Source organism: Falco rusticolus, chromosome 13 (genome assembly GCF_015220075.1).
Source record: "Falco rusticolus isolate bFalRus1 chromosome 13, bFalRus1.pri, whole genome shotgun sequence".
Classification (NCBI taxonomy): domain Eukaryota; kingdom Metazoa; phylum Chordata; class Aves; order Falconiformes; family Falconidae; genus Falco; species Falco rusticolus.
In genome coordinates this window covers 25,884,259-25,956,347 of record NC_051199.1, presented here as the reverse complement: position 1 = coordinate 25,956,347, position 72,089 = coordinate 25,884,259, and the positions used below count along the sequence as shown (strand labels likewise).

The 72,089-nt window shown below is 38.2% G+C and overlaps 1 protein-coding gene across 4 annotated transcripts; it reads right to left on the bottom strand.

Moving 5' to 3' along the window:
* Positions 1-38,867: 38,867 nt before the first annotated feature.
* Positions 38,868-65,468, bottom strand: ZBBX (zinc finger B-box domain containing). Of its 4 annotated transcripts, XM_037407568.1 has the most exons (19): positions 64,731-65,468; positions 62,283-62,352; positions 61,447-61,534; positions 60,726-60,839; positions 59,140-59,233; positions 57,062-57,110; positions 56,757-56,860; positions 49,812-49,971; positions 48,847-48,967; positions 48,203-48,327; positions 47,887-47,990; positions 47,438-47,544; positions 46,456-46,487; positions 44,922-45,166; positions 43,997-44,156; positions 43,354-43,500; positions 42,185-42,421; positions 40,048-40,183; positions 38,868-39,108 (listed from the first exon to the last, which is right to left on the bottom strand). In XM_037407568.1, exons 3-19 carry the CDS (start codon positions 61,512-61,514, stop codon positions 39,033-39,035), a joined length of 2,079 nt encoding a protein of 692 aa, XP_037263465.1. In that variant the 5' UTR covers positions 61,515-61,534; positions 62,283-62,352; positions 64,731-65,468; the 3' UTR covers positions 38,868-39,032. The 4 variants fall into 4 exon arrangements, with proteins under 4 accessions (XP_037263465.1, XP_037263464.1, XP_037263467.1 ...); XM_037407567.1 differs by lacking the exon at positions 64,731-65,468 and having other exon boundaries at positions 62,283-64,112; XM_037407570.1 differs by lacking the exon at positions 64,731-65,468 and having other exon boundaries at positions 40,080-40,183; positions 62,283-64,112.
* Between the last annotated feature and the right edge of the window lie 6,621 nt (positions 65,469-72,089).

Here is a 72,089-nt window from a genome sequence, read left to right as displayed (position 1 = left end):
TGCCCAAACAGACTATATGTACACAGATACATATGCACCCAACCCCAGAACTGCTCTGAGATTTCTAAATTCTTAAAGTTCAGCTGCATGATAAGATGGCATTTTCATATTAAGGGGACAAAAACTATTCTGTAAGCCACAATTCAGCTCTCCCTACTGTAGAAATTGACATGAACAGATGGAATCACATCCATTTTCCCACTTTCATCAACACTGTCAAATAAATTTAAGACATGAATAGTTAATAGAATAAGTAGTTGAGCTGACAGCACATCTAATAAATCAACCAGGTATCAGCTGTTTTGCGAAAATCAACAGCTTGACTGGAATAGCAACAAAGATAAAACTTGACAAGTAAAAGCCTTAAAATGAACAGCTGATTGAAAAAAAAAAAAATACCCAGCAAGGCAAGAAAGATCGGAACATAGCTGTTCAACTCTGCAAAGCAAACAACTACCTTAGTTATGAATTATTTGATTACTTGTGACTTAAAAACAGCTTCAAAATAAGCTTCATTATTTTATCCTGAGGCTTGCATGGTAAATAGGAATGGTCTGGTTGACAATATCTTTAAATACCTGTGATTTCTATTAAGCATTCATAATAACCACATGGGCATAACCTTTCTAGGAAAAATAAACTGCTAACTGAAAATAATAAAGCTACAAAAATGAGAGAGGCACACACCTACATCACGCAAAAGTTATTATGTGATGTAGTCACACATACCATTCTTTGAACAAGAATGCACCTGCATTCATTCCTGATAAAGCACAGAAATGAAGCAAATGGCTACTTACATTCAAGACTAGACACAGTTGATCACAATGGAGATGCAAGTCGATAACAATAATGGAATTCTAAACCTGAAGCTTTCCTTAAGCAGTTCTATTTTCTGGATTGAGGTGTTCAGGAAAGGTGACATGATTGTAAAATTACCTTTCAGTCAGTCTCCAAATACCTAGAATTTAAAAGTCTGAGACCCATAGTAAAAACCTACCATTTTTTTAGCATTACCTTCAAATTACACCAGGGCTGCTTCTCCATATTGTCTTGCAGTGCAAATGTGAAAAGGTTTGCACCAGAACATATTAAACAAGAGATAAGAACAATAGTCCTTTAGAAATGGAGATACTAGGAATCTGGGTGGCTCTTCATTAAAGTCAGAAATTAATTGCTCTAGTGAAATTCATCCTCTAAGAAACCACGTAAAAAGACAAAAACCCACCAACTACCTTTTGCCTTTATCATACACCACTGGTGGTGTTTCCCAGCTGGTTATCCAGTGACACATCCAGACAGCACAAATCTGGCAGAATCCAATCCTCCATTCAGCCCAACGTGACATTCAGAAGGGAATGTGAATCTCTCCAATTCCTGCATTTAAGGAAACAAGTTTTACTTTAGTCCAAGTCTGTCACAAACCAATAAAACTTTACCAAACAGTACTATTGTCTAACTGAAATATGGAAATATAATCCAAGACTAGCTTGTGACTAGACAAATAAGTTTACAGCCAAGTTATAAACTGTAGGTCAGCAAGTAGCCCAAACCTCTAACATACTTCTCTGGCTTTAAACATTCTACAAAACAAAACAGAAAAACAGCTTTGGGCCCATGACCCTTTCCAGTATTTCTAGAAGTATGCTGTCTTCTCTGTTACCTATTGGGGGCAATTTAGAATTAGCCACAGTTGTCCCAATAGACACTTAAAATCAGGAGACTGACCAAACAGAGATGAAAAACTGCAACATATTTTCATTCTGTCCAAGACATTCCATCATTAGCATTACAAATGTGCAAAAATTTTTAGACAAAACAGAACACTGAAAGCAGAAATTCATAAAAAAGATATCTTGGAGATGTTCTGGTCACTTAATCTTACCAAAAGCTGACACTCACTCCCACATTATTTCCATGTTACTTCCACATGTAAGAGATCAAGGTAAGAAGAGATGACAGATCACAAGAAGAACTCACATAAAAATTAATTAATTTTCCACATTTTTTTTAATCTATAGCTCTACAAAGTCTACCAGGTCTAACCAATTCTCAAACAAGATGGAAAAAATAAAGCTGACAATGTTAATGAGAAAATTTAAAATATATATACAGAACACCGTTACGAAGAAAGAATTACACCGTGTTGGAAAGTCAAGCAAGAGTAAGTTGCAGATACACATGTACTAGAATTAAATCAGCATTTAATCCTTTAGCAGCAAAACAGCAGTGAGCACATACTGTTGTTTCTAAAAAGAAATGGTGCTTTAAATTGAATGTCCCAAAATCTAAAAAAGGAAAAAATTCAGTACCAAAACATTTGACTGGTGCCAAGACCATCCTGTAATACTTGTTGCTCTACTATATAGCTGAGGAATTTGTTGTGTGATGGTAAGAAGGGGGTTAAACTACCAGAAGTTTAAATGTGCCATGAAGCACATCTCATTTAAGTGAAGATTTCAAGTTCAGGTCTAACTTTGTAATCCTCAAGAGAATCACAGCCTCCAGTTTCATTGCTTCCTCACAACATTAGTTTCATGGCCTTCTGCGTTCTGAGGCAGGAATGGTACTTTCTGGGTTTTAGAGCACATTGTAGAAAAATGAAATAAAGAAGTAGAAAGAACAAACTGTTCTGGATAATCTGTCCTGCCACATATTACCCTATTGCCTTCAGCAGGAGAAAAAAAAAAAAAAAAAAAAGAAAAGAAAAAAAAATCTCAAACAAACAACAACAACAGAAAACCCAAACAACCAAAACACATACCAACCATATTTTTTTTTATTTTATTTTTTTTTAGTCTTTTGGAGTAAGAAGCCCAATATGGTTGCACTTGACTGTGGTGTTCCCAGGATTACATCACGTAAAGAGCAGCAATCAGTCCACAATGTCTGTGACTTTTGAGTTTGCCTTTACTTTCTCAGAAACGAATGTACGTACAAAAGCAGTAAGCGCATCACTTAAAGGCTCAAATAAGAGGACCTGGATCTCAGTGCAAAGAGAGCCCATCTCACTTTCACAGCATTCAGAAAGTCAGCTTGGACTCTGCATTTTTATTTATTTTTTTTTAAACACAAATAGAAACCATGTTAAGTGTGACTCACAGGTCATAATCAGATTGTAATCACAGTAATGAACATATTATATTTCTTCTTACATGGCTAGTAATCATTGTACCAAAATATATGCATACATACAACTCGCAGCAAATTCAACTACACTATCTAATCAAGGGAAATAAAAATCAAGAGCCCTGCATACCAAATATATACCAATATATACATGATTTTATATTTTATTTTCTCTACCTTAAAACATGTCCTTAGTAGTTCCTACACAAGCTAGCACTTACTCACAGACAAGCTGTTGTTTTATGACAACAGCCAGCTGTGTTAAGTGAACACCTACAGGTTTTCAGAATCAGTGCCTGCAAGGTAGACCACACACAAAAAAAATCACCTTTTCTGTCTAGCAGCTCAAAATACATTGAAGGTGTTAGAAAAATAATAAATAAAAATCTATAAGCCACACACAACTGAATAGTAAAAGACAGTTTAGCTCAGCAAAAAAAAAAAGCTACTGAAAACAGCATAGGCCCCTGAAGATATGTAACACTGAAGTACATTCTCCTTGTGGAGCTGTAAGCATTTGAGAGCTATTTACATCTTAAAATTAAAAGCAAAAGGAGTCAATGAAACAGAAGGCAGACAGCCAATCTGCCAGTAAACTCCCATTTGTAAAAAAACAAACAACAACAAAACATTAAAAAAAAACCCACAAACCACACCAATTTGGATTTCCAGCTACAATACATGCAAAGTTCACAACAGTTCCAAAATCAACCTAACACATCATTTTCTTCAGGTAACTTAAGTAGAAAAGGAACTTGACTTCCTTTTGTAGTTAATGATTTAGCAATATTAAACCCACTAAAGCATTCTTAGCAACATTTTGCTGTCAGTAAGCACGTTAGGTCAAACTGAGTCATTTGGGATCCCATCTTCATCATACTTGCTTTCTGATCAAGCCAGTGGACCCTTGCAGATCTACTTGCTTGCTCACAAAAACTCACTTCAGACAAACTCTACATGAATTCAAAAGCTGCTAGATTCAAAGGTTCCCTTCTCTAGAACCTGCCATTAACCATACAGGAAATGTTTTACCTTTCTTCTTTTTTTAATGCTTATTTTCCTAAGACAGTTGGGAGATATAAAATGTAGATGGGGTTTATATTCATGTATTCCCCAAGTTCACTCATTTGTGTGTCAAGAACCTTGATTTAATTTCATCTTGAAATTGATGCTGGCTTCTTTTTGTACTAATAAAAAAAAAATCTCTTATTCCAACATTTCAGTGTTGCTGATGACCAAAAAATACACCATCAAGGTACCAATTTAATGAAGCCCTTCTTATATACCATAAAGATGGTGGAACTGACAAGGCTACATAATTAGCAAGCTGTACCTTCACATACTTGTTGCCTGAAGAAGAAACTAAAAACCTGTGATATCTCTCCACATATCAGCAGTCCTTTCACCAGTACAAGTAAGGTCCCAACTTGCATACTGATTCATATTATGTAAATGAATTTATAGATAAAAAAGAAAAATACCTATTCTGATGCAAATCACACTCAACACATAAGCAGCGGGAGCAACTGAAGCCTAAATGCCTCTTCTGTTTTTTTCACAGGAAAAAAAAAAAAAGTTAGGGAAAAGCTGTTTGAGTGTCCTCACTGATGTTGACACGGAACCATGAGAAATTTGAAAGAAAAAACTCAAACCAAACCAAACATTTAGTATTTGCTTTAGTCTCTGCTTGTTTAATATCAATATGACAGCAAGCAGCTGCCCCTCATTATGATCACCAAGGTTTGCTGCATATTACCTGCTGTAATTGTACAACAATAATAGCTACTTTGGTCATCGTTATTACTGCTTTTAATAGGACAGTACTTCAGTGATGCCATCTGAAGATATGAACAGCTATCTTCCCCATCCCCAGCTCTCATTTACAATAGAATGAATGAGGTTAAAATGCATGTGGGCACTGCTGCTGAGGAGGGAATCACAGCCACAGTGTTCCCAAAGTAATTCCTTACTGCTGGGTACTGTGTAGAACTCCATCAGTATCAAACCAGCTACTGGAGCCTCAATTATAAGCTAAAGACACCGCCTCTCTTTCCTGACCTCTGCAGAAGTTCAGCTAAAGTAAAAGAACAGTTTGAACCTAAATGAGGTGGAAGAAAAATACAGGCCCCCAAAATGCATCTTTCATACATTCATTTCAAGCAACAAAAGAAAATTTTAGTAAATAATTCAGTAAATATTACTGAACACACAATTATTTTTTTTGAAGTGGCAACTCAGTAAAAGAAATCACTAGTAGTAGGGAAGCAGCCCAGTATTGCTCTGATGAGAGCTGTGCCAAAGCACAGATGGTGTTATAAACTTTCCAGATATAGAGTGTGGGTTATTTTTGCCATTTTGCACCTGCATATTTCCTTCCTAAAAATCCTGCAGAAGAGCAAAAAAACTCACAGCTTGCTCCTCATGCAAAAAACCCTCTCTTAATATTAGTCTCCCCCTCCATCCACTCTGCCCGTTATATCTACAGAGGCAGAACAAGCTATGAAAAATCAAGCACACTATGTTTACTAGCTGAGCCACAAAAGCAAATTATCTTTTCTTCCTGGCTCTAGGTGTCAAGCCAACGGCACAGGAACCCAGCAGCATAGGGCTGCCCTTGCCTGGCAGACAGCTTAGGATGGGGTAGGCAGGACAGCAGCCTGGTTACGTGTCAGGAGGGAAAATCCAAAGGAAAATTCTAGGAAGCTTGGAGCGCTGGAAACTGCTAGAGCATCTTTGAGTATGTTGACACCACTCAATGCAATGCCACGCAACAGTAGCAGCAGTTAGAGCTGAAAGACAAATTCAGGTGCAGGAGGCAGTTTACACAGAGGAGAGAAGCACTCTGCTACAGGCAATATACTACCCTGTGTTTTGCAGGACTGGTGCAATCCTAACCAGTATTACATGTCATTGCTACCTACCCGGACACATTTACTGACTACACCAAGCCTACCAGAGAGGAGAAAAACAGCCCACAAAGACTTAGTCCTCATGTACACCACGACCGCTTGCATTGGTCAGGCGAAGCAAAAGGCTCCGATTTCCTCACTCCTTTCCCTGCATGCTGACACCTCTGAGTTATTGACTCATCCCAGGTGATGGAACTTCCAATAGTAGGAGCTTGATTTCATTTCTAATTCCTTGTGCACACATAAACTTCGTCTAGCCAATATAAGCGAGTATATGCCAAGACAAACTCCTGTGAGGACATCTTCAATTTTAGTCTAATTTAATGGATTATTACATTTTAAGCTAACAATGTTCCTAGCTGATTTACACTAACTTGAAATAAACTTAGTTTATGCTGAAATAAGAGTGGCTGTGCAGCCTATTGGCCTCGTTTAATGAAACGGATTTTAAATTACATCTTAATTTAAAAAGGTACAGTAATGCATATAAACAAGCCCTAAGTGATGCTTTGAATACAAAGATAAAAAGAATGAATATAAAAAGCTACGTGCATTGCTAGATAGTACATCTCAGCTTCTCAAAGCCCAGCTCTGAAGAGCTCAACATCAAATGTGACCTGGTAGTTAGTCAAGAAGAGTAAACTTAGAATAAGAAACAAATTAATTAATCTTAATTTCTATGTGGATTGCCTTTAAATTATGCAAATTCAAAGACTCAGTATTTCTCCAAAACTCAGTCAAAAACAGGAAGGGCACATACATGAGACTACATATATTTGCTCCAGTGTGGCATGGGGGAAGCTGTCAAATTCATCACCGTGAGCTTTGTTCTGAGTTTAATCTGAGATACCATCAATTTTGTACTGGAAAGCAATCAGAGAATAGAAGCAAGAGAGACTGGGATTGTGTGTTTACTCTGTAGGTAAAAGTTCTGAAATTCTGTCTTTTAATTGTTTGGGGTTTGGACCAAAGGAAAAAAAAAAAAGAAAAAAAAAGGAAAACTGTAAAAGTAGGGTTGATAGTTATGCATATAAAATAAACAGAATATTAACTACTTTGGCTCAGTTTACTTAACTTATGCTGTGTTTCAAACAAGAGAAGCTGGTTATTAGCCATTTCTGGAATCTTTATGTCCCCCAAGATTTAGTTCATTATGCTGAAATAGAGCGCAAATAAAATATAATAAGGAGAAAATGATGGTATAAAACATCGTGCTGTACTTGGGAGAAGTAAGACTAGCTTTATCTTTCTTCTGCAATGCATGTGCCGTTTTCTTCTTAGAATGGGTTCATATATAATTTTAAGAGTTTAGAAATAAAGCTTTCCATTTTACTATCTGTTTAATGTCAGCTGCTCACTATTTCATGGTAGGCATTCTGACACTGTAATATTGCAAGACAAGATACTCCTACTACCTTCCTAGTTTAGTCAAAAGTGGTGATCACAGACCTTAAGGTTGACCTCAGACTTTGAGAGCTAATTGTTTTCTTTCTTTATACATTTTGACTCTAAATGAATACAAGTTTTTAAACAACAAATAAAATAATAAGAAAAAAAAAAAACACACACAAAAAAACCCCAAACTTGCTCCTCCTTTCCACAGATACATAAGAAATGCTCATTCTTGTTCTCTCATGTCCATGTTTGGGCAAAAGTATGCAGATACAGGGTATGACATTTTCATCTTTCACAGCTAAGGGCAGGTCTTGTAACACTATAAGGAATAGCTAATTAAAACAGAAGACTTACCCCTAGATACAGTCCATACCAGTTAAAAAAAAAAAAAAAAATCATAATTGTATTATATTTGTGACTCTTGGGAAAACTGAACTGCATTAAATTATATTAAGATGGTCAATTAATATACGTTAGATGTGAGTCTCAGAGAAGAACAAATACCACAGCAAACTACAGTCACCCTGTTTCTTTACTGAAGTCTCCCACTGCTCCACTGCACTAATCCAGGTTTATGGCTGCTTTGCATCACCGGAGCAGCACAAAGTAGCCAGAGCATATCAATGAATATGGCCTAATACATTTAGCAGAATGTTCTTGGGGTTTCTTAACCTGTTTTGGTGCCTGAAGAAGGGACTGTGAAACTCAGCAGTGTATTCATCGAACACACAACAATTTGGATTAAAACTAGGTAACACAGCAGGCAAAACTTATTAACCTAAATTCTTTAGCACTATCAACCCAGGTGTTATCACAGACAATTTTGCTCATTCTTTATCAGGCTTCCCCCCGCCCCCCGCTCCCCCCCCCCCCCAATTCTCTAGTTCTAATTTGGTACATGATTATAGATAATCATTACTGACATCTAGCATCACAGGACACACTGAAATCCAGACCACCTGTTTTCCACATAACTTCCAACATCCTATACCTCAGATACCAAAAATAAATAGGACCGTCTGTTCTCCAAAATAAGGATGGCCTCGAAGCACTGAAAAACAACTGGTTATTTTGCAATGCAGCTCTCCATTATCACCTATATATAGGTTCTTCTACACATTCAGAAGCCCACCCCTAAGCACCCAGCTCCCCATAAACTCTGCCCGAGTTCAGAGAGAAATGAAATTCCGATTCTTTTGGAGAACTCCCTGGAGGAAGGTGAAAGGCCAAGTTCAAAGAACACTGAACACACAGGTGTGGGGGGTGCCTGCACACACTCCCACATTTAACTCCTGTGAACAGCACCAAGGCCCTCACAGAGTAAAGCAGAAAGGGCCTCTTACCCCTAAAAGAACCCAAAGTGAGGAGCCCAAAGTGCTGTGCCCTTCCAGATAGCTACTTTTAACCGGTGCTTTGTCCAGGCTGGGCCTTTAGAAGGTCTGACCCTCAAAACCTGTAACAACTTGGAAATGTAGTTGGTACAGCAAATCACTTCTGGAAAAAAAAAAAAAATATAACCATCTTTTCACCCCACTCCACACTGGTTATACCACAGAAAAGGGCTGCTGCTATATAGACATAGTGCGAGCCTCTCCTTGATGCAGGAGAAAGGCACACCTGCAGATCACCTTCCAAAGGCCTTTCGCGAACTGCAGTTGAAGTAGAAAGTAGGAGATCTCTGTGCACGGCCACTAAGGCAGCCCCTTGTTAAGGAAGGCAAGCCCTCAAGGCTCAGCCAAGCGGGCAGCCCTTCCAGCCCTTCCTGACACCGGCCACCAGCCCCCTCAGGAGGGAAAAGGCCGTGGCGGGAAGAGGCACGCAGAGCGGCCTGAGGCTGCGTGCTGGGCAGGGCACCATGGCGGCGGTCACCTCAGGCCTCCCATCTCAGCTCTACACCCTTTCACAGGCTGGAGCTCTAAAAGCACGGAATTTCACCCAGAAAACGCTGACAACAGAGCAGCGGACAGAAACCTACTGTTGTGTTTGCAACTGGGGACCCATTCCACGTTTACTGTCTTCACATCTAAACTGTTACTTGCATTTCCTAAATTGTTGAGGCCAGTAAAACTTGGTCTGAGACAATTTGTTTTTACTGTTTGGCTTCCACTATTTATATTTGATGGCTGCATATTTGTTATTTCTGCTGTTGCTGAGGTGACAAACATTTTGAGGAGGAAAATAATTAGGGCAGGAGGTAAATCACCTTCCTAGCATGTTCTCTGAGTAAAAGTTAAAGCTGATTCCTGTTGAAAAGCTGACATACTCTGCAGTTTAATCTTGAAACAGATCCAGCAAGGTAAAACAGTGTCAGAAGTTCAAGGGCTTGAGCTGTAGCCAAGAAAAAGGAAAGCCAGCCAAGGTGCTACACAAGAACATACACAGTCTGTGAATAAAAGCAGTATCTGTCCTTTCATCTGAGCAGAGCTGAGGAGAAGCAGGTAAAAAAAAAAAAATCCCACTAGCTATGTGACTTAGCCAAGGCACAGCAGAGCGTAAAACATCATGCAAAAAAAGTACTAAATTTCTGTCTTCCTGAAGAGGTCTGAATTTAAACATTTGAATATTTTACATACAAACAATATTACCCAATGCTCAAGACACCAAAACCAGGAGCCAAACATTTAAGTGCTGAAACCAGCTACAATTTATAGAAATTGTTTACTCTGGAGATTCAGCATAGGACTCCCCTAGGGAGACCTGGGATGTCTAGTTCTGTCTTCCCAAAACTCCAGCATCTGTCAAGATGTCTTTACACACAGTTCTCAGTAGGATGATTTATGCCACTTTTATCAGAATATCATCAGGAATTGCAAAAGCTGAGTCAGTTCACAGCTGCAGACAGCCAGAGAGACAACCTCTCTCTTGTTGCTATAGCTAGCAACAGAAGATGAAGGAAAGCCATGTAAAGCTGGAAAGTACAAATTTTTTTCTAGAGCTGTAAGACCATATTAACAACAAAGTAATGAGAACGTTGCAAGTGGTATGGCTTCGGGCCCAAAGTATGGTTTAAGTCATAGACTGTAGCAGTATGAGACCACTCTACCAAATGACCTAAGTACATAGCCTCAAGAGATCATTGGAAACATGAGAATTACCACAACCATTGCCTCTCTAAACTGGCTTCTTTGCTTTCTTTGACAAGTTTTTTTTGCTTTTCTCAATAGAAGAAAAAAACAACTAAAATATTCAGTTCTGTACTATTTGCAACCCAGGATTTCTTCTGTGCTCTCCAACGGTGAGATAGTGAAGGATACTACTGTTATTCTTGTAAGATACCAAAGGTGGTGAACTCTCAATTTTTTTACCTAAGTGACTCTCCTTCTAGTTCCATCTTGTTCAAGAGAACTTTTGCAGCATCACAGAGCCCTGCTGAATCCACTAAGGTTCTGGAGTAGGAACACTGAATTTGATTTGAATAGTGCATTCCCATGCACTGCTATATACTTGGTAACAATGATAGATATTTCCTTTGGTAAGAAGAAAAAAGTAGAATGAGGTTGGGAAAAACAACCAAAAGAAAACCTAGCTTACTATTCTTATATAAAAGATATATGTAAGATTTTTAAAGAGCAGCACAGAAGACTTAAAATTTCTAGTTCAAAAATCTGTGCATATAAAAAAAAAATAATCACACATTGATCGATCTAGGGCCTTTCATTTATCATAACAAGTTTGGAGTAAGCCTTAAAAATGCTTTACAAATGCATATTTTGGAAATAAGTTCCTCACACAACTACAAGAGGTTACAATGCATGGCACATTTAAAAATATAGCCCACTGTCTTCACTGAAAATAATTCTCAGATGTTTGTTTAGAGGTAAGGCATTATCCAAAAGACTTTCAATGGGGAAAAGATGAACATCAGCAACATTGTTAAAGATAAAAATAGACCATGTTAATGGATAAACAAATAGAGTACCTTGGGGTTTTTTGTTGTTTCTTTAATTTTGGCTTATTTGGAATAACTGTGGAGATGAATTTAGGTTTCAATTAATTATCATCTGCTCGTAAAGAAGCTAAAGAAGTCTTTGATCTTAAAGAAGTCTTTCTATTCCAAGTCAAAGACGTGCACAATAAGAAAACAAAGTACATAAAATCGTGCTGTATCTTGTTAGTAACACATGAAAGGTATGAAATCAACAAGCCATGGTTTCATTGTACGGCACATGACAGAGCCAAGATTAGACAGCTGGTCTGCCTAGGCATGCGGCTAAAATGAATCACAGCCACAATATTCACCAGAGACAGCCACAGTCCAGTTTTTAGACAACAGTTTTAATCTTCCCATCTCATGCAAATCTGACCTGACTGCCAGTCTCAAGGCTGAAATTTAGGGCCCTGGTAATGCATTATGCATTGCTATACATTAAATTCCTGTCCCCGTTTCAGTTGAAGGCAGCATCTAAACAGCAAATATTAATGTACATTCCTTTATCTCTGAAAATAATAGGATCAAACTGGCTGTACGCAGCTAAATGTGCAAAGAATAGTTCCAGGTCAATTGTGTATGACTTGTTTCACTCCTAAGCAGGATTTTCCTATAAATCTAAATCAACATAGTTGCAATTGTTCTTTTAATTGCCAGCATTCATCAGCCTTCTGGTCAAAAATCCACAAGGCAACAACTTGTCTCCGTTTATGATTACCATCCTTTCCTTGCATGTGTTTTTCTCTAAACTAGCAGAACAAATAACTGTGTGTAGGGTTAAGAGATTAGCTCTTCAAGCAGTTATACTTTAGCGAAAAACAAAGCCACCAAGCTAGAAAAACATTAAGTCAGAAGAGTATATTTAGTTCAGGCAATCACTTATAAACCATTTTATGTTTTAAAGTCTTTTCTTTTGCTAAGAGACACTGTGTAAATGAAACTGCTTCAGATCTAAGACTGGTTGTTATATTTCTGGTCTGAGATTTCCTGGGCATAAATATATGCAGAAGAAGAGAGCACAGCTGCTCTGTACCATGCAGTAAATCCAGCACTTCAGAGATACATTGGATTTGCTGTATATGCACAAATTAACTATGAGTCTTATGCTTTCTTGAACAGCCAGAACTCCTGTAACTCAGAGACAGTCTGCACAAGCGTGGCAGACACATCCAAGATTTCTATAGCTGAACAGGTCACTTAACAGCTACTGCAAAGCAGCTATGAAGGATCAGATTGCTTCATGCCGAACACCCAGACAAACACAGAGTATCCTCAGAGCATCCATCTGAACAACAAGAATGATTCCTCAGGCCATTTTTGAATGACATTTGGAAGAACAGAATAAAAAAAAAAATAAAAAAAAAAAGACTTCTAAGGGTAGGGCAAACCCAGGAACACCAGTTACACAAACAATCCAGTTCAAGTGATTGACAGAAGCTGAACGCAAACCTAAGCTACAATAGCAAAGATGGATCAAATAAGATTTATTTTCATAACAGGAAAGGTCCTCTTTTGGTTTATGTCCCCATGCATTTACTTGGATAGCAAGAGACAGGGAAAGATACCCATATGATTTTTAAAATTAGAAATAACAGTCAAAAAAGCCAAAAAGATTAATAGAGGTTGGCATTACTGCAGGATGGCATCCCTTATTAATCTGTTTCATCACAGCATTTTATATAGCAAGTGGGAAAAAAAAGGTGCTAAGAGGAAGTTAAATCAGTGGGTCATATTACCAAAAATTCATCCATGGAATATTTCAAAAATTTAGGAAAAACAAACACATGAAAAAAACAAATCCAGATTCAAAAAGCTCACCCATCAGAAAACTGTGAGATGCAAAACGAAACACTGCTTTAAGCTGCTGTAACTGTGCTCCTTCAAGTTCTTAAGGCCTTGGTCCTTCATAGAATGCATTACCTTGCTTTCTTTGCTTGCAAAGTCTAAAACAGTAGATAAAATGATGTGGTCATTACTGTTCCTCACTACATCACTCTTTGTTCTGTTTCAAGAACTTTTCATAATCTGTACATGATAAATTGTCTACAGACTATCCAGGAGTTCAGACAACACTAGATGGTGGTGTGATGCACTGCTTTTTTTTGATTGCAGACTGATTCATTCTTTTGGGGAAGTCATAATGAATTTTCATTTTGATAGACTGCTGTTGAAATAGTTGGGATGGCTTGTTTAAGAAAAAAAAAAAACAAACACAACAACCAACACACACACAGAGAGAGAGATTTAACTCTGCATTCTCCTATTTCTTTAAATGCTACTTCGATTATATTCACTCTGTCCTCAATTGGGTATGGTACCCTTAGGTAATTGATTTACAACTGCAAGATGCAAAATTATACTCTTTCTCTTATATTTCCCCATCCTTTAAAAGTTTTCTATACCATAAGAATTACCACTGATATTTTCTAAAATTTGAAAGAGGGGAAAAAGTATGGTTAAAAGTTTTGCTTCAAATTTTTATTTTTATGACAAAGACCTGAAAATAAACAAGAAAAAGAAACCTTGCTATGAAAAAAGAATGCCTTGATGAATATACCTAATTTTTGTAAATGTAGATAGAAGACTTTGGGGATGGGTTTTGAGTTCCAAGATTTGCAATACTGTGGATCCTGGGGCTTTCTGCAATAGGAACCATCTACACAAAGCTGCCACACCTCCCCATATATTTCATCTCTAAGGAAACACAGCACTTGCAAAAGATATAGCTGGAGAAACTTACTGCTGCCATCAGAGCTATACACTAGGGGAGAAACAAAAGAGTGCAAAGGTGCAGAGCGCCACTGCAATGGATGGCCAACCTCTTGGCCTTGAAACTGTTACGGACATCAGCTATCCCAATATATGAAGATGGTCTTCATACCATCTACAGAAAGATCTCCTAAAAAGGAGCAGTGTACAGCAAAACTATGTTTCATCCCCTATCCTTCCCAGATCATCTATTCAAATCTGTTTGATGTAGAAAAAAAAATATTTAAAAAGATCTACCATTACTTTGTGGTCACTCTTATGTGACACTGAAGGAGCAAATTAACTTTTTAAAGGTCAGTTTTAGCTACTCATAGTCATGAAAATTTCCATGAAATAGTTCATGGAAATTTAAATATCATTGTAGTAAAAACTTTAATTTGAAGTAGCTTACTAACATTTTTCTCTTTCTAAAGACTTAAAGAAGGTGAAAAGTTTCATTTGATTAGTTTTTGAGAAGTTTATTTGCATGTGTTCTACTTTCTTCTTGAACAAGAAGAATCTTAAGTTTCCATGACTGTCAGGCCATTTTAATGAGTTGAAGAAAGTGTTTTCTTATAAATTATTCATCTCCTTCCTCTCCTGTTTTTTATTTTCCTCTCTTCTTGGTATATTATATTAATATTCTATATCCTCTACAACAAAAATCCTTACTTCAAAATTACCACATTTGACTTTTCCACCAAAAAACATATAATAAATGAAATGCTGTACAGAATCCTGCCTGCAATTTCAATGCATTGTATACAATTTCATCCTTTTTCATCTGTCTTCTTTTTTACTTTTTTTTTTTTTTTTATCTGGTGGGAAGATTAAGTAAAAAGAAGGCATGAGGGAGGGATCAGAGATTCTGAGATTGATAAAATAGCCCTGGGAGCGCAAAGGTTCAGAAAACTGCTAGTAGTCTTGTCTGCAGCACTAGCTAACGCCACATGCTTCAAGTGAAATATCTAATATTGTCAATAACCATAAAGGATCTGGCTAGTATAGAAAGAAAAATCACTGAACCTGTCTAATGATCTATTTATATCCTGAAGCATGAGAACTAATAGTCTGGTAATTTTATTCCAGCTAGTGAAACAGCAGACTGTATTCTTATACTCATGACAAATGAGTTTACCCCACCAGTGATTCAGATGGTCATTGGGACAAACAGAGATGAAGTAGTCTTAGCCAACAATAAACGACTCCGTTGCTTTTGGCTAAGTAGAACAGACTTTTAAAAACATGTTTCCTTCATTATACTAGCTATTATAAAGACCATCACAGATAGTGACGTCTTAACACAAAATAAGCAGCTTAACAATTTCAGTAAACATTAATGCTACTTATAAGTCATTCAAAAACATTCATGACTATCAAACATATATTGTAAAGGTTACACTTTACAGGAAAGCGATCACACAACTCCCAGAAGGAGATGCTGAGCTGAATTACTCAGAAACTTATCTTGGTTCCTTGAAATTATCAGAAGGTGCCTAAAGCTAGTAATTAGTACTTAGATTTCAACATCTTCGCTTCTCTCCCACTATGAAGATTATTGTGTCCTGTTCTTTCTGGGGATTTATACTCATTTATATTCTAGGGCTCATCTCTTAAGAGAAACAACCCCAGCATGAAGGAACAATGAGTAGAGGCTACACACTGAGAAGGGTCTTAGAATTTCACTAGTAAACCACAAAGCAACTAAGATCCACAAGTGCCAAAAGGTCAGACAGACAAAAAAACCAAGGAGTAAGTCTTAGACATGTTCCAGAATTGAGGAAAAGATATAATCAATAGAAATGTCAAATCCTGTAAATCGATTTGCTATGACAGTGCTTGAGGCTCGAGGATGGGGCATGGGAAGGAAAGAAGCAGCTGAAGCTCCCAAGAGTGCACACACTGTATATTAGACACATACAAGACAATGGAGTGATAAAATTTGTACAAAGAGAAGAAGTCATCTAACAAAAAACCCACAAGAACATAATGATAGCAAAATGCACATTAAACCAACATCCTATGAGGAGTAGTTTCATTTATTGTCAGGCTACCACAGGTACAGCCCCCACAAAGTACCAGTATCTGGAGCAAGTCACTATGCAAGTCCCCTTAATATAAAAAGTTCAGATTTTATCACAGTATTACTACCTGGAGCAGCTTAAAGTAGTTAAAATGTATGTTGTACTCTCAGCTTACCACACAGGAGCACATAAAACTGCAGAAAAGTTGTCCATAGTTTTATGAGCTTACCTTTATCAGGCTATCTGTGCATCTTAGCAAAATGATTATAAAAGTATTACTCTAATTCCATTTCCATCAATAACAGTAGATTGTTAAAGTTACAGAAAGGCTGGGAGACAGCTCCTCTGAAAGCAGGGACTTCTGTTCCCAAGCGTGACTGTCACGTCTTCTGAAAATATTCCATTTCAAACTAACGTAAACCAGCAGACTTTATGCCAATGCATTTAAAAGACTCCATCCTATGCAAATAAAAGCTCCACTTCTATGCCCCGGCTGAGGTAGTAAATCTATTTCTATTAAACAGATTGAATTTCTTTCGATTGTTCACCGAAAAATTGTGGGTTTTTTCTTCTCCATTCACTTCACACTTTTTTTTTTTCCTTCCAGAAGCGGACAAAGACCTTTCCTTAGATTTTCCACAGCATATACAATCCCTGATTCTTAACATTTAATTTCCCAGTTTGCTAATAAGAGCCCAAATGCCTACTTGAGACAATCTCCTACAGTCAGACAATCAGAGCTGTTCTACTTTCTTCTGAGCTTCACACAGCTTCTCTATTTAATTAACTTCAAGTGCTGTATTCTCCAAGGAAGCGGAGGGAGAGTTTATTAGGAGGTGTGGTATAAATTACATAGTAATTTGAACAGAGTGGAAATGCAAGACAGTTTGTGTGCAAGAAATCTTTCTTTAACGTACCTACTCCTTGAGTGGCTAAAGGCCAGAACTGGGTTTCCAGCTCTTGTTTACAGCCACATGGCAGCATGATACCTCAGCAACTCTAGCTATTTGTTCCATTAGGTATGCACACAAAGGCAGGCTCCCAAAGGCTTTGTACAGACTTTTAGAGCTTAAATCAAAACTACCATCCAAAAAACCGCCATTCTCAGTCGTTGCCTAGGTGAGAAACTCACAGAATCTCCCCTTTTGCCTGAAAGCTTGTAAAGTTGCATCTGAAGGATCCAGCCCTTAGGATCCAGATACACAAATCCCAAGCCTCTAATTAAGCAGAGGGCCTCTTAACACCCTTGAGACCCCAATCTATTAAACATGCTCCAAGAACAGCTAATAGACAAGAACAACTGTATTGGCTTTAAACGATTGGCAGAGTATGACTTCTACACTATTAGATAATAGCTTAATAATTAGAACAGCCCTCCAAGGAAGTGAAAAAAGGTCAATACAGTCTTCTTCCAAAAAGGATTCAAGACCACATCATTCACTGCTGATGACAATTGAGCATCCTGTAGAGTAGGCTATTGTCAAAGAATGAAGAGGAAAGCAAATCTTTTTGCAAAATCATACAGAAGTAACGCACCGCAAGGAAAGAGTGTCAAATTCACAATGATGCTGCAAGCTTTGTGATTATGACACCCTGCCAGAAGGTGGAATGGTGACCCTAGGTCTGCTCTCATTACCCGTTTTATACATCTTACGCTACACAAGCATTGGGTTAAGGCAGAAAACTCACACGAATTCTTTTTGAAAGTTACAACTAAAACTACAGCTTCCAACACAGCTACGCCTTTACCGCCGGAGTACCACCAACTCATTCCTTCGGAAATGTGAATTTATACTTAGGCTGAAGTACTTACTGGCTGTAAGAGGCAGGTTCAAGGCACCACCTTCAACCATACTTTAAAATAGTAAATCCTGTTCAACACTTCTTTAAGAAACTACATAAGCACACACAGTCTAAGCAGAGAGAGCAAGTAATACACACAAAGGGGAGCCAAGCAAAGTTTACATCTTGAATAGCTACAAAAAGCAACACCATCAAATCCATATATACTAATAACTTATTGTTCTATCAGCAATCAGTTAAGTAGAAACACAAAAACGTTTGCAAAATAATATGGCTATATTCTGGTGCAAGTGGAAAATCTTCATGAATTCCATTTTATTCACAAGATTAATTTTTAACTGTCAGTATTAACATGATGACAAAATGTAAATTATTTGGGAAGCCTTTCTCAATCGCCACATAATTATAATGGGGGATAATTCTCTTGCATCACGTTCATTATTAGAAAGAATAAGTAAATAAATCTATAAAATAATTTATTCTGTTAGTTGCTGGGAAACCTCATTGTTGATATGACAACCATGGCACAGTAAACCAGATTACAGCTTGCTTCTGATCTGTGTATATTCTACATTTTCATTAAGGGAAGTGTTTTCTATCTGCTATGCTATAGTGACACCTACAGAAAAAAAAAATGTTTAAAATGGGAGACCTGGGAAGGAATTGGATAAGAAACAATTTTTAAGTGCTGCATAACCACACTTTTGTATGCATGCAAAATGTATTGTTTAAAATCCAACAAGGAAGTTTTCGAATACTATGTGCCAGTCTCTTAGGACCCAATTTATAAATGTTTTCATAGCAGTCATGTCAGAAAATCATGCTAATAGCAAGTTTCCAAGCAAAGTTGGTTATTATAATTGCTGAATATATGTTGCTAACATTTCTTCAGAGGCATTAATTTTTGCAGTTTTCAAAGGATCAGTACCTTTTTCCCTGTAGTGCTGCTGAATTTACAAAGAGGAGCATCTTCAGAATCTCCTATTGATTTTGTATTGTTGCATTAATGTTGTACAATGTATTTTCTCTTGAAAATGCACTCAAGACTTTGTGTCTGCTTTTGCAGAAGGAAGGAATGTTCCTTTTTTCCAGGTGTCCTTTCCTCTAATAACTCAAAGTCAAATGCTTTAGGAAGTTATGCCACATCTTTTGAGGTTGACATCTTCAACATCAGAAGCCATTTTCAGTACTCAATTTCACTTTAGTATCATATTCTTGAATACTCAAAGCCTGACACTTTAAACACAATTTCCATTTTCAACAAAAATCTGGCAATACAACCTCCTCTTTCTTCTGCTCTCTTCCCAGTGGGCCTTAACACTTTTAGATAGTATAGTTAATGAAGAGTTAAATGGCAGCATGACATCAAAAGCTTCTATGAAGAGGTCTATTTCTTTGAAGGATAGAAAATCTTGAAACAATTTAAATAATACCATCGTTACATTTCCCAATATAAAATTACAAGTAGTCTATTTTAAAATTAGTATAATTTTCCTGGAGAGGAAATTCAGTACCAAGGACAGTACTAAGCTTCTGTGACAGACATGCAATATCCAGAATAGTCCTGTTTTTTTAAGAACTAGAAAACACATGTCCCTAAATAGGTAAGATTATAAGATACAATGTGTTAACAAATACCACTTTGGCATATCCATCAGACAAACAGATTCTGCTAGTCAGAAAGAAAAAGATGTTAGTGATATGCAACCTCAGCATGACAGAAATCTTGCATGGGCTCAGAGATTCACATGACGAGGGATAACAGTGAATAAACCACACTCTAGAGGTACGACAGATCAAGGAATCCATTTCATTGACTTTTCCAGCATTCTCGCTTAATAGAGGCATCCTGGGTGTAAGCATATTTTGCTTTTTAGTTAATAACAGTTCCACAACCAGAAGGGAAAGACTGTGTCAGGTTTTTTCTCCCCCATGTTCAAGGATATAATCAGCCAAGACTTAAACACCTGGACTTGAGCCTAAATATAACACAACAAACAGCTCTTGCAGTTGCCTTTATTCAGTCCTATTCATTTAACCTATTCCTTTAGGATAAAATGGATATTTTTGGAGTTTTCTTAATTAGCTTGACCTCAAGTTGTGCCTGTCCTAGACATATGTAATTGCTAATTTGTACAGATGACATTTATTTGCACAGAGCAGCCACTCTCATTAATCTGAGTAGACCATAAGGATACTAAGCAGTGCTTGATACTAGTCTTAGGGCTGCAATCTTTCCAGGCTGGCAGCAGCAGGTCTCTGCAGAGTTCCCAGTGAGTCTCGAAATAAACATAAATAGCCACAAAAAAAGTTACCATCCATAAAACGTTGCTTTATCACTCCCCACACTTAAATGTTTATTCAAACTCACAGATGGTCTTTTCTAAATCAAATGATAAATGAAAAGAAACAATAAGGAAGAAGGCTACCCCTATAAGAGACAAGGGTTACTTCCTACCTCACTCCCTACCCAAACTGAAATGGAAAAGTTGGAACATATAAGCAAGACGCACAGATGTTTTTGACAGAGACAGACACTGCCTGTGAAGGACAGGCAAGGACTTTTTGCTGTGTATAGCAAGAGTTAAAACCAACTCCATTATCTCCTTCCTTAGAAAGCTCCTCACATTCCACCTACATTAAATTGCTCCCTGACTTAAGTAATCATCTCTTTCAAGCCCTTAAGCAATAATAACTGACTGGAGCTAGGGTGAGTGAAAACCAAATAACATCAGTATCAGTGGAGGTAGCACAGCAGAAGCAGAGGTATTTCTGATATCAGCAAGTGTATAAAACATTTGCAGTTTAGAAAGGAAGGAGTCCTTTTACATATTACAGAGACACTGCAGCTAAAATATTAAAAACTTGAGTGTTGCCCTAGGCATCCTAAAGTTTGTTGTACGACATAATTCATTTCAACAATTCTCTCAGACATGGAAAGCAAAATTAAATAAATAAAAAATATCAAGTCAGGCAAACGTGTTCTTGTGGAATCCAAATCCGCAGTTCAACCAAAGTGACAGCTCTCATCTAGACCCCTGTTCTGATTATCTCTGCTTTTCCCATGGTGGCAGCAGCAGCAGCTTTTGGAGCCGGTGTTGTGCCATGGCAAGCTTCTGCCCTAGCACAGGGAATGAAATAGCTCCTCCCTTCTACAGCTATTTGCTGGTGTTGCCCCTTATATCCCCCATATTTGAAAGCCCTATGTCATCTGTCTGGTCATATCTCTTCATGCAGCTGTATCATGGTATTTATAAAGAACTGTATCGCTGTAGTTAATGCAGTCAAATGTCTGAGTGGATGCTTGCATATTTTAAAGCACTGGTGTCACCAAGTGTCCACCATGCATCAGATAGTATTGTCTCTGTCATTGCATTTTTCATTTACTTCAGTATCTAAAGAGCTGTGACTGCTTTTGGATCAAAAACAAGGGCTGCCTCGAGGCCCCTGCTTTGCAGCTCAACTCTCATAAAAGTATTGCTGCTTTAGTTTCCATTATCCTTTCTGACTGCTTTAATTTTGCATGCATTTTATGCTGGTGAAGTGTCAGTTATTAGGTTTCCTCCTCTCCTAATCCTTTTCTGTAGCCAGGAGAAAAAGTTGGTGTAGTATTTTCAAACAGTATCCTGCAGGAAGGCTAAAATAAAAAGTAGAAAGTCTGTTCCCAGCTGTCTCACCTAGGTCTTTTGTAGCACCTTTTAAATTGATCACATCTGGGTCTGTTTACAGCAGTTTAGCATGTTATGCACCAGGAAATGAGAGCTTACACAGCATCAGTCTCATGCCTCTGCTGTAAAATGAGCTTTTCCCTTATTTTGGTTTGGCTCCTTCTGCTCTTCATTGTGAGGCTTTGGACTGTGGATACCTGGAAAGGGCTGATCACACCTGTGGCAGCCAAAATATTAGCACCTCTAGACAACGGCATCATTTCATCTTTCCTCAAAGCAATTCATCTTGGTGGCTTTGTTCACTAAAAGGGCTTTCAGGTTTCACTTTCTGACTGAGGTGAATTTTTGTGTCAGAGGAGTATTTCAACCAGTTCTGCCTCTTTTTATCATTCAAGATAGGAATAAGCTTGTTTAATTCAGTTCACATTCTTTCTCTTATTTCATTTTCTTTTCACAAATCAGAGTCTCAAGTTCCATCTCAATATTCAAAATACACTATAAAAATATGCAGCACTGATCTAAAGAAAACACACATAAAAATTCCCCCTCTATATTTAAGTGCTCCTAAACAGTAATTCCATTCCAGGAAAGTCCAAGCAGAGCTTTTAACCTCTCCTTTATATGCTGCCTGTACATAAACACAACATCAACCACCTCACAGACAGGACAACAGTGCACAGGATTAAGTGTAGAATTTCAACTTCTGCTATAACACCACCTTCAAAGTTTAATTTTCTCAGTAGTTCTGTTTTCTCAGAGACCTCACTATCACTTCACTACCATATCTGAATACATGGATTGAGACACTTTCAAGAAGTGTTAGACCAAGACAACTACTGAGGGGCATCTGTTTCAAAAGCTTCTGAAAATCCCACTCCAAGGGCCCTCTGAAATCCACCATTTATATTACACATGGAAGCAGATGCATAGTAACACAGTGCAAAGAGACTGTGACATGTGATCCCATTAGCCACATAGAACATATTGCACAGAATTCAATATTATATATTGGACATAAACCTTCTCAGCTTTCAGAAGGCAAATGTCACACACCATACGCCTCAACGGGCCAAACTGGAAGCCTTACAAATCATCTACAGACAGATGTGTTTGGTGCTGAAAGGAGTCAAAAACTTACACACAAATGAAGAATATTTTTTGCCACCAGTGCAACAAGTAAGCTCAGTAGAGTTGAGTCCAGGAAGAACCTGATAAAGCAAGCTATTCAAATGAAAATATGCCATCCCACCAAGGGAGGAAGGAGAAATGTCTGTAGTATCTCAGATAACCTCTCTCTACCTACTGCTCTTACACAGTTTCAGTCAACCTTAGCCAAACACTGAGCAAGCAAAAGTAGTTGAATAGTTTGAATCTGATCAAAAAGCAAGAGAGCGCACTGCATCACAGGCATACTGACAGCATTATTACTCCAGGGACTTGGATAGCAACCGAAGAAATCAAAACCAATAGTGTAAATATTTTAGCTGAAGATCAGGACACGTGGACCACATTACAGGTGAGAACCGACCTCACAAAAAATTGGAACCAGTAAAACCAATGTTTAAATTATTAAAACCAGAAAACAATATTAATAACATTAGCAAAAGCTAAGGACTGTTTCATTTTAGTGTCTAAAAGACTAGTCAGTCAGGTTACGTTACTTTTAATTTTGCATGCAATGGGACATAACTCCACCTTCACAGGAGATGAAAGTAGCAAAGACGACAGCATGAAAGGCAATTTTCCTTCTAAAACAGAGCGCAGCAGTCATTCTACAAGCCTACTGAAAGCCTTATCTAAAAAGAAATCAAGATTCAGTAACTCCAAATCTCTGAATTAAGCACCCAGCTGTTGCAACAGGCCCGAGATCGTGAGCTAGTCCAAGGGAATCATCCTTCACAGACAAATGAGTGCTCTCAAGATTAAAAAATAAAAATAAAAGGTTTGCAGGTGGCCAGCAGTAAACGGGATATAAATCACATTACAGAATTGTCAAATGCAATATTAACTGGTCTTTATCCAATGGTGGAAGATGATTCTCTCCAGTTATGTTTGCTTAGGAAATTACAGAAATCACATCCCTGAAAAATACAGACATTCTTTATTATCTATTGAATGGTTTTAGATTTGCAACATAATACAGCCTCAGAAAGTAATGTAAGCTAAACCACTCCTTTAGCCTAGGCACAGAGTGTTTCCAGTTTCTGAACTACTGGTAAAATGTTATTCATCCTTGCATGAAGTTGAACACTGGATAGTGACAAAATCACTTAGATTCCATTTAGCCACTTAAAGGTCTTTGTCACATGCTACAGCAGACCATTCTTCTGTAGTTAATTTTCTTAATTTAGGTACATTTTTACTTTAGCACCTGTCTTAAAACCCCAATATTTAAAGCATCTGATTTGAATAAGCATCAAGCTTTATTGGAGGAATAGAACTGAGAAACTATACACCAAGTTTCCCCAAAATTTACCAACTTCTGTTGATGTGAGCTTCATTCTTTCTCAAACTGTGCCATTATATATTCTTATCACTTCCTTGATGCTTTGTAGCATAATTTTCCATAAGCAGCTTTGATCAAAAGCATCCAAAAGTTTTCTTCTAGCTCTGCCAAATGCCAGACTACGCATCTATGTAATAAATTAGGAATTTTATGAGCATTATACAGTCAGTCTTCATGGAAACTCAAACTCATTCGCTTCATCATGTGGATGGCTGCATTAAACCTCTTCTAAACCATATAACTACGTTACTAAGCAGTGTACTAACATACTTCCAATACCAAACATAGCTGTGTTCATGAAAAGGTGAATTAGTCATATGCTACTATGACGACCAAGGGGAATCTCCTGAGAGTCTTATCTTTGATCGGTTTAGCAAAGTACTGTCTTTTGGGTCTTAATTGCTGCCTCTCATTAGATACAATGGATTGAAAGAAAAGCACTAATGGAGAGAAAAGAACCATCTAAACTAAAAATGCTATTTAAAAAATGGACAAATAAATTAAATAAAGTCAAAGTTAACCTGGAAGAGAGGTGAATGTTCCAACCTGACCCTTAGAGCAGTGAGGTTCTGGAAGTAGCTCCCAAACATGGTATCAACAGCAAAAACCAACCAACCAATAAGAAAAAGAGGGGAAAAAAAAGTTGTATTTTGCCTGCAAAATAAGAGTTAGACTTGCTGATATGGGACCGCTTCTTCTAGGACCTCTAATGGAGAAATTTTTTCCTGGAGTGAGTAGGAAGGGAATTTGAATCCTCCTTTTAGAATCACATCAACAGTACCACTGCATACTGAATGATGTACCATAACTAGCATCTACATAGAGAATTACATGTGTGGCAGCTTGACCGCCATTCAGCTAACATTTTCAAGGAACTATAGACAATGTTTTTCCCCAACTGGCAAATGTAAAACTCATCCATGACGTTGACTAAAGTTTCTTCCCACCCACAGACAGTAATTTATTTATCAATATTCTATTTCCTCTGTCATACAATCATTTATGCAAGCTTCCACAGTTAGTTTTGATTAGAATATTCTGAGTCACTTTGTATTTACTTCCTTTTCCAGATCATATTTGTTATAGTTCAGGCCTTGCAATTGTCCACCACAAGAAAAAATACAAACCTGTCTTTCAGTTGCCCCCTTTTTTTTTTTTAAACAAGTTACAAATGCATAAAAAAACTGCTTTTTAATTAAATGCTTGTTCAATTTCCTAAAAGGTTTCTTATAATTTTTAAGAGGCTTTTTGGAAAAATCTATGCACAACATGTAAATTATGCCACCCACATCAACATACTTGTCAACTTCTCTAAGGAACTATGATCTTCCAGGTACTGTTTATCTTCATAAAAGTTACAGTGATAATTCTCCAACATATGCTTATCCATTCCTCTGACTAGCTTACTTTTTTCTTATGCTGTACTAATAAATCAGACTTATTTGTCTTTGAATTCAGCTACACACTGGAACACTAAAAAGGCTAGTGTAATAGTTACTCCCTGCTATTCCTTCTGCACTGAGGCAGATTTAAGTGGTACACCACAGCAGCAGTCTGGTAATTTCACATTTTAATTCCCTTAGAAGTAGTGGGTGAAGACCATCTGGTCTTCGTGAAGTGTTACTGCTCAATTTATTGATTTGTTTCAAAACCTGAGGATTGCTAAAGAGTTGTGTTGCAAAGGTCAATTCAGCTCAACAAACCCTACAAAAAACTCACATCTTGCAATATCATTTATCTAGAAAAACTCAACTACAGGTGTGGCACATTTTTTTCTGCAAGACATACATCATTTGCTGTCTTTCCAGCTAGGTTAAGTGAGGTAGGTAACATAAGAGAACTTGACTGAAGTCATAATACTAAAGCTGCTATACATTCCACAATCTTTCTACAAATCATTTGCCTTTATTAGGTCATATACACTGCTTCTATACACACACACACTGAAAACATATGAACATAAGGTTAAGCATCTATAAATAATATTGCTGCTCTTGCAATACATAATCTTTCCCTTTTAAATCTGGTTTGCCTATGAAAAAAATGAAACAGTTCCTTAGTTTCACCATCATATACACACACCGTATGCATTCATGCAATTAAACCTTCTTTCTTTCTCTTCCCTTGTCATTCCCTTCCCTAATTCCCTCATCTTCTAATAAATAACCTGGAACTCAAGCTGATTTTAATAAGGCTTTGTCTACCAGATGCTACTTTTATAATAACCCTATTTAGGTAAAGCATTCTCATTTCACTGAAAGGTACACATCTTCCAAAGTTAGAATTCATACAGAAGAACTTTGTTGCATGCTTCTTGTGGAAGCTTTTAGTTCTTGACTTTCATACACACAAAAGCATAGCAATTAATTATTTTGGTTTCCTGAGCTGAGATCTATCCGAAGTGTTTAGAAGGCACTCGCAACAGCCCTGCTGAGGGCTGCCTACCGAGGAGGAACACTGATGAACAAAACAAAGGCTGAAGCCAGAGAGCCTGCTGAGGAACAGAGGCCAAGGCACTTCCTAACAGTAGGGAATCAAGAAAAAGATCAGGAGAACCTTCGCTTGACTGCAGCAATGGTTGGAGTGGAGGAAGTAGTCGGGTGGGGGAAGAAGCCTGGATACATCAGTCCTGCAGCCCAGAAATCTCTGTAGCAAGTGCCCAAAACAGAAAACTTACTGTAAAAGACCAACTCCACTGTGCAAATCAGCCACATCTTTTTCTTGTCTCTTCTCTTCTCCCCTCCAGTTTGTTCTTTACCAGCTGCAATTGGAAGGAAAAGATGAGATTAAAGGCAAGAACCAGGGTTTGAGGAACAAGCAGTAGATGCCTCCTATAACTGAAGAGAAAGGAAAAGGAGAAGGAATTGCAAATGTTTACACAATAAGGGTTTATTTGCTTTACCTTGCAACATATTGCATCTTGATTAAGATCCACTACTGGGACAAAAGGGGGCAAGGGCAGCAGGAGAATACGAACAGAAAGCACAAGAGAATGTGGGAGGAAAGTGGGCTAGCTGTCTAACAGTGTTCAACACCCACAATACTTTGCATAGAAGGTTTTGGAAATAGTTTATTCAGAAACCTGGATAAAACTTCGGCTGTTTACTGTCAAAAAGGATTACTGAAAAAGTCATTTCTAATAAAAAAATAATTTCACTAAACAAAACAAATAAAAGCAGCTACAACATTCCTCAGTTATCTTTTATATAACATGAACCCAAGAATGGAACAGCTGCCACATTTGGCTGACAATTTGGTTGACATTTTGACACATTATTCAAATTCAGAGCATTTTTCTTCTTTCTGAAGCAAATAGATTTTGCTTTAAATAGCCCATTTCATGCAGTGATACTTGCAGGCACAAATCCTTGGTTGTCATTCATGAAAAAAACGTTTAACTGATTTGTAAATTATGAGTGACTTCTAAAAGCACAGAGAGATTTTCACATTATAAGACAACAGAATTTTAATCAAAAAGAAGAGTCAAATATAGAACAGAGATCACCAAAAGGAGACCTTATGCTCATTTCTTAATTAAGAACAAACAGCAACAGCACACATCAGGATACTTAGCACATTTCAGCACACTTTTCATCAAGTGCCTACTGAACTCCTGGACACAGCCGCTGACATGTTACACTCCATGAAGGAAGTGGGCACCAGCCATACGACTTAAGCTCTGCAACATGAGCTACAATTTGTAGAAAGATCCTGTAGAAAACATGAAAACATGAAAGCTCTGTCAGAGAATTCACTCATCTCCAACTTAGCTCACTGTACAGAAAACAAATGCTGCCAGTAATATGCATACTTCTCTGTTATGTTATTCCTCTCAGAAATTTTTCTAAGTGTGTCAGTTTATTCCATTTGGTTTCTTAAGTTTGTGCCTATATCCATGCTTAACCTCTCATTTTGACTCAAAACCTGTTGTGCAATAACATCAAATCTTTCTGTGCTGTTGAAAGTCACTCAAAATTAACAAATCAAATATTTTCACATGAAAAAAAGCCCATGTCTAGCCTCACAAGGCTTAGCTCCCTTTTCTTACATTCACACAGAGACATTTTAAGAGATGCTAAAACATCTTTAAAAGGCATTAACTTAAGGCCTGTTAACCTTTGTGGAAGCTGAGAGACTTTCAGTACAGAGGCACACATCAAACTAGCATGGGCAATGATGATGGTAATAGAACTGGGGGCTCCCAAGACAAAAGCAACAAATGTGCTCATCTCTTCTGGCTTTTCAAAGATGATTAAATACCTCTCTTGCAGGAAGAATGCAAAGGAGTGGCCATTAGGGCTTCAGAGGTTTTCCATTGGAGCTCTGCCTCTTCCCAGTAGATTTTTCCTGGACAGGACACCCGGCCCTAGACATCTTCCCTCACTAGATGAACTGCTATTAAACGTTACTGCACTTACTTTGTTGTTTTCTTGCTTTCCAGAATACACAGCAGAAAGCAGTAACAGAGTTTTAACACCAAGCAGGAAAAATACTGCATTACTCTGACAGTGAATTTCCTATGCCTTGGCAGACTACTTTACACTGTTAATACCTTGGAGTGGCCCATAACTTTTGCTATATGTTTTAAATTGATTAGCTTCCTAGGCTGATTTGGCTTCTGAGACAAGTTTTGACAACATGCTGAGAGTACAGCTGTCTGGGCAAGTTATCTGCAACTAATGAAACTCTACAGTTATTTCTTTTTTCTGATATTTGACTAAATGAAAAAAGGCTTTTGTTAAGTAGTAGGCATTCCATTTTGTTTAAAAAACTGTCAGGAAATAAACCTCATCATTCTTCAGCTGCCTTGTTAAATGTAGATGCCATACAAAGCAGTAATGATAAACACCCTGCAGACAGATCTAAGTTCTGCAAGTGAAAAACAAACCCCACTGCTCTGAAACAGTTTGTGTAGTGTGATTTTTTATTATTTTTTTTTAAGCATACACAATACTCCCTACATGCTGTGCTATAAGCCATGGTCCTAGTATGGCTACACAATCTTCAGTTCTGCAGCTTTACACTGTAGGAACACTGTAAATACAAGAGACAATGTAGAAGTTGAACATCGTAGCTTTTAAAGTTTCAGCATAAATGCTTCAGGGAAGTGGAAGGAAAATGGTTTACTTTAAGATTATTGGGATATTACACACTTAAGTTATATAAGCTAACTCATAATCTTTCCTGGAATTACATTGCCAAATATATTCAGGTAGAAAAATTAACATGTGAAATATTCCCTGGAAAGCTATTTTGACTTTCAGAACAGAGTCATCTCATGCAGCATGAGAAATGTTACTTGGTGATGCTTATCTAAGAAAGTTAAGCAAGTTTTAATTTGTACTGCAGAAATGAACTGCATATAACTATAAAACACTGCCTTTTGAAGTGTTGTAAGTCATAAATGTCTGTTAAATTATGAAAAGATACTTCATGTTCTCAGTGCAATATAGAAAAAAATACAGGGTAATCATCACTTTTCTGTATTGGTTTTTGATTAAGTGAACAGCATTTGAAACTGTAAACTCTTCAGAACAGTAATCTCCTTGTTCTTTCAAGCAGTCTGTAAAACACCAGGACAATTTCCAGTGCCCTTTAATAAAATTTACATGGTTAATTAATGAAATTTTCCATGAAAAAAGGTTTCTGCCAACAAGGCCTAAAAAAGTTCCTAGTAAAACTAAAGCTAACACAGCACCAATGATTTCATAACTATGAATTTTATTTACCATTATTGCTAGTTACTCTGTCTTAGCTTTGGCCTGGCTAATAACGTCATGGTGACCCAGTTCTTAAACCTTCAGCCTACTCAAAAATTTAATGATCTAACCAGTTCTTCTACAGGCAGCAGAAAACGTCTGTAAAAAATGTAAACCAGAAATAATATTCCACACAAAGCAGGTTATTGTCTCTAGTCATACTGCATTTCTTACAAACAGAGCAAATTCTAACCTATTTAATTTAACAATGTTTTTCTGTATTGGCTATGAAGCTTTCCAGCTTGAAAACTGAAAAAATCTCATTAGCTTGCTTAATATCTGCATTGACATTTTAGTTCAGTGCTGTACTACCATCAAAATGGAAGTGGTTTGGGTTTTTTTCCCCCATTCCTATCTCAAACCCATACAAGGCATGCAATTTCAAAGCATTCAACAGCAAGTAGTTTGAAAAGGGAAATAGAGCCACATGAAGGTCACTGAGGATTGTTTATGTCCAGTTTTAGTTTTCCCACTCTTGGCTACATCACAAGGAGGAAAGACTGATTTATAACCGAGCTCTTATTAAATACTATACCTTTCTGTATGGGAAATACTACTTTACCTACAGCCAAGCTAAAGATTTTATTTCCTTCCACATTAATCCTGGAAGCACTGCAAATAAGCACAAGAAATTTAGACAGCAGAATGTGAGAACTTCTTCACTGTTGCTTTTAGCACCTACTGTGACAATACCTACTAGTGATGAAATTTTGCATGTCTGGAGAATTATTTTAGAAGTCATAGAATAGCTTTAAATAAAAAAGATGGACAGAGGTTTATAAAAACTGGGTAACCTAGAAAGATTTTAATGGTTAGAAGTGAAGCCATTCACCTAGTCACACTGGGCACAGAATATGTTCTCTGTACCAGAACATTTTTTTGAAAATTATTTCCTTAGCTCTATATTTCTCAGACAGTTTATTAACCTGAACCCTGTCTCCTACACCTGAGAAAGTTCACAGCAGTTGAAAGCCTTTGGAAATTAGTTCCAGGAGCTCTTCTCTTAAGAAAGAGCACATGGGGGTACAGCTCTTGACACTCCAAGCCCCAATTTCCAGGCAATGCTGTACATGAGGTTGACTGATTAGGGTGAAAGCAGATGAAGTCCAGTATGCAGCAGCTAATGCAGGCAGTAGAGTCCATTACAGTGATGCATAAAGATACCGCATTATGTCGTACGTTTTATACAATGGATTCCAAAGTCATTTAAACAGTGAAAGCAAAAATGTGACTAAGAACATTATGTGCTTTTTCACTGGCAAGACTCCCACAGACTTTATTAAGAACAGATAGGCTGTCCCTAGATGTTCTTAAGATTTCATCATTCAAAATTAAGCCATTTGCATAATCTGTGCTGAAAGGGAAGCCAGAATATTCTCTTCTTTTTACCAATGGTAGTGAAAAGTAATCAGAGTCCTTATCTCTTTTCCTGTTTTGACCTTCTCCAAAAAAGATACACAATAAAACCAACCTGCCATCTTATAAATGCACACAAGCTCTCAAAGTCACCTTTAAAAATGGAAAAATTAGAAAGAAAGAAAAAAATGGGGAGATGAGCGGGAGAGGAGAGGTTCTGTCTATAACTGTAGCTCTTTCTATTTGAAAATCTGTCATCTGTTCTCTCGCTCCTTTCTGGCCTGCTTCTCAGGTCCAACTTTTCTGAAGCACAGGCCATCTCACCTACAAAGAACGCTGCATAGCAGAAAGAGGCTTTCACCTTCGTTAACATGTTTTAGGTCTGTTCTCACAGATATACTAATGAGGCAGGGGGGGAGCAGAAAAACACCCAAGAAACAGTGTAAGAACAGCTTAGCCACGAAAGAAATAATCTGTGAAAGCTTAATGATTGGAATTAAAGAGGACAGATGATATGGTACCTCTTTGCCTCAGAAGTTTCTGGGATTTTTAAAAAATGTTCTTCGTTCTTTCTGTTGCGTAGCTGGCATTCTAATTGTGATCATAAAAGCTATTTTACAGCACTTTAACAGCTAAATGCAAATAACGCCAAGAACAGTAGCTGTGTTTAAAGCAACATATAATTGCTCTAATTGATAATTTAATAGTAATTCTAATGTAATATAGCAAATAGGAAAATAAAATATAATAGTGGAGAAAGCGTATATGTATTTGGCGAGCTACAGTAGCCAGACAGAAATGATGCAACTTAGCATTATTTTTTCAGGATGTTTCATCGTACGTTAAGAAAAGTGCTCATATTTTTCCAACAGAGACACATCCAATTAACTTTTCATCAGGTTTCCCTGTAAAAATGATTCAACCTTACGATAAAAAAAAGGAAAATGCTTTGTCCAGGGCTCTGGTGCAGAAAAAGCATAGTTTGTGTACACTACATCATGGGCAACTATATTTGTAAAAAGATTAGACGCTACCACAGATGAGCTCTCTCAGCCTCAACCGCGAATCTGTACCATCACCAGGTCATAGTGACACAGGCTCAAGGACTGTTTCCTTCCAGGTCCTGTGGTCTTGGCCTCCTTCACTTTATTATTTCCCATTGTTGTGGGAAGTCTGAGCACAGAGCACAGCGAGCACAGGCACAAAGCAAGGAAATACAGTTTCTGCAGAGAAATACATCAGTACACAGAACAGAGGTTTAGATTCAAAGAACCATTTAAGGGCTACAAATACCTCTTCCCCAACAGATACTTGGACTGATTTCATTCAAAAGCTCTAATAAAGGTTGTCCTACACTTTCTCCAATTCCTGTTTCTTATCATGTAGGTTTCCAAATTAGACAGGCACCCTCCTTTAAAACAGGCATTATTAGTCTTCCAGTTAGTTGAGAAACTGAATCTGTCCGAGCAACATAACTAGAGAAATACTTTGCCACCTTTTTTTCTCCCCTCAAAGTAGTCTTCTAGGAAGAAAAACTGCAAAGTTGAAAGCCATACTGGCATGTATTCCATGGTTCAGCAGAAGAATATAGATATTTTTTTATTCCTCTGTCCTACTCATTTCCTTATCACATCAAGTTCATCCTACAGAATGGATTGCCCAATGTACAGCCATTTATGGTTATAAACAGAATCTTAAGTCAGTCTAAGCATAATTCCCAATTCACAAGGATCACCTCTGCATCTTTATGCAACTATTTATTTAAGAGTTCCTGCATCCACTGCCATTATTTTATGGTACAGAAAAACTTACGAGAGCAGAAAACCATGGAAGGTCTCTCTCTCCCAAGGGACTAAGGAGTTCCTGTAGCAAGGAATTTTCAACCTTAGACAGATCTATAGTAAATATAACACATGAAAGACTCACACCAAAGTAAAAGAAATTGATGGGCTTCTATTTTTCCTTGCAAAATAGTTTTTAGAAAGAAACACTGCCAAAAACCCCCCACAAAATCCTAAAAATTATGTTTCTGTTCTTCAATATATTAATACTAGGTAATTTTTATGATATTAGGTTCAAAAAAAATGTTTTATGTACACATCAGACCAAATCCTGAAGGATTTGCCAAGCGGTTTTTGTTGGGGTTTGTTCTTTTTTTTCCCTCCAGACTTTTTAGTTAAGCTAGTATATGGAATCTAATTTTAGCCTACCAAGGTTTCACACTTGCTACTGCAAACTCTGCCTTATTAGCTACCACTCAGAAGAGAACCTGAAATGATCTGTTGATACAGACTCCAAAACCCGAGCCTGTGCAAGCACCATTTTTGACTGAAGTAAAACAAAACCACTGGAAAAGATACTCTGCTGAATATTTATTCCTTAGTATCTCGGTTCTATTTCCTTTGGAAATCAGCATTTGAAATCCTTCTGTTTTACTAAAATCAAAGATAGCTTTCTTGGAGGGTCTTTACAATCCTCAATATATAGAAAATTAGGTTTGGTTTTTTGAAGCTTCCATTTCTTGTGCTTGTTAACTGATCTGTAATATTAACATAAAGTGGATTATCATGTTTTCCTCCCTTACAAAAAGCATAAGCATATTCAACAGCCTAATTAATCCTAATCAAATAGAAAGTCACGGAACACTTCTCTTGACCAGTATAATTCAGAAATGCCCTTGTCTAGATGGCTTGCAATTTGCAGACTTCATTTTTCAAACGAAAAAGACAGATGCATTTTTCTCTGATCTAAAGGGTCTGGGTAAATTAAAACTAATTAGGTTTATGTATTTCTGATAATTGAATGAGATGCACGTAAGCTATATTATGATGGAGAAAAGAACAACTCTTAATTTTTATAAATGAGATGCAGCAAAAGACAGCATCTTAAAATCTATTAAAGGTTAGAATCAAGCAGCAAAACAGAGCTCTGCTTTATTAGAGGGAGTCTTAAGAGTATGTACCAGAGTCCTTTACGGTACCACCCCAAGCAGAGTCACGAACAGTGTTTTCAATGTAATTCATTCATTGCCAGAACTGATCAAAATGAAACATGAACAGGAAAGTCTCAATTCTCACTTTCAAATCTTAACACAGTCTTGTGTGTACAGCCGACTACATCAGCAGAAGTAGAAAGCACTTCATGGGATAAGTGCCCATCCTATACAGAGAAAAAAAACTCAAACAACAAAACCCAAACCCAGTTAGACATTATCAGGCAGCCAGCCAAATGGCAGCCAATTAAAATATTTCAAGGACTTCCAGGTAAGTGCTTTAGAAATAAGTATTCAACTGAAGTTAACAGCTGTTAAGTTTGTCTGTATCTTGAGAACAAGGCACACTCATGGCACACTCATTTTACACTGCAAATTTGCTCGTTAGTGGTCATGGAAACACAGCTGTTTCCTGATAAGCAACTACAGAGATGCACATGAGAACCTGGCCTGGCAACACAGCACCCTGGATGGACAGTGCCAGTCTGATGCTGCTCTGCTACAGACTCTGTGACCTTCCCTGAAATGCACTAAGATACCTAGAGGAAGATAAGGGGAATAGAAGTCTTGGAATTATAGCACTTGGGAATAACACAAATTTCAACATGATTCCTTTATCATTATGCTGGATCCTTCTCTTATGGCAAGCTGGAAGAAGAACTGATATTTAAAACATCAAGATACAGAAACTGACTTAATATTTGGCAATTTGCTACCAGGTAGATTTACCTGTCAAAGCCATCCACTGGTGCCAGGCAATTTGGTAGGTACACAGAGAAAGGTAATTTCAGGAGAACAGCATGAGCTCCAGTTGCACCATCACTTTGGGGTATAAGAAAAAAAGAAATACTGGCGGGTAGGAAAGAATTCTATGATGAACTGGGACTAGGACTAGTGAATCTCAGAATCTCAGTATATGGGTCGTCTCCCTATCAGAGATAGGCAGAAGATCTCTGTGAAGCACAAGGGTTCCTCCAAGCACATAGAAACACCTGATTATTGCCAGATTAACCCTCACTGTTTAGATCAGCAATGCTCTGACATGTAAACTGCACAAGTCTGCTGCTCTGGTACAGGTCATAAAGCTTGACAACGGACAGAAGATTCTTACCAGGTTTTCATCCTTAAATTATTCCACGCTCTTGTACTAAATATGTTTGCAACAATTTTCTGAGCAGAGGAGTGGTGGAGTCAGATTTTTTCCCTGGGTCTCACACCAAGCTCTTAAGAAAAAAAGAAAAAAAAAATGGGGTGAAAAAAGCTGAGAGCATTGGAATACTAATGTTTAAACATCACACACAAAAATCATGCCTCATGTATTTTCTTTAGCTGAAAGGACAGAAAGGAAACTTTTGTTCCCAAGATAACAAAGAAACCCTCAAAATCTAGCCAGTAATCCAGTCTTTGCCAGGTTCACCCATTCTGGTACTGATAACCACCAAAACCAGTAAGTCCACCTGCCCACCAAACAGCCTTTTACACCAACGTATGTTATACTGACAGTTGTTGGAAAAGAGAAAACGGCCACATTCAAAAAGGCAAAAAAACCAGAGACAGGCCTGTAGAGTCTGCCAGACTACTGAAAAGTAGGCTGTCCACATGAATCCTTGAATACTTTAACATACAATGAAGGTGACATCCTCTTTCAAAATCCAAACTGATTTCCAAGTTAATTCATAGGATTTTTGTTTTATAAAATCACATTACCAAAAAATGTACACAAAAAGATGCATAGACTCACCCTAGAAGGTAAAAATAAAAACAAACCAGTCTTCCACTTTTTCTCTCCTTCTTTTCTCTTTCTCTAAATGGGCAGAAAAGATCATTTTCCTGTGCAAAACCCTTGACACTTGGGTTTAGCTCTAGCCATCCCTAGAACAAGCACAGGAGCAAATTAAAAAAAAAAAAAAACAAAAAACAACCCAACATAACCATTTGGACACTGTATTTGTATCAAGGCAATAAATGTAGAGAAGTACATTAAACCAGATCCATAATCATAAGCAGCAAGGTTTCAACACTAGGTTTGTTCTATTTGCAACAAAAACCAAACAATAAATGTCACAGAACTGCATCAGTTGAGGTGCTTTCTTTGGTCTTCTGGTTAAGATAAGAACTGATATCCTATAGGGGAAAAAAAAATTAAACACAAGACAGACATGTTCAAGTGTGTCAAACCTAGGAATACCAAACCAAAATGCATTTAAATGATCACTGACTAACCAAAAAGATTACTACTACATTGAAGGAAGCTCATTTTCAACCCTAAGTTTGTTATAAGTATTATCAGAAGCATTTTTTTCTTTCAAGAAAAAGAGAAGGCAGGGGAAAGCTGTTAAAAATGAGGTGTTTAAAACAGTCAGTGACTTTCTAGTTACCTCCAACAAGCACAAACACAAAAGATTAACCTGGCTGCTGAGGGCTCTAGGCATACACTACAACAGCACTTGCTTCATCAGTTTTCTAGTTAAAAAGGGCTGGGAACAGCATGGAAGCAGTCAGCCTATCTGCACAAAGGGAAATGAGTGTAATAAAAATATTTGGAAAAATAACTCAGAAAGAAAAGGTTATAATCATAACAGAAAAGCACTGGCCTTAATCTACGAAGGAGAACACCTGCTTTCTGACTTTATTCTTAGAATTTCTGGCAAAGAGCTACTGTAATAAAACATCAATATATGGTAAACTCCATAAAGAAAACTGAAGTGGAAAATATGCCCTCACCTTAAAGACAAGAAATGAGGCAGGAAATCAAATCAATGGCCTGTTCAGCCTGACGGCTCTAGTTTTTTATGAATTAGGGCTACTGAAGTACTTTTTCCTGTACAAGTGTTGAAAAGATTACTGAGATGTCTAACACGAGCGCATAATTGATGGTGGGGACAGACGACAAATGCGTACTACATTAGAGTCCTACGGCGTGGGGAGAATACAAACAAGTGCATGTTTAATTGTCAGGAGCTAAATAATACATCGGAATGTTTCCACTCATACATTAATAAAGGTCACTCACCACCTCTGAACACAGAGCCACAAGGTTTTCAAGATGAATACTCTAAGAAGTCTTTAAACATTTGAGGCTATAAACAAAAATAATTACTTAAAACTATCTACATTTCCTAATTAACTAATTTAGTGATGGAAATCGTGACCTTTAATAAAAGGCTTCTGACATGAAGTTTCATAACTTACTGATCACTGTTGCTGTCGTAAAAAACAACCAAAGTAGACACATAAACCTTTCATTAAATATAAAATGGGCAACAACATGGTTAAAAGTATGTACAGTGTTTCTCTCTGAACTTCATCTTCTATAAACTCCTGATTTAAAGCAGTTATGAGAGAACTGTGGAACACAGATGGAAGATGTAAAGCTTCTCTTTCCGTATGAAAGTTTGGTGAACAACAATAAGCATTACAGTCCTGTCAGGTTATTCACCTATAAATGGGTAGGAATAATTGTCAGACAAAAGCTTTTAATTAATTCCACTTTCAAAATTACCCAACACAAGTTTTTGTGACTGCAATCTGATACACTCTTTTTGATTAAAAACGAGGGGCATGTGGAGAGCTTTTAAGTTGCTTTGAAAAGCATCTTAAAAACCACTGTGGAGGAAACTAGTACGAGAAGGAAAAGATCCGTTCATCACATTAAAATAGAATATGATGAAAGAATAAAACATTAAAGAAAGTTGAAGCTTGAGGCTATGTCTGAGAATCCTAAAGATATTACCAAAAGACACTACTTAAATCATTTCCAAACTGTAACTTCCTTCCACCTCCATAGAAAACTATTGAACTACTGGGTACAATTAAGCACCTCCTCAAAAAGAGAGCAGAAGGCCACCAAACCCTCTTTACATTAGAGTACCGTGTCAGCATGTAACAGCCAAGTGACTTTTTACAGAAGTTATATTAATTGCATTTAACCTTACATTAACTGGGAAAGGGAGAAAAGGAGGAAGAAACCTTTTTATAGGCCACAGATGCAGCAAGTTCAGAAGTACAGTTAAGGCCTCACCCTGATCAGAGAAATTAAAATGGTTTGGTGAAATTAAAACCACCCAAGATCATCTTTTAACTGTATTTCCTCTTTGTTCTCTTAATCTTTAAAGGCCCATAAGATAACAACCTACAGTACAGCTGATTGGCGTGCTGAACATAGATCATTCTGAATTGGCATGTTGGAACAGCGGAAGTAGTACAGTGCAGAAAGGACGGACTTCCCATCGATGCTGAGCAGAGGGAGCAAAGTTTACTGCCAGTATATGCTACATCCTTAAATGAAGAAGAAAGGAGTCTAGCAGGAGAAGTAAAATATACTGTATCAAACTGTTAATTTCTATTCTGAAAGGCAAAAGCCCCTTACTGGTAAAATATATAATAAGGAGTAAAGTATACTAGACCTATCATGCTTTCTACCATGCATCTCATCACATAAACTTGGCCATATTGAGATCCCCAATTTAAGAACACTCCATTAACACCCCTTGCACATTACCTTCCAGCTTGGTAATGTAAAACTGCATTTGGAGACATAAAAATCAATCTTCGGGCAAGGAACCTTATATTAAATAAAATTTGATGAAAAAAAATCTTAAAACATAATAGCACAAGACCAGTTTTCTTTTATTCTGTTGATTCTTCATACTAATAAAAGTCAAAATCAAGAGGGTTTTAAGAATTTTTATTGACAGTTTTACAAAATAATCCTTAATAGATAATATCTTGAGCAGCACTCAAGACACCTCTTCGTCTGCTTCTTGGTTTTGTTCGATATGCAAAGATAAAAATTGCATTAAGTTCTTTGCATGTTCACTGTAATGCAAGAACCTGTTGCTTATCCTCCAGAATTTCTTCCTCATCATCCATTTGGCTTTCATCCCAGCCCCTTGAAAAAAAACATAGCACAGTGATTTTCAGCAGCTCAAATTCCTCAAGCTACTCCGCTTTAAGCCTTAGTGACATATGTTCACATACATAGCACTAAAAGGCATGAAAACAGCTTTTGCCATATATTTTGCAAGTATACATACAGCTACTCTATTCACTTTTCCCCCAGTTTTTGTCACATACATTGTCAACTCTTAAACAAGCAGGAAGTAAACAACATTGTCACTATTGCGACATTAATGGAGAAATCCCTAATCCTAGAACAGGTAAGCTAGGAAAGTAGGTCTCATATGTACTATCTGCACTACTTAAAAATATTGTTTAGTTTTCTACTGACCTGCAATTTCAATATTATGAACACTGTAAAAAAAGCCAACCAACCAGAAATCTCTGAATTAGCTGTATTCACATAGCACCTAGCTAACCTCACAGTGTCTCACTGATCCTTACTAATTATGAGAACATATTTAGAAACCAAAGGCATACAGAATTTTGTGGAACTTCCTTGATTCCAGTCATCTCCTTAGTCTCCAAGGCAATAGGACAGTTAAACATTGAGTTAAATGTTATCGGCTCACCTGCTCACAACTCCTCTTTTTCAAGGTACCTTTCAACCAAAAGAACTTTGATGTTTTAAGAGATGTGCTTTATAGATCTCAGTGACGTATATTAACAAAAGCTAATGCATTAAAAAGAAACATAAGCCCAAAATTTATGGCTTGGAGTCTCAGCAACAAAATATATCACTTAATCTGAGCTGCCTGAGACTACTGGCTTGGAACACCTAGGTACACAGTAAGTCACGCTAACATTTGCAATCAGCATTGTAAAGTGCAGTCACAAAGTCAAGACAGTTTGTATTTCAGTTTTGGCAAGATGTTTGGCACATCAAGCATTTTACAATACCACAAAAACAATCTCAGCACGTTTAATTTACCTAAGAGTATCAAATATGCTGTGGTCTTTTACCTCCAGGTTTTTATGGAAATCTGTAGTATTTCTACATATCTTCTCTGAGTGTCTGTGGAAGGAGGTTACATCTTCAGAAGTTAAGCTGTAATGTTTTTCAGGACCTGAAAAATTTTAGGTCATTTCAGGAACAAATCTAGACAACAAAAAAATAAAGCAGTATCTACAATATCATTTTTAAAGAATTTCACAATATCAACAAAAACTTGCCATGAAAGTCTCAAAACAACTCTAGCTGATGAGGGATGTTATGACAAGCCCTCAGATAAGTTATGACTTTTTATTTCACGGTTCCTGTATCATTATAAGCAATGGAGAGGATTTGCTTTAAGATGTTTATGCCAGTGCAATATGAAACCTTATATATAGGGCCCACTAATACTTCTGCAACCTCAAGATAGAGTAGCAAATGTAGCACTCGGGTAGCTGACTAACGATAGTATGTATTTAAATGAAGTAACAGCATACATCCCACATTCATTAATACAAAAAGATCATACCCTAGGGTCACAGTCTATGCTGCTTAAAGGCACACATGCAAGTATGTTACTGTTTTCCCAGCTAGCCAGAAGTTCACAGCAGAGACATTTAAGTGAAACAAAGCGCAACAAAGCCTGTGAAGGGTCTGGAGAACAAATCTTATGAGAAGTGGCTGTGGGAACTGGGGGCATTTAGCCTGGAGAAAAGGAGGCTCGGGGGGACTTTATTGCTCTCTACAGCTGCCTGGAAGGAGGCTCTAGGCAGGTGGGCGTCGGTGTCTTCTCCTAAATAACTAGCAACAGGACAAGAGAAAACAGGCTCAAGCTACACCAGGGGAGGTTTAGATTGGATATTAGGAAACATTTCTTCACTGAAAGCGTGGTCAAGTATTGGAACAGGCTGCACAGAGAAGTGGTGGAATCATTGTCCCTGGAGGTGTTGATGCGGTGCTTAGGGACATGGTTTAGTGGTGGGCTTGGCAGTGTTGGGTTAGTGGTTGGACTTGATGATCTCAAAGGTCTTTTCCAACTTAAATGATTCTATGAAAAGCATGCCAAGGAAGCGGAATGAAAAAGGGAGAGAAAGAATGGGGCAGCTGAACAATAATCTCTCTCCCTATTCTTCTCTGAGCATATTTATCATGGATTTCATTCCTCAAGCACTGACAAGAGAAACTCTTCCGAAAACACATGGGTTCTGAAGAGTGCATATATATTAAGAGACAGCTGTCCTGAAATGTGGTATTTGGAAGCCTCAGAAAGGCTGTATAAGAGCTGTTTGAAAAAATACAGCAAAACCTAAAGGTATAAACATTTTAAAAGATAGAATGCTCTAGGATCATAGCCAGGACCTGCCAATACAAAAGCACCATAGCAACTCATAAGGGACGGACCGTGGTACAGCCTAAGGGATGCAGTCTATCAAGGCTGCTTATGGCACAAAGTGTCTTAGGCACTTGACCTGTCTCCTTGTTGAGATGGAACAGAAGCATCCCAATCATTTTTCTTTTCTTGTATTCAAAGAACAAAACCAGAATTCACTCAATTCTGTTCAACCATAACCAACTGACCTTGCCTGCCTGCCACCTCCCCCACGCTCAAAAAACAAGGAGATGGCTTAGAAAGACAGAGGAAAGGAGGCTGAGTCAACCCCAGAATGAGAGGTACTCTGCCTTATTAGTGGCAGTTCTCATCAGGACAGATTTATAAAATTTCCCATCCGTCTTTCCCCCTTCTTGCTACCCTTGCAGCAAATCACATCTAGCTTTTAACAATATCTGGGGTGTTCATTAGTAAATATACAAGGAAAGGATACCTATTTAAAAGAAACACATGATCTGAAATAGTAACCTAGCACATCCTGCAGATTTCTGCAACAAAGTGGAAGAGGTAAAAACAACCTAGAAGTTCCATGAAACAGTTCGCTTTTACTAAATTACAGGTAGGTTAAAGTCCAATTGAATGGAAATAAATCACTGTTCAAACACATAACTCTTGCATTTTCAAGTAGTTTAGTACATTCTTGCACCAAAATCAGTTAGATCTGAGAAGGTAAATGGAATAGCTACTTGTTTTCATTATGCTACTTGCAAACATGAAGCAGGGGGGAAGCAGTATTGCCCCTACCTGTGTAAGTTAGTAATTCTTTTTCCAGAGTAAGTAGGGCTTCTTGGTCAGCAACATATTCCCAAAGACACTCATCTTGTTTAGTCACATCAGCGCACTTTCGTTTTGGCGTCGCAGTATTAAGTGTCAACATATGCGTAGGTGAACTCTTTGGTCTTGGTTGAGTGTTTGTTGTACAATTTCCAGTCAGTTTAGAATGTAGCATATTTGTTGACCAAGGTCTTCTAGAATCATTCCCTGAAGTAACAGAAAAGGTCACAACTTCTAGTAATTCAAGATTTCACACAAAAAAAGAGTATTTGATTTCGGCTCATTGATGACACTAATTAAATTATGAATTGATCTGAACAGATTATTAATTTTGCTTAAGATTTTAGATTATTAAATGTTAATAAAGTAGTTATAATTGTATTTGAAAGTGTCACCTCATACTTCAGGGGCATCTTTCAGAAAAAGAAGATAATTTAAATATTACATGTAATGACAAAGATTTTGGGGGATGAGAGAGACTAAAAATGTGTGCAGAAAGCTTAAAACTTTGGTTCTCTCTTTATTTAATTTAAGGTAACAGGAAAAAAATATAGACACTTTCAAATATTTTCTGGGATCCAAAACTGACAGCTTCAATTCCTGCACATAGCATTTTTAAAATTAAAATGCCAAATTGGTTGCTTAAAATGAGAGAAATAATCTAAGCTACATTACTTGAATGGAGACAGTTGAAACAGAGAAAAGTAACTAAAAAGCACAGATGTAGCTGTGCATTACTTGTTTCCTTCTTTCTTATAGTTCATGTAATAAGACTTATTTCAGAGGCATGAAGAAATCTTTCATTAGATCAAAGCCATACCGTACTGGATGCCGCAAAACACACAGCAATACATAATCTTGTTCTAGACAGTTTACTATCTAAATATTCAAGCTAAGAGGGGAGTAATGGGGTAGAAACTAAGCACAATAAAAAGCATTATTAGTGAACAGCTGGAAGAGATAATTTTCAACTCAAAGGCCATTCTTATGGAAACAATGCCATTATACCCAAAATACCAATACATAGATGAAGATATAAAAAACACCTAAACTCAAGATAATCATCCCAGACAGCGCCTCTACGTTTTACACAAGAAAAATTAAACTATAGTAGGACCTCAAAGTTTCACTATCCTTACCTGGGTATGGCCTCCACGGTACCATCAAAGGAGAAATTCTATTTTGAGCCTCCATAGGTTTATTCAACTGACTTTCTAAGACACCTTGAACTATAGTCTCATCAGCATACTCACTTAAGCTCCTTTCAGTAATCCACCTTCCATTTCCTGAAATTTAAAAGTATTAGAGGAAATTATTTGCAGGTTTTGTGTTAATATGCGTTTACTGTTACTATAATTTGCTGCATTTAATGTGTGTGATGTAAAGAAGTCTTGCAACAAGCTTTCTACACAATGAAAAAAAAAATCATATATAACACACTAACAAGCTTAAATTCAAGTTGTATACTTGATTAAATTAATATTCATGTTCACCAATCAGATGTTGTTTCATATACACCATTAAAAGCAATAGGAACCTACTGGAATCACGCTTTCAGGGGCCACAGAGAAGCATATAAATTTATGGCACTATATTTATGTGATTTACTTCACGGTAGCATGTTTATCCTTTCAGAGCACCAGTTGTGTGTGTTGGCATGACTGTTACCCCAAAGTGACTTCTAGAACTAAGCTAGACCAAAGTTACATGAAGAGAAGGATATCTTACAGCAACAGCGATAAATATGTCTATTGATTGAGGAATTTATTTGTACACCATTACCTGAAAATGTTATACGACTGTCCACGGAGCTAGAGTTAGCACACAGTGAAGAACGTGCTTCAGAAATTACTTGTTTAGGGTTTGTACCCACAGCAAAGAAACCTTCAAGTCCTCGATACCGTGTAGAAACGGATTTCTGTCTTTTGGCTACATCCTGTAACTTGAATAAAACACAAAGATATTATAAACAGGAAAAGAAACAGGCAACTTCATAAGTTGCCCTTGCAAGTTATAATTATAAAATGCCCACTTAATAAAATATGGAATGATTCTGATAGCCTGGTGGAATACATATTCATAAGGATGCTGGTATAAACTTCAATTGCTAATGTTGTGGCAGTTTGAGTCTATTCTACTGTGGACATGAAAAGCAGTTTTTCTTTGTTTTCACTTGTCTTTGTGTACACCAGCTAAAGTACTGTTTAACAATGCCTCGAAATCAAATGTCCCAACCTCCTCTATGATTTTTTTTGCTTTCAATTTTATCTTCAGCAAAAGAACATTTGAATAATTTAGGTTAGATTGACTGACAATCAGTCAAGAGGTGAAGTGACCTTGATAATAAAGTGGGAAGAGCTGCCTTCTCCCCAACACACCTTTTTTGTGTATCTGAGACTAGTTTGTTCTTTCTTTTGCTTTTTTTGAACATTAGCAGAAGACTGACAATACAAAGTGGAAAGCACAGAGGCCTTCAACCCCTACATATGAAATATGGTAGGCAGTGCTAAATCTCTGATTAAAACTATATTCTTGATTGTTTTGGGGTGCAGTTTCTGGAGGAGAATGGGGAAAAAGGGTGGAGTATTTAATGGTAAACATTATCTCAGCTGATTCAGGAACACTGTATGTTGCCTCATGCTAAACAGGTAAAGTAGATTAAGCAACATAATTTATCTATTTAGCAATCAAAGATATAATATTTTACCGCTGAAGATGACGTAGTTACAGGCAAAACCAAACTCTGACTATTGTAGACACTACCCAGTTCTTGTGAATCTTTATTGGTTTGCTGCAGTTGTGCCTCAGGCAGATATTTATTGCTCATTAGTTCAGCAGGGTTAGAGATCTCAGGTAGTTCACAGGAGCCAAGTGATCTTCTCATAGTCTTTAGTTCAATGCTCTCCTTTTGCAACGTGTTTCTTTCAAGATGACTGCAGGCAACCATTTTTTCTACAAAACAAAATCGTGAAAAGAGGAATTTTTTTTTTTTAAATGGAAATAAATATGAATTACAACCTGCAAGCCTATTATATTTTCTTCATGAACTTCATATATGAAACCTCCATTTCAGTTACCCTTAAGCCATAAAATTAAAAATTAGAAGAGTTGACTTCCATTAGCTTCCTGTCTGATACCCAGAAATGTCAACATACATAGACTAGACTTACCAGGTAGCAGTACCAGTTTCTTATCTAACACATATCCTGTACATCATTGTCCTATGAAAACATTAAATTTTGATAATAATCTTAACACGTTTCCAACTACTACTTCATGCTAATGTAGGGGTTTTTTACATTTACAATGCTATAATTTAACCAGAGCCAGTGTAAGAACAGTAATACCAGCAATTTCATAAAATTTCCTTAAAAGCAGTATAATGGTTTGAAATATACTATCAGGCTGTGAATGACTCTGCAAGCTGTTTTTCTTTGTTTATACAAGACATAGCCATTTAATTTTTTTATCCTGTGCCCAAAGAAGTACACAAATCACATCATATTAGTCAGTTCTTGTTTGCTTTTTCACATTTGAAGACTTAAATAAGCAGTTTCTTGAAGTAAGCACAATAAGAACAAGTGCTACAGTCTGAAGTGCTGGAGCAATTGTTCAGTACTTGCAAGAAAAAAATTAATTACCCTTATGTTCTAAATATTTCTTAATATTAAAAAGTAACAATATATTCTGCACAGCTTTAGGACGCAGAGTAAGATCTTTAGGACTCCTTAAGCCACAAAATAAAGCTGCTAAACTTTCATGGTGATTTTACTGACATGCAACCAGCACTGGAATACTCATTCAGAAATTATGATCTTTCATGTAGAACAGGTAATCATTTATACAGTTTCTCAACCTATCCACATAAAAGCATTTTTCCACATAAAAAGGACATATGCCGTACATTAAATCTAATATACTACAGAAAAACTGATTGTAAGACCGCTCCATCTGCTTATAACGGGTTTGTGTTCAGTATAAATCTCATTGAGGCAGTCTCTTCCTCAAATTGGACTCACAGCTGTGAGATTACTGTCACAAAGTATGGCTATCATTTCAAAATAGTTTGCACAGTCCATCGAATTGTTGTCAAGAGACCTGCATAGCTCAGGGAATGGTATATAATTTAATGACTTTTCATCATTTTTTTTCAATTATCATAGTTGACCACTCCATCCTGTATGAGAATGATAAAACTGCATACGCTGAAGCATATTGTACAAGTAACTTTCAAAATTTACCTTGAGAAATTTCTTCAGAAGAAACAGGGTTTCTGTCAAGAGGAAAAGGTAAAAACATTGAGCGTCAGTGGAAGTTAAACAACAAGATTACTTTCTCATTACGCCTACAGTTTCTTTTGGCAAAAGTGTTGGTACTGTGTTGTTCTGATCTGCAACTGCTGAACCACTTTGAAAGAGAGGAAGGAGGAAAGACCAGAAGATTACTACATAACAAAACAGATCACATCTAAACATAAATAAATTTTGGGAGATCAGAAGAATTGCACATGTATCATTAATTATTAGGACTCTTAGTTTTGCCTGGTATTACAAGATTAGTCAAGCAAGAGTATCTTAAAAGTACACAACACGGACCAATTACAGACTTGCCTGTATGCTAGTCCCTGCTCCCACTGGGATAAGAACGTACAAAAGAGAAATTCTATTTGTAATTCACGACATACATATATAAAGAAATGTATCTTACATGGTTCAATATTGGAGCAATCATGCAAACAAAATAAATTTCAAAGTGATGGCTCTCTAGTTACAGGAAATAAATATACCTTGGTGGCTCACTGACAAAGTCAAAGACACAAACTTACTATTCACTAACTTTAAAGTCATGTTGTATGCCTGTTAACTGCCAAACTGTTCTTAGAATGTCTTACAACCTAGTCATCAAATCACTAGGTCATTCAAATTAAAACTTTCAAGGACAAAAAACAGCAAACACAGACAGGATTCTTGGAAGAAAAGCAAAGGAAGGGAAAGCAGTTAAAGCAGGGTTGTGATACTGGCACAACCTACGTCTTGCACCACAGACAAGATTTGTATCTTACCATGCCTTAAAGCAATTTACAATTTACAGTCAAGGATTCTCCCCTTTCATATGAAGTCTGACTGTCTGCAAATAAAAGCAACTGTTTCTTAGGAATGTAACTAAATCACAGGATAGGATTATTCCCTTCTCTCTCCCAAGTAATCTCTACTTTTCTGATACCTTCCACACTGCTTGAGTGGTTCAGTTTTTCCTTGCTTATTCATTCCCATAGCCCCAGCTTCCATTACCAAAAAGTCAGATGATTCTTCCAAGTCCTTGCCATAAGACTAATTACAAAAACAAAACAAAAACATATTCAACAATAGATTGAAATTATATTTAAAAAAAACCAACCAACATTGACTCAAGTGATTAAAGACCCGTAGATTTCATTTTTGTATAATTTCTGTATAGTAAGGGTCCCTTAACACAACAGGTAAAAATTGCAGGAAACTTTTGGAAAGATAAATTTTCCACATTTGTATGGAAAAAATAGACAATGTGCCAATGCTTTTTTTTTATTAGAAATTATTTAATTGTTGATATGTTAAACATTTGAAGTGGAAACATTTAAACAAATCACTGCAGATCACTTTGAAGATTTATGAAGCCCTTTATTAAATACTTACATCATCAAGGAATTCAATTTTCAAAGAGGACTCTGAACTTTCAGAAATGGCGTTGGGTACTTCCTCTCTAAAAACAGATGTCCAGTATCTCCTGACCTCTTCAGCTATGACATATAATTCATTAGATGCATTTCACTTTTTCCTGTTCAAGATACACTTATAAAAATGCAAACTTTTAATTTATTACAAAGTACCATAAATTTGTTATTTCCTTAAGCAGAAATTGCTGAAGTGTGTAACTGTTCAGTAAACACAGCAAAAAAAATCCCAACAACCCAAGTATTTAATAGATTCAATAAACAGAAATCTATTACACCTGTTAAGTCATCAACACCATCATCATCTCCTCCTCCTCCTGCAACAGCAGCCTGATGTACACTCAGTGTTTGCACAGGCCTTAAATCTTTAATGCAACTACCAGAAATTCGATCAACAGGAGTTCTAAAAAAGGAGAAGAAATCAATTTTAAATAGTCATCATCTTTTAATATATATCACACCACAGTCATTAAAAAAAAAAAAAAGCCACACTACTTTGTGCAGCAGTATTAACTGCTGCTGAAAAGCAGCAACTCCTTAATTTCACTGAGATGACCTCACACCTCAGGGACTAACAAAACAACTCTGTAGTGTTTATAAAAGTATCCTGAAGATTGTACTTCCTTTTCTCTATAAAAGCCCTGTAGCAAACGCCCCAAAATCAAGCAACTAACTAAATTACCAGTCTTCAAATTCTACAATAAATTAATAGTAAAAGAGAATCCCTCCAAATACTCCCTGTTCAGTTATTTGAAATATTAAGTCATCAAGTCTGGTTATAATGGTTGTTTTATGAAAATAAAGCACCCTGTACACAGTCACCTTAACTTCTGATAACATACCTAATATTTTAAGTTTCAATGGAATTTTTGTTAATGCTATTAAGTATTTCTTTCATTAGTAACAACAACTTCAACAATACCTTCTGTATTTCTTAAGCAAGAGTTTCTCCATGTAGCTCAGGCCATCCTTCTTGAATTCAATTTGAATAGGTTCCTTCATAACAGTAAGATTGGCCTGTACCTCACAAATTCCCACAGATTCTATTGGAATTATTTAAAAAAAATTAAAAAAAAATGTATGCAGCTATTCAGGTTTATAAACTTGCTGTTTAGCATTTTGAATGAACGTCACACTAGTGGTCTATGCCTGGTTAAGTCTTTGCATAATTCCAAATTTACATGGCCAGTGGTATTATATTTACACAACACAGTCAGTAGTGGGGATAGCCACTAAAAACTCACATATTACAGCCTCCTACATAAAGGAAAATTACCACATCGGAGGCAGGGGGAGCGGGCAGGGGAGAGCAATCCATGACTCCAGAGATAAAAATCCCACCATATCAGAGGAAAGAAGGAAAAAATAATAAAAATTTAAAAGTCAGCATAATATTTTTAATACAAAAATACACAACGACTGAACATCATTCATGGACTAATACTTCAACTGATTGCATCTTTTCACTGGGACAAAGAAGTGAGAGCCTGTGGAAGGCAAGCAGAAAGTGCACTTTGCTACAACATAGGAAATCCTGAGCCATGCACATTCCTTGACTCTGTTGAAAGCTGCAACTTCATGCTTGAGGATTCCAGTTCATATTAAAGTCTCATGTGAGAAACAATGCCATAAAAAGGTACAGGGACACAAGCTAAACAATCTGGGCAATGCCACAGTTCTTCATAAGAATTGGGATAAATACTAATCAGCACATTATTAAAAAAAAACTTCAGAGGTTGTTAATTTATAAAGGAACACAGAGAGAAAACGTACAAAGAAACATTTGCTATTCTAACAGAACATCTACCTTCACAATCAAAAATCTGCTAACTCACCAAAATGTTTTCTAATGTTTTTAAAATGCCATTAAAACAGAACAAGTCGTACCTGATAGGACCTCACTGGCACACAGTTGTTCTCCTTCCCTCCACTGAAGCAAAGCTTCCTGAAAAGACTTTGCAGATTCCTCCTCATTAAACGTTCCATTTAGTAATAATCCTTTGTCCTGAATTTCAAGGTCTGTACAGTTTGATTCTGAGGACAGTTCCTAAACCAGTTCCACAACATAATTAATACAGCACATATGATAATAATCCTCTCCCCAGCTACAGACAACAGCAACAACATTTTCAGTATCAGCTATGGAAATGCAGCTCCCTATTTTCTAGGCTTAGTCTTGCTAGCTACCCTGTTAATTGAGATCACTCAGTTTTTATGTGGTCTTGCTCACTGCTGAATTACAATGCTCTATCAAAAATCAAATAAGGTACACAAAAATGTTTGTATAAGCATACAAAAAAACCCATTTAACTTAAATGCTTGTAGTAGGTAGAAAGCAGTAGCCATGGACAGTCCACATCCTATGTGATCGGATGGCTATTATATCAGACATGAACAGGGGTCAGTGGGCTGTGCAAGTCTGATAGCCTGATCCCTTCCTTGGCACACTCAGAAAAACTTAAGGCCACTTTACCTAAGATGTCCTAAACAATAAAAAGAATACTTTTTCCTGCACTGTACAGTACCTCAGCACTACCTACTGACACCAGCAGAGATGAAAGCTTGTCTAATATGACCTGATGCTTTCTATCTATTTTCTTCTGCTCATGATTAATTTTCAATTCATTCAGATTTACTTCCTTGATGAAGTCATCAACAACTTCCAATTTTCCAGCATGTACACTGGCTTCTGTCTGTTATTGAAACATTATGAAACCATTAATTTATTATAAACCTACTCAAACTTTCCATCAAACAGCATATTTAAAGCAGGTAGGTAACCACATATTGAAGAGTAATGGTGACATAAACACATAATCATTTCAATAATCAACAGTGTGCAAATGTGTGAGAAAAAATTCAACAATCTGAATATTCCATTAGGTACCACACAGGACAGCCCAAGTGAGGCATTTCATGCAGCACGTATCATTTAAATTTATGAGCTATGTACTTTATTAATGAAGTTCTGCTTACTGAAGCTCTTCAGTAGACAGAAGCACATCTGTAGAGGTCGTCAACAACAGGAAAATGTTCATTTAGGGGACTAATTGAAATACCAATTCACACAAAAAAAATAGCCCAGCAAAGTCCAAATTACAATGAACTAGAAGAATTTGACTGAAAATAGCTACAGAAGGAGGGTAAGTTTCACTCACACTGGGACTTTACTGCTTTGCAAACTTTATTAGAACAGAGAAAATTGCTGCAGAAATGTAATATGAAGATTTTGATTACCAACTCTTGATTGATTCTCAAGCAAAAATAATAAATGTTTTATAGTCATCCTTCCCCTATGCCCCCCTCCCTATGCACAGAAGGAAAGATCCTTTGTCTATAAAATCCTCAAGTAAGACACATTCTTACCATGAAAGTACAAGAGCAGAAAAGGTACAGGCAGAAAGTGTAATCAAAGTCAAACATGTCAAGCAGCCATTGCAAAAGTAGAACGTACTCACATCTCCTCCTTTCCACCTACTCTACACTCTAATCAACACAGAGACTTTGCAGTTGCTGGTTGCACATTAAGTGGTACTTGTGACTTGCCAGTACACAGGGCAACTGCCCGCTGCAAACAGTGGTTACTGTTTCCCTTTGGCAGCCTTCCGCCAATTCTTACATTGCAATGCAGGATGCGTAAGGTTCAAAGTTTACCACATGAACATGCGTGCTTTGCCTTTTTCCTCAATCTTAATAGGCCACAGTCATCCACAATTGACAGCAATTCTGCTTTCCCCCGCAACATCACCAGCATGCTGCTAACACACGTGGAGATCACAGAAGCATACACTTAAAGAGGGGAATTTCTCTCTGTAACTGCCCTTCTCCTTGGCTCATTCTGTTTCCTACAGCACATACATTCAAAAGTACATAGCTAAAGATTGGGTTTTCTTTTGCACCACATGAAAAAATAATCTTAAGCTTACAGCAGAAGTCACATTCCTTTGAAGGAGGTAATTTAATTGATGCAGCTTGATACATCTGCTCTCTTTCAGCATGCATACTTGCGTTATGTATAGCTCTTTTTGGTACTCTGGCACACGGTACATAGTAGCAGACCAATATTTGAAAGGCTCACCCTGCTGTGTTATTTGTATAAACATGAACATCCTCATTGAGATTTTGCTCAGTCACGTCAAAATACTTAAGCAAGAACTGCAAAACTGATTTTAGAGAATACTTGCAAAGCTTATTTGTTCCAGCCTCGTATTAACCCTCCCAGCATCTGAATTCAGACACAATTTTTTCCCTACTTCAGTGTCTAACCAACCTAAACTGGTTAGGCATCAAAAACATCTACTCACAAAGCAGCAGGCAGGAAGGGGGTAGGAAAGAGTGCAAGGCAAAAGCAACATGACCCATCAAGAAAGCTGGAAAGCACTTCTCTGGATTCTCACAACTAGTGTGATTGCCTGGAAATTTTCTGGTGCATATTTTCTCTAAAAACAGCCTTTCCTCCTCACTCAGACAGCTAAAACTATTTTGAGAATTACATAACCTCACTTGGTCTGTAATATCCTTCTCCCTTTGAAAATGTGGAATTACAGCTACTGTTTTCTATTCCAAATGCAAAAGACATCTTTTGCACCCCTCTACTCCCTGCACCCTTTCGTTAGCTCCCTTTATTAATAGAGGCAGTTTCTAATTAGTTTCAGGGCAGGACTGGAGTAAAGAGGGAAGATGAAAAGGCAGGAAGGGGGAAGGACAGAGAGAATCATGACAACTAAGGTGGAATTCTCCTGACACAGACGGAGTGATCACAGCACTCCATGATTCTCTGTTTAAATCCTTGTACTCTTCCACTGAAATGCTGTATAATCTTTAATCCCCACAAATAAACTTGCAACATCTCAACCTAGTTTGTTTACCACCAAAAATGAGATAAGTGGCTTATCGCTTTAAAAAAAAAAAAAAAAAAAAAGATAACACATTACAGATGTCAAGACTTATCATGGTTATCTTACTACTGCCATCACCCAGTTTTCAGTTCTGCGTTTAAAAGATCTGCTACACTCTTAAAAAAATATATATCCTACACAGTCTGCATTTAGATGCATGTGGTGAAAAATTTTTATATCCGTGCAAAACAGCTCATGCAAAAACTTTTATACCCACTGCAGAACTCAGGATAGCACATCATCACAAAAAGATTATTTATTGCTGGCTTTTTGTTACTCACAGGATGGCATTTCCTTCTGTAACTGCCTTAAATTCTCACCTGAAGTTTTTCCATCAGATGTTGTAATCTTTCTACTAACATACTGTAAGCAAGGATCATTTTGGCAAGGATGTATTTATCAGACCAACAGCTTTAACAATTTACTGCATTAATAAAAGGACTGTATTTCTGGGAAGAAAGAATGAGATCATCAAATAAATTTTAGCAGGATAACAGAACGGCATACCCACTGACATCCTCAAAAAGTAAAACCTGCCTTCATGAAATCATGAAAATTTTGGTAAAACCAAAATAGTTAAATCAACTTACACTCAGTCAAGACCCTATCTACATTTTCTATGTTTATGTTAGCTTGCATTCTCACCATAAAGTAACTTTGATTCTTTGTAATCGTAACACTGAAATAAGAATCCAAACATTTTTTCATAAACTATTCCTGACATGGCGTCTCTTTGATTCATTAAATACAGCTACAAAACAGTCATCATTAACACAGGAATGAAAGAAAATGAAAACAAGCATAATAATACAAATTCAAAAAGGTATTAAATAAGTAAATAGTACCGTTCATCAAAATCAAATTTAGAACAACAGTAAGAGAACGAAAACAGTGGGTTTGTCCAAAAGATAAAATAAAAAATAATGTACGATTTGGTCCGTAAAGGAGTTGTTACAACCCATTTATGAAATGCAATCAAATATTATGCATAAGAAATTTAAGTTTGTTACAATTAAGTGTTATACAATAATTCTAGGAGGAAACTTTACTACTGTAATTATAAAAGTATATTTTTTTTATTGTTCCATAAGACATACGCAACAAAGCCGTATGTTAGAAGCTGAGTATTACTGTGCTGAATATTAAAATTACACACAACTTAAGTCTCCACTGTACTGTATAACATTTTACTTTCATCACACTTCACTCCTTTGGGACTGGAATCCAAGTATGAAAGAATCAGGAATGCCAGAAGTGGCATCTGACACAATTATAAGTAGGAATTCAGAGTTTCAAGGTTCTTTATAACTGTATTTAAAATACATGCAACAGATGTTAAATATACTCACACGGGTATATAATAGTCTTTGACTAATGAACAAAGACCTTTGACCATTTTTAGTACTTACAACCTATTTTTTTTCTAAACTGCCTGACATCCAACAATTTGGAAAAGTTTCAAATAGACCAGTAAGAGTATCTCAAAGAGCCTGTGTAAAAACCTCCTGAGCCAGCAATTCGCCACCTATTTCCAATCACATAACACTACCGTTGGTTCAATGGAACTCAGTTTTCCCGAGGCATGCATAACTATAAAATCCATCAAGGTGCAAGGAAAGACAGCGTGATTATTCCCTGCCCCCCTTAAGTATTGCAACAAACCAGCTACGCTATTTGCTTCTACCAAAATTCTTTTAACTGAACAACTTTCCACTGAATAAGAAAGTCACACGGGAGAGCCTGAAAGCAATCCCTTTGAAACATGAGCAGTGCCAAAACAACTCGTCCTTATCCAGCGGTTGCCCTAATCTTACAAGCGCTGTTGGTGAGCCGGGTCCAGTGGTGAAGCACTCGGGAGCACAGCCGCACCGAAAGCGCGGGGGGGCTGGGGGGGCATTAAGGCAAAAGCCAGCCGTAGTCCGATGCAGCACCGCAGCAGCGATGCCTGGCGCGCAGCCCCGCGCAGAAGCCGGGCAGCAGAGGGAGCGCAGCAGTGAGACAAACGCGCCGAGAGGCGGCAGCAGCCGGCGGGGGCGCAGCGCGGCCTGCGGGGGAGTCCGGGCACTGCAGCAGCGGCGCCCCCCCGGCCGGGTCAGCCGGCCCGCCCCTCCCTGACAGGTAGCCCCCCGGGGGGGGGGAGGGGAGCTGCCCCGGGGGGCGCTGCTCAGCCGGCTGCACAGAGTTCTTAACGTCTTCGTCACTGCGGCTTCGGCAGAACAAGCGACCGGCTCATCCAAAAGCCGGGATTGACGGTACAGGTGGGATTCGCACGTTAAAAACTCGCAGGGGGAAAGAAAAATAAAATAACATGAAATACAAATCAAACGGCACAGTTTGCACTGCTGGGGATGTTCGCCTTTGCTGCACACGGGGCATTAATTTGTAACTTAGTGTTAATGAAATTGAAATTGAGGGGGGCAGGGCAAGAAAAAAACCCAACACAATAAACTGACAAAACAAACATCACGGTGGCTTTGATGTTGGATAATTCTAACAGAAATTTAAAATCCACAGGTATTTTTTTCTTAAGGAAAACCATTCAAAAGACACACACAAATAAAATACACGTTCCTTTTATTTTGAGTGTTAGCAGCTCCAACTGATTTAATTTGCCATAAAAGCAACACAAATACACTGTGGCGTGCATTACAAAGCAGCGAGAGTGTTCAGGAATTTTCCCAGAGAGGTGCTACTTTTGGAAAAATAAAAATGCTATTTCTTATTCAACAATGGAACTACTCTATTTGCACAAGTTACTTCAAAAATCTAATAGTACGAGGCTACGTCACATTTTGGAGGCCAGGTTTCCAGTTTATACTTGGTAAAAGGCAAAAATCTACTTACTAAATATATAAAATCACTTATAAAATCACCTCCTATTTGATAATACTAATTTCCACTTTAACATAGCCTGCAAGTGACAGAGAAGTCAGAACTAAAAATGTGTCCTGGTGCTTATCAAGGTATTTAAAATTACAAAATATTCATGGGCCACTCAATTTTGCCCTATTTGCCTGTAACCATACATCTTCTTTCAATCCTACGGTAGTGTTCTTTAGTTAAGTAAGAGATCAGTCTCCTTCAGTCACATTCACGTGCTGGGCAGATTAATAAAAATACAGCTTAAAGAAACTCCCTGTTAAAGAACAGTTCTGATAACTGTTAAACAGCAGTTCTGATAACAGAATCGTTTAATCTGTTTCTTTGCCATTCAGGGACATCAGCATATAAAACCTCCCATCACCTTGTGCACCCTAAGTAGTTATCACACAGAGAAATCCTAGAAATAAAGTGGGTATCACCAAAATATTTCGGGAAACAGACAAGAAAAAACATGACTATGATTTCAAAACCAGAAAGATAAGATATGCAAATAAAGTAGGATCAAATTGATCTCAAATATTTAAGTAACTTTTTCCTCTAAGGTGCTGCACATCTAGTAGTTGCTACAGCACCTCAAGCTGACCATCTAAGAGAAGTCTTATTTTTCCCAGCAGAACAAACTGCAAAAATCTTCAATTCACCAGAAAAGCTAAAGCTAAAAGTTCAAATGAGCTCCTTGACTTCATAATTTCAAAGTATCAATACTGCCATCAAAATGATTCCTTTCTATGGAAGGTGCGGAGTCAGGTAGGACGACGACTTCCGCAGACTACCATAATACAGCTGCACGGTACAGAAAAGTTAACATCTGGAAAGGTAACATCATATTTAGACCTGCACCTATGTTTTCAGCATGCTTCCGTATATAGGTCTCTTCCATAAAGGAGCCTGGATGTGAGTTCCAGGTCACCTTGTCTGTGCAGAACACACATAGCTTATGACCTGGGCACACCCCAGGTAACTCATTTTACAACTTATTGCTCCATATAACATATAAAGCTCCTATACATACACATTATGTTCTGTTATAATTTTTAAGCCATTTACTTACCAGCTGCATGCCCTTAATTTCACATAGTTCACATGCTATCCCCTTCACTGCAGGTTTTTCAGGAGCTACAGCGTTTACCACTTCATGCTTAAAAGGTTCTTTCACTGGCTCGGGGGGGGGGGGGGGGGGGGGGGGAGGGGAGGAAAAAAAAAAACAAAATTAACCCCATACAAACAACAACCAAAAAACCCCAACCACAGTACTCCAGTCTCTGATTTCTTTATTGCTTAATTATAGCAGCTTCCAGCAACCAGAACCTCTGCCAGAAGTTTGTGAGTTTTCATTTAGTTAACAAAGTTGTCTACCTGGAATCTGTTCCTTGAGTATTTGAAACTTCATTTTTCCCGAAGAAGCCTATATGGAAGAATATTTACATATATAAGGTGCTAATGAAAATGAATGAAATTAACTTTTACAGAATTCAAATAATAAAATTTCTAGGAAAACATCTAAGCATGTATTTAAAAAGAAAACTCTATGTGTTGCTCATGACAGCCATGAAATCTATGACCAGTTTCCCTCCCCATTCATGAAATGACATCATCCTTGTTTGCCCAGCCAGGTACGTGGTGTTTGCCACAAGCACAGACCTGCAGGACTTCCATAACCACCGTGACTTAAGCTCAAATGTCAAGCAGTGAAGTCTACTGCACATATGTTTACCTATAGTTTGTTACAGAGGGGAGGTGTTAGCTTGTTTTCCTTCTTCTCCTCATTACATGATCTACCACCCCAGTAACTAATAATTGTCAACATTTTTGCTCCTCAGTTTTTCCCCTGCAGATGGAGTCCACGCTGCATCCTCACTTCTGCCCCACTCCTATACAACTGCAGGCATTTTAATTTCACCCTTTTGAAAATTCTGCTCCATGCATCTTCTCCTTAGCCATCACAGCTGAAATCTGAAGTCTTTGAAGTAGTAACAGCTCTGACTTAACTTGTCTCAGAAAAGGGGAAAAAGAAAGAGGTGGGTGAAAAAAAAACTTTTCATTCTGATCCTCTCTTCCACTCACAGGCAAGTAGGCAATTTTATTGAAATTGAGTGTGTTGGCTGAGAAGACCTTCACACCCAACTGCTGCTGCTTCAAAAGACTTCAAATAGCAACTGCGATGGCTTGGTCTGAAGTTCTCAGTCTGTTTTTCTCTTCAGACTTATATAAGCTTTGTTTCAGCCAGTTTCAAATGGTCTCTCTTAATTAACAGCTCTCATTTCAGCATAGCATATATAGCATGGCTTACACACACAAAAAAAAAAAAAATCATAAAAGAAAGCCCTCTTTTTATGTCCCACCTGGTCCAATTTGCATGCCCCTCCAAACACATCAGTGTCTGCTAATGGAAAGAGGAAGTATCTCTTAGGCTGAATTAGTTTGGATTTGGGGATCCCCTACAGACTTTTCATACTAATTCATGGAACAAGTAAACAACATAAGCTCCGTTATCGCAATTGGTATTTTAACAGCACTTGTGAATGTTATTTGATGATGCATACACCTAATGCTTGCTTCCATGATGTATAAAGCCTCAAGGACAAGAGCCTAAGCTATTAAAATGATGAATTTATTTTACCACAGAATGAAGTATTAAGACTAGGTTATTACAGTTGCAAGTGATAACACTCCCTACAAGGTCCAGTCTTCAGCTACTTACAAATTTGACTGACTTCTACCATTCCCATACGTCTGCCTTATCCTTAATATTTCTTGAGAGTTTGAGCAAAATTGCCCTAGGCATTTTCAAAAGAAAATAAGGGGAAAATACCCCGCTGTGTACAGATTAAAATGAAAACAAATTTTTCAATGATTTAGCAGGAAAGTTCTACATCCCTCCATTTAGGTCTGAGCAAGGACATCATAGAACAAAAGTCAATTGACAAACTTAATCCACATTTTAAAACACGCAGAAGCACTGGGACCAGTGCTGTTCAACCTATTTGTCAGCAACATGGACAGTGGGATCAAGCATACCCTCAGCAGTTTGCTGCCGACACCAAGCTGTGTGGTGTGGTCAGCGCACTGGAGGGAAGGGATGCCCTGCAGAGGGGCATTGACAGGCTGGAGAGGTGGGCCTGCACAAACCTCATAAATTAGACACTTGCAATATTAAATCTGTAGACAAAATGATAATTTGCTATCTATTACAATGAAAAAGCAACAGATCACCAAACAGATCCTGATGTTCCTCCAGCTCAATGGAACCATAAGTGTGGCATGGAAAAATAAACAATCAGAAATTTTACTCAGAAGGTGCTTAACCCTTTATTTTTACAGTATTTACAATTCCCATGTTACATAGTATAAATCTAATTCTAAATCTCGGTTTGTTTTAAATAGCTTTACCTGAAAATACACTGATAGTATACACTGATAAGGTAGAAATATACCTTATTATTTTTTTCTTTGCTTTGTGACAGAACTCGGGCTTGGATGGTCATTGGTCCTGCCTGTCCGGATTTCCAGTGATAAGCACTTGATTTCCTATGAACCAAGAGCAAGAAAGAACTTACAAATTATGTCTTCTGTAAGCAAGAGAAGCACAAAGGCTTTCCTTCAGGTTTTCCAACGATAACAGAGTATCACAGTAACAAAATACTTGTCTATATAATCATAGGTTCCCCAAAACACAAACGCCTTCCACTGAAACCTGCTTCACATCTACTTTAGTAGTAGTAAATACATCAAAAGTATAAGAAAGTACTTTTCAGACCCTCAAATTGGCCTAAGTTTTTAAATGCAAGAAAATCCCATCAATTCTCTAATGTTGGTTTTAGAAGAATAAAAAGTAATAGTACACTTTAGATAAGTCTTCATTGTCCCAATTTACTTTAAGGTATTCATCCAACACAGCTAAAATACAGCACCTTTTAATAAGCCAGGGACACACATTTCAATGAGCATCAGTCTAGATATTGACTACTATTATGAACATGGAAGACAGTGGGGAGATTAAAGAGTGATGTTCAGCTTTAGCATACTGCATAATGCACTACTTCATAATATTTAGCAAGTGTTCCAATGATTGATCTACTTTGTTTTACAGAAAACCAAACACAGAGTAAAACAAACTAAAGCCTACAAAACAAGCCGTAAGTAAAACATAGAGGAGGGAAGAGGGATGGTCTTCCCAACAGTGGTGCAAATGCCAGTGAATCCTGTCATTTGAACTCACCTTAACAACACTATCAGAGCTTACAGGTACAAGGCTGTGAGAACAATACAAGAACAAGAGCCAGGCACTATCTGGAAAACAGTGCCTCAACAGCTCCAGGAAAAGTCTACTAAGCTGCAAACAGCAGGCCCTTAGCATTACCAAGAGTAAGACACCAAAGTACCCAAAGCCCTTGTATCTCCAGTGTATCAGGCAGAAATGAAATGGAAGCAGATGTTGCAGAGATTTGCTAACATTCAGAGTGAGCCAATAACAGCTGAGAGATTTAGACTTCCACCCTAGCACTTGCTTCATTAAATTATGCCTACTTCCCAAGCCATGTTTTCCATCATACAGAAAATATCTTTCTGAGAAGCTACACAGATGCATGCAAAACAGGGTCAAAGCAGAATTAAGAACAGCATCCCCTTTAGAAACATCAGTAATAAGACTGAAATAGTGCAGGAGAAACTACTTTCTGTCTCCTGCTTTAAAACTAATATGAGAAATCCAGTTGGAATGGGAAAAGAGGAAATAAATGAGGAAAAGGGATCTCTGATGCTGAAGGAATATCTCTGCAAGGAAGGATTTATTAGTTTACTTAAAAAACAATAAACAAAAAAAAATTTAAATGCCACATGGGCGTTTAAAAATAAGAAAGTCTTAGAGTAGCAAGTTTATAATTGGGAAGAATGATTCAAGAAAGGAGACTGAACACTCTTGTGAATTCCAGACTTTGCAAGAGACGCTACCTGGGGTGAGGGGACGTGTGGACAGAGCATCTCATTGCATTCCTTTTTTTCAAACAGAAATTTAACCTACCTTCTCTCTTCTTTTTCTCTGCTCATCTTTAACTGTAGTTGCCGTAGTTTCTTCTCCATCTCTTCATTTTCTGTTTCTAACTGCACTTTCTCCAACTGCAATTCTCTGACAGTTCTGGAGGAGTTAAAGTAGTAAAATACTCATTAGAAATTACATGAAAGACAGCAGGGAATCTGAAGAAGTTTAAAGTGGCAAGAAAAAAAAAAGCTACAAAAATTGTCATTAAAGGCACATCACCCTTGTACCTCTCAGTAAGACTGAAAAAAATTCTGGAAAATTTAGGGCAGGTCAGGTCCAAACTCCTTGGCCCCAAGACTACCTCATTACAGAGGGGTATGCTGACAGTGATAAGGCTACTCCAATGTAAGCTTTAGACTAACCAATATAAAACTGATCCAATTGTGTCTGTATTCACAAAGGTTTGTTGCTTAATTATATTAAAATAAATTATCCCAGTGAATTCTTTAGCATTGCTTGTTTACAAAGTATATATGTTAAACATATAGACAGTTATAAGACCTATAACTTAGAAAGTAGATTAAAGCTTAAGAAAAGAAAGGCTTAAGAATAAAAGCACAGGGAAAAAACTAGGGAAAAAAAAAAACACATCATGATTCTTCTTGCTCTTACACAAATAAGCTCTTCTACTTAATGTTGCATTAAAACTTATTTAAAAAGATGAAAAAACCATCTCTATCACAATCAGATAAAATGCACTTACTTTGCTTTTAATCTCACTGAGGTTCCAGTTTTTGAGCCTGGAAGTACTACAAAATCATTGATGTCCATGATACACAGTATAACTTCTCCTAAAAAAGAGAATTTAAATGATCTACAGTTAGCAACCTGTTGAAATGGGAATTCAATTGAAATTAAAACAGTAAAAACTTGTTACAAATCCAAAAATATTAGTGTATAGAAGGAGAGAAATGGAGCACAGAACTTGTTATAAAGTGCCAATAAAATCCTAGAGCAATTCTAAATTAAATTTAACTGAAAGAAAAACTTTTTATTACATTTATGATACCAGGGAAAAAAATTTACTTGTCTTTCATTTGGGCAATTCCCTAAAGTTCAATGGAAGCAGTTTAATATTAAATAAAACACAGCTTTCTTGAATCAGACCTATAAAAAGCACAGAGAAGGAGAAAATTGTATCAATGGCTATGAAGTCAAACCATCTCAAATGATTTGGAAAGATAAATGCCTTTTGTCATATACAGATTGATACAAAAGAATACAGGAATTTGCAGAGCAGTTATTCCCCACTCTCAAAACTTCAAGACATTGGTATCTTAAAGACAAATTTTCCCCTATGTTGTGAAATACTCTTCCAACAAGCAAACCGATACAGCACAGAGTCCAAACTGAAATTTAACATCCATATCCTGCCCACACTAGAATGTCTACAGTGTAACTTGCACAGACTAAGCAGGCTGCTGGAAGAAACACGCCAACACTCAATTTCAACCACAGTGCCAAAACTGAACATTTACTTGTGTTGCTGGAATGCATATGGAAAATGAAAAAAGAAAAGATTACACTCCAGAGACTTACAGTTGACAGGACGTTTGGAAACTGTTCTTCCACTGTTGGCTATCAGATTCCAGCTGAAAGCAGGAGTTAACTAAAACGACGTCGAGAAGCTTAGTATTTTAAATACATCAAACGTATAACTGAGCTCAAGAGCAAAAGCTCAGCTGCCTGTTTGCACATAACCCTGAAAATTACCATTAATACAGCTAAAATGTGTCCAAATATCTCCATCCATAAGGCAAAACACCTGTCAACGGCACATTAGAAACAGTTAAAACATCTGGTGCCCCAGAATCTAAAAGCAATGCCATTTCAGTGCTGACAGAAACGTCAGATGTGTGTACAAAACACGCTTCTTACTGTGCCGGAAAAACCAAGCACTCCATTCTTAGCATTTTGAAACAATTATTCTTTTAGCACATTCCAAGATAAAACAAGATTCTATTAACTTCGAATAGAAGAAGGTTCTTCTATCGGTGAATGTGTGCTAGCAAGACTAGCACATCTAGACAGGCAGAGATAACAAACTGGTTTTGATGTAGCCCAAAGACTACTTAATAGTAAAACTGGAGGCAGATGACAGAAGCCAGCTTACTGAGCTCAAGGACGGAACGTAGTTAATTCATATAAATTATACAGGTTTTTAACATATTCCACAGAAAGCAAATATTTAAAGAGGTAACTTAAAAGTTGTGATAATATCAGAGTTAAAACCACCTACAAAGTTTCAGGAATGCAGTACTACTAAGGGCGGGGGGGCGGGGAGGGTGTTTGTGGAGTGTTGGGTTATAGGTAACGGGGAATATAGATAAGACAGTAGATAGATGGAAGGTGATCGAAAGCTCAACTGTTCTGAGCAAATATATCAATTAATGTAATAGCTATTTGAGCATAAACCTGTTTTTTACAAGAGCAGCCATTAAACACAAACATTAAGATTCAAAGTTAAACATGCCCCATTTGGGGAAATACCGTACCCTTAGCTTGGATGACATCCTTAAGAACCCATGAGATGGGCTGTCAGGACTGCCAGGGAAGTCCACCAAAGGCAAGGACTAATATGGCAAACCCGAACTCCGCAGAAACAAATTCTGTACTTGGAAGTGGACTTAAAATTTGAATACAGACAAGAGTTCCCTTTCTATGTGTGCTTTTTGTTTAATCAATCTCCTTTCTCTTTGTAATACACAAGACAGTTTTCCTGTGAGGCAAACAGTAAGTCAACTCATCAACATAAATAAATCAAGCATTAATTATCCACATCCTTTCTGCCTGCTCTTCTACACACACTACTACTCAAATTTCATCTTTCTAGCAGATTCCTCTGTGCCGCTAGTGGATATGCAGTGCAACTGAACAAGAAACAACAACAATGCACTCTTATTTCTGCTAAATGAAATTAAAGTCAACTTAATTTTAAAGCCTGCATACATAAAGGAACACAAATTCCATATACCCTATATGTCAGCTTAGCTCAAATTTCTTCCTAATCAATTTAAAGATAGCTTTATAACTTAAAGACAGCTGAAGATGTGCGCAGCTTATTTCAAACTATAGGAGTTTAACTAGAGCAGACTAAATTCCAACAGCTTTCTCACATCAATAAACCCATAAAATCCCAAGGGATACTACCATATATGTAATAGCTCACATCCAATTATCATAACCATGAACATGGATTTCATGCTAGACTGAGTCCTAGCCACTTACCAGTAACTCAAACCAAACAATTTCCTTTGAAGAATTCTTAGTGTAACGAAGGATTTGTCTATCATTGCTCTCCACCCATTTGCTGTTAATTGTGTCAACTAAGACTCTGAGACTTCTGCTGGTCCTTCCAAACATTTAATGTTTCACTAATTAGCAAAAAAAAAAAAAAAAAAAAAAACACACCCAACCAAAAAAACCCACACCAAAAAACACCAATTGCCTTGTAAATCTGCACTTAACAGCTAGTTTAAATCCCGCATCTGGGTATGGTCATGTAATCTCAGTCTCTTGAGAGAAACTCACATTCTCCAGGCCCCAATACCTGTGACATCAGCCATTTCACAATTCACTTTCTATTTTTAAACAAATTATCCATTTCTATGTTTAATACCATACAACATATATAAAGTAATATCATGAAAACCAGATTAAAACATCTAAATCATGCTTTCCCTAAGATATTTACCCATACTTGGCAATTTTGTCACACATTGGAAAGATGTATCGTCCCAATGACACTGACCAGCCAACACCTATTTCTGCCAGTTGTGCATCTTCAGTCTAACCAAAAATTATGGTTTCAACTACATTCTGAGAAACTTCACACAAAAGATCGTAGCAGAATGGTCTCTGTCTTTCCATGCAGCATAGTTTAAAAAAAACAAACCAACCAAATAAACAAAAAACCTCAACCAACCAAAAAACCCAGTCACGTTGTCAAGTAAGTTTCAAGTAAGTTGCAGGAGAAACTCGCCTTACCATCCACATCGTATAGCTACAGTAACTGTCCTGCGAACTCCTGCAGAAGCATGGCCAGAAGTAAGCAGAGCAAGTACCGAAGCAGGTGGGGATACGGCCAGGTGAATCAACGGAGCAAAGCCAGTACTTGCCTTTAATGCTTCTATCAAACTCTAGGCTCTGCTAAGCAAGGCGCAAAGATTTCAGTCAGCGCAGACGACAGCTCTAGGAAAACACTGAGCAACGCACAAGGGCAGATGAGAAAAGATATTAGAAACCCCTTGCTGTCAAAGCAGCGGGCTTTGGTTTCTCTGTGTCGTGCCCGGTGGCTCTGTGTTTCAAGACATGAGCGGTGGGGATGAACGGAACTGCCGGGAACCGTAACCTGAGCCCAGAAAGCCGTAAGGGGCCGGGGGGGTAAAGAGGGAAGCGTACGGGACGAAAACACTTCACAGCTGCAAGGGCGAGGGCGCTCCCAGGCAGAGTGTGGTGGCACCTACACCTGCCCCCAAACGCTCCCTCAGCGCTTCGGCACCGGCCTCGTGGCAGGCGGCAGCACCCGGGGGCGGCCCCGCTCAGGCGGGGGCCTTCGCCCCTGAGCGGACACCCCGCCCCACCGGCGGGGCTCCCCGGGCCGCGGCCGCGCCACCCCCGCCCCAACGCAGGCCTAGGACATCCGCACCCGCGGTCCCGCCGGGCCCAGCGCCCCCCGGCCGCCGCCGCGGGCTCGCTCTCGGCCTCACCCCGCGGGGTCCCGGCCCCGGTCCCGGTTCCCCTCAGCGCCGCAGCCGCCGCCCGCCCCACCACCGCCGCGCGCCGTTGCCATGGCAGCGGCAGCGCGCTGCGTCACCGCCAGGGGGCCGGGCCGGCCGTGGGGGCTGAAGGCGAGTCCATTTGGCGCTGGGGGGGTGGGGTGTGGGAGAGACTATTCCGTGCGGCGGGAAGGGGTGAGGGCGTGCGGCGCTCGGCTCCTCTGCAAGTGCCGGCGAGGCCATGTTGGCATGCAGCTGAATACAGCCCCCGGGCCAGCACCTCCGCCTGTGAGCCACCTCTTTCAGTTGCCCCAGGGCTGCCCTGCCGGCTCCACCCCGGCAGATGTTTCCATGGTGGCCCAAAGAGCCCCACATGCCAGCCATGGCTGAAAAGGCACAAAGCCAGGCCCTCCTGGCTGCCGGCGCCCCACAGCTGGCAAGGCCTCTGGCTTTAAAGCTGACCACGAAGTCCCCTGGAACCGAGCAGGCCTGGTGCTGTGCTGCCACACACCCATCAGCAGCCAGCGGGCTGAGCGAGGCCCTCCGAGCACCCTGCAATCCTTATTGCCTCCACATGCTCCCGGCCCTGGGCTGCGGCCTCGAAGCCTGTCCTTTCTGCACATTTTTTTCCCCACAAAACGTGCGAAGGCTTTTCAACAGTGAAAACAAAAATGTGGCCTGTGTTTTCACGCCAGTGTAAGGGGTAACACTTGTATGAATTGCAATCCTCACAGCAGAAGTGGCAGGGGATGCCCTGGGAGGGGAATTGCCTCAAATTTTATTGACTGTCCTCCCATACCAGCTGAGGTAGAACTGGTGGGATCCGTCTTTCAGCAGACAAACCCAGCTGGTATGTGGCTGTGTTGCAGAAGGCAGCCATATCCTCTCTCCCGCTGCTTCTGCTGCCCGTCTTCCCATCTCTTTTCAGCCTTTATTCCCAAAGCGGCTGGTGGGGCCGCCCCTCGCACCCTGGGCTCAGTGTTGGGCCCCTCAGCGCAGGAGGGACCCTGAGGGGCTGGAGCGTGTCCAGAGCCGGGCAGGGGCTGGGGCACCAGCCTGGCGGGGGGCGGCTGGGGGGGCTCAGCCTGCAGAAAAGGGGCTGGGGGGGATCTTACCGCTCTCTGCAGCTGCCTGGAAGGAGGCCGTAGGCAGGTGGGGGTCAGTATCTTCTCCCAGATAACTAGCAACAGGACCAGAGGAAACAGCCTCAAGTTGCACCAGGGGAGGTTTAGATTGGATATGAGGAAACATTTCTTCATGGAAAGGGTGGTCAAGCATTGGCACAGGCTGCCCAGGGAGGTGGTGGAATCGCCATCCCTGGAGGTGTTTAAAAAACACGTTGATGTGGTCCTTAGGGACATGGCTTAGTGGTGGGCTTGGCAGTGTTAACACGCGAGTTTGATGATCTCAAAGGTCTTTCCCAACCTAAATGATTCTATGATTCAAAACATGCCTTTGTGTCTGGGTTTTTCTATGTTTTCATTTAACTTAGTGTTTATTCAGAAATTTGTCTCTGGAGGAACCAATATACACTTCCTAGTGATTTAGTGCCATGTTTTAAGCAGCTAAAACTAGACCTAGCTGAGTGCAAGGAGGCTTTGAATAGCTTTTCATACAAGTTATCCCATTATCCACTGCTAATGCTAACATTTAGTTAATGCTTAGGACCCAGAGAGGTACAGAGCTTCCTTATGACATTTAATTTTCAGAAAAGCTCTATCCGTGCCCACCCTGTGAATAAGTGCAGTTGTAGATCTGTGCATCGCTTCTTGGCTATTCCAGCCCAGGTATTTATGTATCTGCCAATAAGCAGTACCTCCCATGCTGTACCCTCAAAGGATACCTAGAGTATGTGGCAGGATAATATTTTTTTGTTCAATCATATTTTTTTGGTTTATTTGCTTTGAGTCTAGTCCTTCCAATTTTGGTGGCTAGACCATTATTTATAACTGATGCTCCTTCAGGGGACAAAACAGTCTTTATAGAAAAGCTGGGATTTCAGGAAAAAGCACTCTGTTTATGATCCAAGCCAAGCTTTAATAAGTGCAAACTATTATCTGTTTGAAATTTATGCACTCTAAGCTGTATTTCATTTGGAAAATTTGCATTTGTCCCATATGTATTCAAGCTAGGAGGCACAAAATAATTTACACCGTTTTTTCTTGACTATATAATCTGTCTGGCAGTAATTTTCCTTCATCATCCTGGTTACAGTACAGTTTTCAAGATTTTACCCTGACAGGCAATTTGTGTTGAGAGCCTGTGGAAACACATATGGATTTTTTGATCTTTTGAAGGAACTGCATTTTGCATAATGTGTATGACTCTAAAAATGTGTCCTAATGCTCTCTTCTTTGAAACAAATTCGGAGTTGTTTTCTGTTCGACCAAAAATAAATTATTACCTGTTTTAACGAAATAATTCCAAAGATCATGCAAACTGGAGCCAGCTTAGGCTCCTTACCTGACAATAAACGAGTAGTTCCGAATAAAAAGTGATGTAAGCATCAGGAAAAAAATACTAGGTTTGTAAGAGGTTTACATGAGCCTCACCTTTAAAAACAACCAGTAGCTGAATACAGAGGAGGCTGTATCATCCTAAATCCCATCCTTCTGGAAGGTGTCTCCATCCTTTTGTCCTGTCTGTGTTGTGATAGAGCAGAGCAGCATCCACGGTGTAACTGTGCCATCAGCAACAGCCTATGTGTATTCTGGACCTTATTTGGAGTATTGTTTTGTAGCATTTAAACATCTTATTTCCTGTAGGAAAACCATGTTGTTGGCAGCCACATAAATACAGTTCTTCATATCACATATTCTACAATAATGCCTTACTGAAAGGCATTGCATATGGGATATTTACCTATTATCTTTAAAGAATGTAAAAGTAGTATGTTATTTTAGGTAAATTATGTCCTAATCATTGTTACAACACTCAAGACTACTTCTAACTACAAAGATTCCGCTAGGAAAAATGCAAGACTTTCTTTTTTGTTTATATGTAAGATAATTTTCTGCAGAAAAAACTGGCATTCAGCTTCCAAAACTTAAATGATTCACACTGACTTTGTGAGCTTTGGATCTCAGTACTTTAACTGGAAGAGTGTCAAAAGCCTGTTTTCTGTGAGGTTTGGACCATTAGATTTACATACATGGGAGATGAAGTAATGCAGAATTTGATGCTGGCATTCTGTACGTCACCGTATTTATAATTAGATTATTTAAGTTTCAGCCATTTTATGTTTTCTTTGGTGTTCAGTTCTGGGTTTGTTCCATTTACTTAGATTTGATTTTCATACCCATTAATTTCATATTTTTGCAATAAACTTTCACAAATGTAGATCACACAGAATAAAAAAGTACATGCCTGATTTCTCCCGGAGTCACTTCTCTTGAAAGTCAATATAGTTTATAAGGAAAAAAACAACTGAAATTCAACTAAAATCCAGCTGGTGGAGTTGTGCTATAAGTTATAAACCCTCTCTGCTTCTTAAGGCTATTCCTGTAGCCATTATCTACCTCTGTTCTCATACTGCTCTTGACAACAAGGGAAACCTGTTCTGTTAATTTTTTGGGTTTTGTCTATTCAGTCCATATTAAAATATTTTTAAACTGGTTTTTAAACTCTGTGTTTAAAGCTACAGTTAGAAGGAACACCTGGGCACAGAGGCAAGAACCTTACCGACTGACATTCAGGGTTTTGTACCAACCCACGTTGCTGCTTTGATTTGCAATCCTTTAAATTTGTTTCAAGCTTCAGTTTCAAACAAAATAAAGGGCTATTTATTCCTCTTGTGGAGTAATTGGAAGCAGCTTTTACTGTATCAGGACTTAGAAACTCTGAAACTCCGGAGATGTTTTTAAGTGGGTTTCCATTTTAATTTTAGGTCAGGTACATAGGACTTAGCCTGCTCATTGCAGAGGTGAAAGATGCGGAGCTGAAAGATGCATGGGGAGGTAAGGGGTCTGCTGAGTTCAGTGCCAGGCACTTTACAGCTAGATGAAAACCAGGCATTTGGCCATTCCTAGCCAGCTCCCTGCATCACCTTCCCCGGCCGCATTTCCATATCATTAGGCTCAGCCATTGAGATAGATGGCTGTTATACAGTTTGTGGCCTTCAGGCTAGATTTGGCCAATTTTACTCTCACCAGCCTCCTGCCATTCACAGAGGACAGGAGCTGCTGAGTGCGGCTGCATGCCAGTCCAGAGGGGTGGGCTGCCAGGGAAAGCTGCCAAAGGCAGTGAGAAAAGTCTTCAGAAAAGTCACTCTGCCCATCCTGCCTGCAGCTGTGCTGGGCTGTAGCACTAGTGTGCCTGCAGCGGAGCCTGACAGCTGGGGGACACTGCCTCCTGGGAAGGTGCGGTCCCAGACCCAAGATTTCAGGCTTCCTGAGGTCAGAGAGCTGTGAGTTATGTTAATACTGAAAATGAAGAAGGAACAGAAAGTATAATTCTGTTTTTTTCTCAGGCTGCCTTTGTTCCTTTTTCACAAATATTCATCACTTCAAATTCCACTTTCTAAAATCTCATAAACCCATATTTGCAGGAAATGAACTTCAAATTTGCTCTGGAACAGCTTGTTCTTATGACCAGGCAAGAAATGGAAGTAACGTCAATTTACTTACCTGACCATGCACTACTAATACACTTTCAATAAAAGCAGGGTATTTTTAGTCTTCAAGAGGAGACTGCATTGGTTATTAGTTGTGAATTATTTGCTCCCTTTTGTCATACAAGAACCTTGTTTTCCCTCCTCCTCCACCATTTTTGGCTGCAGATACATGTCTGGAATGAAAGCTACCAATTAATCAGCTGCGAAGCATGTTATGCTTTTAGTTACATCAGATCCCATTTAAGATGGTCTGAAGTATTAAAGCTATTTAAATGTAGGCCAGCCCTTGAGCAGCATAATCCCCTTTGCTTGATAGGAGAGGGCTGGTTAAGACTAACCCAAGCAGGAAGCATGTTCAAAGAAGATGGTGGTGGAAAACCTCCAGTTATCCACGATTACTTGACCCTTGTGGTCAGTGAGCTGAAGCTCGTGCTCAGTGTCATAAAATACTCCAGTGTTTCAGCCCATCATTCTGTAAATGAATGAGATCAAAGTCTATTACAAGTTTGGTTTCCTGTCAGAATTGTCCTCCACACTTCCCAGAACTCCACGGCTACATTGTCATGTGCAATAATTTTTTAGCATTCTTTATAAACAGGGATTTCCTTGCTCAGCCAGAGCTCCTTGTTTGATTAAAAACCATGGGCACAGCCTTGGGCTCAGCTAGGCATGTGCAGAAATGAACTCAAAACTGTGCACAGAGGAATGCACATCAGAGCATCACAGTTTGCCTGACAAAAAGAGATGCTGTTCACCTTGAGGAGTGGTGTGAAGGCTAGGTAATTAATTTGTGCTTACAAATGCCTCTAATAAAAAGCACTACTGCCTTTATTGGCCCCACTTCACCCAAATTCAACCAAAAGTATCAAAAAATGGAGCCAAGTTTCAAGTTTTTTGTGAGACCAAGTGAATTCCAGGTTTCATTACCAAGTTTCAGGCAGCTCTATAATCTGCAGCCTACACATCTGAAGGTAAAGCAGGCTGATACCTACAAAGAAAAGCACTTTGCAGTAATAAATGGAAGGGATTATCTTCAGTGCTCCCAGTGAATACGGCTGCTGGATAGTGTTTTATTTGTTCACTTTGTAAAGATAAAAAAAATGAACTTGTCTTAAGCCATTCAGGTTTAAGACAGGCTTTATCTCCCTGGTTGGAGGGAAAGATTAGCACTTATTAGAGCCTAATCTTAATCATATCCATTTAAAAATAGGGCTTCAAATTGTCTAAAATATTTAAACATGATGAAATGGAAAGACTTAAGACAGCTGAAGTCTTAAGAGGGAAAAAAAAATCAAAAACCTGAAGATTTATCTACAAAGATTAAAGTGGCTTTCATGGCAAAGCCCTAAGAAAAGAAAATAAAAGATCAGAAGAAAGAAAACAGCAGCTTTGCTAGTGTCTGTGCAAGGCAAATGAAGTTATAGATGTACTAAAATGGCTTAAGAAATTATAAAGACTTAATGATGTAGTTGCTGTTTCATAGCCAAAGACAACACAACTGTTTTCCTTTGTCTAACCATTCGTTTGTTTAGACAGTCTTTGCTTTTCATGTGAAAGGGTATTAAAGCATTCAGGTGTATTCAAATATTAAAAAAAGAAATGGCACTTTTTCCCAAACTGTAGGAAAGAGAAAACCTAACTTCTTGTTCATGTGCAGATGTTACAGTGGAGAAGCAAGAGAGAGTTACTGATCACAGGGTGAGGCCAGGTGGCAAGCCTTGCCTTGAGACCTTCCACTCTTTAGCCCTTTGAAATTTCCACCTCTGTCCAGGATGATCCTTCCCGTTTGCTCAAAAGCTTCACCATCGTAACTGAAAGTGGACCCTCTGAGGAGCACGGATACAAAAGGCCTTTTCTTGCAGGTTTTCCAGTAGAGCTGGTGCGAAAAGCAGGATGGTGAGATAAGCGCGGTGCTGTCCATTGTTGAGAGGGGCTTGCTGTCCGGTTTAGTGCCAGCAATGGCTTTTTCCAGGTGTGTGCATCATGAGATGTAGCCATCGAGGCCAAAGATTACCA

Excerpts from the sequence above, each read along its gene's own strand:
- ZBBX (XM_037407568.1), bottom strand. The coding sequence starts at position 61,514 with ATGGACATCAATGATTTTGTAGTACTTCCAGGCTCAAAAACTGGAACC. Across the intron at positions 57,111-59,139 it reads GCAAAGAAAAAAATAATAAG|GCTTCTTCGGGAAAAATGAA; the intron begins GTATATTTCTAC and ends TCTTCCATATAG. Across the intron at positions 42,422-43,353 it reads ACCGTGGAGGCCATACCCAG|GGAATGATTCTAGAAGACCT; the intron begins GTAAGGATAGTG and ends CTGTTACTTCAG.